Source organism: Schistocerca nitens, chromosome 2 (assembly GCF_023898315.1).
Source record: "Schistocerca nitens isolate TAMUIC-IGC-003100 chromosome 2, iqSchNite1.1, whole genome shotgun sequence".
Taxonomy (NCBI): domain Eukaryota; kingdom Metazoa; phylum Arthropoda; class Insecta; order Orthoptera; family Acrididae; genus Schistocerca; species Schistocerca nitens.
Window position 1 is genome coordinate 665,186,329 of NC_064615.1, and position 72,089 is coordinate 665,258,417.

Genomic DNA, 72,089 nt, shown 5'->3' on the forward strand with positions numbered 1-72,089 from the left:
GTGTTCTTTTTTCCATTTCCAGGAGTGTAGTTAAACAGGCGTTTGCCTTTGGTATGTATAACACCAAGAGAGAGAGAAAGAAATGAGAGGCCGCTCAGTTACAGCTTGTAATAAAGTTTTTATATTGTTTGGTATGTAATGAAGACTTATTCTTCTTCTTCAATTCCCTTATGTTTTCAAGTATCCGAGTAGCCTCTCACTATCCATTTCTCCCATTCTACTCTTGTCTCATACAGTCTCTTCGTTTCCATGATTGTTTTTCCACGCCTTCGAACCAAATTCTCGATGCCTCAGTCACCATATTCATTGGTTTCTTCTGACTGGTCTCTTCTCGTATCCTTTCATTTCTAACTCTGCCTCTTCTGATCTTTCCTACTGCCCTCCTCATGAACCTCATTTCTGTGGCAGTAACCCTACTCAGTTGTTTCTCTTATAGTGCCAAACTCTCCATACCATATGCTATCGTTTGTACCATGACTGCGTGATTGCACTGTAACTTTAGTTTTCATGCTTCCATTCTTCCATCACTAAATAGTATGTTACTGAGATATTCAGAACTGTCTACATTTCCGAGAGGAATTCCGTTACAGTGTGTATTGAGGTCTTCTTCCTGTTTGTTCTGTTTTGGAACCCACTTTACTTTACTTTTATCTGCATTCACTACCATTCCCTTTCTCTTCAGTTCTTCATACCATTCCACTACAGCCTGCTGAAGTCTTTCTGGTGTGTCACCCATCAATAGTGTATCATTTGCGTAAATCGTAGAGCAATGTTTACAGATAGGCTGGTCTCCACATTCCAAACTTTCTTCTGTGGGTTCACCCCTTGCATGTCTTTTCTTTCCCCTTTTTTTTTTACTTCATCTCGGGCGACATTAAATAGTACTTGGAGGTGAAGCGAGGTGAAGAGGAGAGGTAGTGGAATGAGAAAAATGCAGGAGGGGTACATTTTAAGGAACTCTGGTGCTGAAATGAGTAGTCGAACAGAAGAGAGAGTAGGTATAATTACGTGCGAGCAGCCTGAAATGAAACTGAGAGGATAGGGACCAGTCAATTAAAGAATAACGGTTGTTAATTTGGACTTAGAGATGGAAGTGTAATACATTCAAGTGCACAAACCAACTGAAGATTCCAACATTACTAGATAAAGAACAATTCTATGTACCATTACACTGGGGTTGCCAAGTAAACCTCCTCTGGGGCACTTTTGCTAGTCAGAGGTTGCCAAGTAAACCTCCACTGGGACACTTTTACTGGCTGGTAACAGCACTATGCAGTCAATTTATTTCGAGAGAACTTCGATAGAGATGTGCCAGCTGGCTAAGGGCAGCTCTTGTAACCTTGGGGCACTGACGGGTCCATACATTCCTGCCGCCATAGGCGCTCCACTCAAAGGACTCTCCACTGGGATGACTAAGGATGCCACGTGTCAGGCAGCATCCATACCTCCTTACTGACTGTGAGTTCCATAACGATAACCGGGCTAAGAAGAACTATTTCACAGATTATACACTAGTGGTCAAAAGTAAACGGACACCTCCAAAAACATACGTTTTTCATATTAGGTGTATTGTGCTGCCACCTACTGCCAGGTACTCCATAATAGCGACCTCAGTAATCATTAGACATCGTGAGAGAGCAGAATGGGGCGCTCCGCGGAACTCACAGACTTCGAACGTGGTCAGGTGATTGGGAGTCACTTCTGTCATACAACTGTACGTGAGATTTCCACACTCCTAAACATCCCTAGGCCCACTGTTTCCGATGTGATAGTGAAGTGAAAACGTGAAGGGACGCGCACAGCGCCAAAGCGTACAGGCCGACCTCGTCTGTTGACTGACAGAGACCGCCGACAGTTGAAGAGGACCGTAATGGGCAGTAGGCAGACATCTACCCAGATCATCACACAGGAATTTCAAACTGCATCAGGATCCACTACAAGTGTTATGACAGTTAGACGGGGGGTGAGAAAACTTGGATTTCATGGTCGAGCGGCTGATCACAAGCCACACATCACGCCGGTAAATGCCAAACGACGCCTCGCCTGGGGAGGGGGGGGGGGGGGGGGGTAAGAAGCGTAAACATTGACGATTGTGCGGAGTGACGAATCACGGTACACAATGTGGCAATCCGATGGCACTGTGTGGGCATGGTGAATGCCCGGTGAACTTCATCTGCCAACGTGTGTAGTATCAACAGTAAAATTCGGAGCCTGTGGTATTATGGTGTGGTCGTGTTTTTCATGGAGGGGGCTTGCACCCCTTGTTGTTTAGCGTGGAACTATCACAGCGCAGGCCTATATTGATGTTTTAAGCACCTTTTTGCTTCCCACTGTTGAAGAGCAATTCGGGGTTGGCGATTGCATCTTTCAACATGATCAAGCACCTGTTCATAATGCACGGCCTGTGACGGAGTGGCTACACGACAATAACATCCCTGTAATGGAGTGGATTGGGTTGTTTGTTGGAAGAGACCAAACAGCGAGGTGATCGGTCTCATAGGATTAGAGGATGGGGAAGGAAGTCGGCCGTGCCCTTTCAAAGGAACCATCCCGGCATTTGCCTAGAGCGATTTAGGGACATCACGGAAAACCTAAATCAGGATGGCCGGACGCGGGATTGAACCGTCTTCCTCCCGAATGCGAGTCCAGTGTGCTAACCTCTGCGCCACCTCGCTCGATAGTGTAATGGAGTGGTCTGCACAGAGTCCTTACCTGAATCCTGTAGAACACCTTTGGAATATTTTGGAACGTCGACTTCGTACCAGGTCCCACCAACAGACATCGATACCTCTCCTCAGTGCAGCACTCCGCGAAGAATGGGCTGCCATTCCCCAAGAAACCTTCCAGCACCTGATTGAACGTATGCCTGAGAGAGTGGAAGCTGTCATCAAGGCTAAGGGTGGACCAACACCATGTTGAATTCCAGCATTACCGATGGAGGGCGCCACAAACTTGTAAGTCATTTTCAGCCAGGTGTTCGGATACTTTTGATCACATACTGTATGTTGTGCTGGGACAGCCTTAACTAAATGCCCCATGGACTGGCGCTGGACTGATGTTCATGGTCTAAACAAGAGACTTATATTGACATATGCTGCACCTATAATTTTTTTAGATTGACCTCTGATGTGGGTAGTAAGGACAGTAATTGACTGTGCTACCAATTTCTACTGGTATGGATTTAGTTCATTAAAAACAAAAGATACCTTTCATGTAAATCAAGAATGAATTGATTGTTTTCCATTGCCTGTCTAGAGGGAGTAGTGCTTGTGAGTTGAACTTTTCCACGTGGAGCTCATGGACATGACTTTAGTGTGTGGTGGCAGTGTGGAGCCTCTGAGGACACACTTTTTAGTGAAGAGAGGGGGTGGTCCACTGCAAACAGCAAGATTACAGACGTTTATGATCAGTAATTCATGAATCAATATCGAGTAATGGTCGCGACAACTGAAAGACAGCGATGTGTAGTTGATGAAATAATGCTTTCGATCTCGTGTAGCCTGGGTGTGACTTTCTATGGGAGTAATAAGACAGACTGTGTGAAAACCACATTTTTACGTCGTTTAACAATCTCTACATGAAGTATTTCCCAGTACTCATAGTAAGATGTGACGTCATACCTGATAACCATTTCAACGCCCTTGCCCATTTCAGCTCAGTGCGACGTGTGTGAAAGTTGTTGTAATATGAAGAGACTAGGTCATAAACTGCGTTATGCTTCATGATGACTGTAGGGGTTGTGTTGATTCTGTAATGTTTTCTTTCCGTGTAAGGTAAATGAACTTTAATGATGTACTTAATGATATATTTTCACATTTTTTCCTTGTAATTTCAGTCAAATGAGCACTTTGTACACAAGCATTTAATCCTCATTTTTGGTTAACTGCTGTAATTTGATCTTTGTGACATCATTCATTGTGTTAGGAGTACGTTTCACCTTGTCGACATATTTTTTTGCATAACGATGAATGATGAGAGGAACAGACACACGCACATTGATACTGAGTGTCCTTATGTAATCCTCTGAACACAGTTGTAACTGACCATAATTAGTACAATGTTAGACCTATACAGGATAGACATTAATAAAACTGACAAACAGCAGCGAAGCACTCCTGACTGCAAATGGACGAAAATAGGTCCTATAAACACATGTCTGGAAATTGACAGTATGCATGCAACGACAAGAAATCTTTCCAGGACACAGTAAAGAGCTGCATCGAATCCTTGTCACAACAGATGTTCAAAGTGGCCTCCATGTGATGCAATGCACACGTTCACACGTCGCATCACGTACTGCCGTCCTTTGCTTTACACCATGTTGGCACGCCACTTGGCTGGAGTTTGTACTAGGGTTCGTCTCAATGTCCTGTAGAACCCGATCCTCCAAATCTGGTGAACGCACAGTCTGCTGCCTCCCTGCAAGTTCGTCTGTCTGAAAGGACTCGTAATCACACAAAAACCCGGAAAGGGCTTGCAATGTTGTGTGATGCGGTTGGTATCTGTGATGGTACTTGTTTTAGTATCGCCCATTTGCTTCGCTGTACACAAACACCATCTCAGCTTGTTCCTGGCATGAATACCAAACCATTCTGCTGATTATAGTACGTTGCGTCAATCACATAGCCTGCAACACATAAGGAACACATGGCAAGTGGTCAGAGGAATTTTCAGTCGTCAGTGCCATGTACCGTGTTCATAGGACCTTTCTTCCTCCATTTCCAGGACAGCATCCGTCCCTGCAGTTTGTCGATTTTATTAATATTCACCCTGTATATTTAGATAAAGTTTATCAAATCTTTTGCAGATATTGACTTTGCCCATTTGTCTTCTATGTTCTAATGAGACGGAAGCATGTTTCACCTTGCCTGTTAACATTCATTTCCAGTGACGTTTGCTGGTGTATGTAGACATATGACATAGATACATGATCTGCTACCCATCCTTAGTATATAATCAAGTTTTTTGAACTAATATATAAAGCACATTCCTTTTTTGGGAATAACCGTTTTGAAGAATTATGTAATTAGTAGTGTCATATTCTGTTTGTAAGTCATGTATTGGCCTGAATGAAGGCAAGAACAAATCTCCTTTTGCTGAAAATTTTGTAATTATTCCGGACCTCAAGGATTGACGTTCTCCTTGGGCTCCCATCACTGTGTAAGGACGAATAACGAAAGAAAAAAATCGCTATACCATGATGTCATATAATAACAGGTCCAGCGCCTTTTTCCTTCCCAGCATTCGAATAACGAAAGGTGTGCCTAAGCCATCTTTCATGGAAGTATTATTTGTAACGGACGTTATAGGATAAGATTGCTTCTCTGCTATTTGCTTATCATATAACAGTGATTGAGAGAAGGATTGTATGGGGAACCAGCTTAACTGATTTAATTTCCATTTGTCTCATATAAGCATTCATGTCACCTTTACCGATAACCTTATCATATTTAGCTCTGTGAAATATGGATGTGTGGTTAATTGAGAGAATCAATATAGCTTTCTTTGTTCTCACTACAGAATCGTGGGAACGTCCGTTGAATTTTTAATCTACAAATCTGGCGTGCGGTGTGAATCTGGTTAGTAGTTTTGTTTTATAATGTAGGTAATCCATGCAGGAAGTTAATTCATTTATGTAGGAAGTAGCTAAATTTTGACTGCGTGAATTTTATTGGTTTTCAACCCACTTATTGGAAGGGTGACTTATTTTTCATTGGACACCTCCGTTAGGATTTCTCCACTGTGTTCTGCAGATTTTCTTTAACAGAGCGGATAGTCACAAGCCAGATTTGATTTTTTCAGACAGTGCTAATAGACAGATAACTGTATCTGCAAAAAGTCTGAAGTTGATATCTATATTGTCTTCTCACGTCTGTACCATACAATTCGTAGGAATTACTGGTGAATTCATATTATAATATCTTCGTTCCACTGCTGTAATGAGTGCCTGGGTTTTTGATGCAGTCACAAAAGCATCCACGTGCCACGTTTCTGAATGAACTATCTTCTGCTAACACAATAATGTCCATAGAATTTGTTAAATCAGCCAGTATGAGGAATCATAATACAAGATGATTTTACTCGTCAAATGATTTCTAAACTCGTTTTAATAATTTTTTTTTCGTGGTGTGTGATTTGCTAGTCTTTCTACACATGCGCTTTGCACTGTTACTTTCAACCTCTTGTGATTAGTGAGAGGCCGGCCGGGGTGGCCGAGCGGTTCTAGGCACTACAGTCTGGAACCGCGCGACCGCTACGGTCGCAGGTTCGAATCCTGTCTCAGGCATGGATGTGTGTGATGTCCTTAGGTTAGTTAGATTTAAGTAGTTCTACGTTCTAGGGGACTGATGGCCACAGAAGTTAAGTCCCATAGTGCTCAGAGCCATTTTTTTTTATTAGTGAGAATAGACGACCTGCTTGAAAAATGTCCTTTTAAATTGTCAGTGATAACTCATGCTGAACTCATTTAGTCAGAATCCGTTGAGCGTATTAGGTAAACCATAGGGTCAAACCTCTTTGTATTCTCTTACTGATTTCAGAGGACATTGCACTCAGTGGAATTTACCACCAGAAGGGCACTGCCTGCTCTTGATAGGAAGCACAATAACTCCACCGAGCCCATTAGATATGGTGAAAGTATGAGTATTTAGAATAGTGCTGGAGTTCGGAATTGTGGTTAAATCTGATTAAAAAAACTACAATCATCTTTTAGTAGGCTTGGTTAGTCTTGGTGATGAACGCTTTGTTAGTATTAAGTTTGTCGTTAATAGAAGTGCGGTTGTATAATCTTTACTGTTAATACTTCCCTTAACGGCTGTAGCCAGTTTATATCCCACATGTCCTTATTAGTGCCACAGGCTATGGAGAGTGTAGTTAGAAACTCCTGCAGTAGAGTCCAATTTACTGAATCTTTTCGAAGTAGTTTTTACTAGAATATATGCATGTATTTTTTCTTCGAGATAACTCATCACACAATTTTTTTTCCAAGTGTTTTCCTGTTTACCTGCCAATGAACCAAAATCTGCCATCTCGTTATGTGATCGTTGTATTTCATATCCGTACAAGTTGTTACACACACTTGACTGGTTCAACTTGTAACTCGCTGATATTGTAGTCGTACTATATTACATTTTTTTTCATCTTGCGAGATGCACAATTTTACATTGCCCAACATTTAAAGCAAGTTGTCAGTCTCTGTGACACTCGAAATCTTATAAAGTTGTGACTGAATATTTGTGCAACTTTTTTGAGACAATGCTAATAGATAGATAACTGTATCTGCAAAAGTCTGAAGTTGATATCTATATTGTGCTTCACGTCTATACCATACAACATGAACAGCAAGGGTCCCAATACTCTTTCTTGGAGCGCACCTAGTAATACTTGTACATCTGTCCAACATAACATGCTACGGCCTTCCCACCAATAAATCATCAATCCATTTACTTATTTTTTGGTCGAACTTGTTGTAATCTGCTAGATAAAGAGGAGGAGCTACTCAGCTATAAACTGAACACATACAGAGAACCTTCGCTACCTAAGCATGTTTTAATACAGATTTGTTCACTGTGATCAAAATCGTGGTCATAATGACAGAAGGAAAAAGGAAGCAAAATGTGTATTATTTCTCGTTTATCCTTCATGTGAACACACAGTAATAAATGTGTTATATGTAGCACCTAGAGCGAGCGTCTACTGGGATAAATTAGGTCTCTTTCACGGTGTCTTCACAGATAGAACCAGGCACTAGTCAATAGATAACCTTTGGAATGTCTGTGTGATGAACCAAAAAACGTTTTTGATAAATAAAAGAACCATGTTATTTTAATCATGTAAGATGCCAATTTATTAAAATAGGTATACACAAAGATAAAACTATTAGTAATACAGCTGAAGTAATATGCATCTGTAGCAGAACCTCTGTCGTGTCTGAAGTGTTCATAGCAGTGTGTAGGTCTTAAGACATATTTGGGAGAAGCAGTTACGCTAAACTCTTGTAAAGAAATCTGCTAAAATTAGCTTCCACGTTTAAATAATGACATAAACTTCCTTTCATATTATCCCGGCAGTAATTTGTACAATGTGACGTCGTGTGAAAAAGAAAACGTTTGCTATCGTGGAGGTCATCAAAGGGAATTACAAATAAAAGTTAGTGTTTCATTAAAAAGTTGTTAGGACTTATTTGAAATGTTTTATTTCTGTTTCACGGCTTCTGATCGGCAAACAAATAATCTTCTGACATTTTATGTGCTCAAAATGAATGGAATAATGTCACATGTCAATGGCTCGATACAGGTCCAATCTTTTTAAAGCCTTCTAAGTGGTACGGGTTCATCACAGCCTCCTTCGTGCAGGATTCGCACATCTGAAACAGAAAACAACGTTACGGTCATAACAGGTACCAGCAGATTGAAGATAATATTAAACCAGTATAAAGATCAACGAAAATCATATAAAAAAGAAGAGAGAGATTGAAATTGGCTCATCTTGTGTGGCTCCATGGCATCTGTATGGCACGCTGTGTTTGGCAACGAGAGCACCCATACCACGCGGGGGAGGGGTGGCAAGGAAAAAATAAAGTCTAGTCATGTATTTTTCTTTCAAGAAAATGATTCAAAAGTCGGTATTAAACAGTTTTTTAACAGGGTCGGAACTGGAATTTTTTGTGTCTAATTACAAGTCACCATTCTTCCAAAATGTTAAAAATATTCCATATTCCGTACACTGCCCCCCCCCCCCCCGCCCCCTTTCCCCTTACAAACTACCATATGGGCGCCCTTGTCTGGAGGCGTATCCTAAAAACTGACATGATACCTGCCTTCCAATGCTTTTGTGTAGTCAGGATTGATACAGTTGTTAAGGTAAGTTTCATTTACATTTAAATGTTTAAATACCGATGAGCCTAAACTTTATGACCACAGCACACCGCGAGACTGTATGTTGTCCACTGGCGTTGTGGCCACGTGACAGAGTAAGGAAAATATTATGTACGTTCAAGTTATAACACCTCCGATTTTTATTCCTCAGGACTGGAAACAAAAATATACAGTTTGTTTTAAAATGCGCGTGCACTCGTTGTGTGACAGAGATGGCAGCACTGTACGACACACAGAATTCCAGTGGCAGTGACGAGAGTGAAAACTTTTTGATACACAATGTGGTGAAAAGTATTCTTCATGTGGGTGTCACGAATGCTGGGAGACGAACACAAGGTTGAGCGCATGGCATGTTTTCAGGCCGTGTCGATGGGTGATGATAGAATGAATGGAACTTTCTTTTCATCGCTTATGGTAGTGTATGAGTCATGGATGCGATTTTCCAGTGATTAAACCAGACTCCTAAAAAAATAGTTCAAATGGCTCTAAGCACTATGGGACTTAACATTTGAGGTCATCAGTCCCCTAGACTTAGAAATACTTAAACCTAACTAACCTAAGTATATCACACACATCCATGCCCGAGGCAGGATTCGAACCTGCGACCGTAGCAGCAGCGCGGTTCCGGACTGAAGCGCCAGGCTCCTAAATAAGCGTTTGAGCGGCCGTGGAAACATGGCGTCGACATTATGAGAAATGTGGGTGGCTGCAGTAAGATTACATCGAGAAGTGATACAAGCTTCACAGTGTTCGGCTGAAATATACCTGAGAAAAAATCGGGGGTGTTTTAACTTGAATTCGTATATCAGTGCAACGAGTGGGAAATCATTCTAGTGGGGATGTGTGTCGCAAAAGGGAAAATACAGCGACATAAACGACTTTGACACCAAGAGAGGATTGTCATGGCCCGGCGTCTGGGAGCGAGCATCTCGGAAACGGTGAAACAGTTCAGCTATTTGCGTGCTAATGTCGTGCGGACCTATGGTAAGTGGTTGAAGAATGGTGAAATCTTGAACAGGTGACAAGGTGTTGCAAGTTCACTCCACTTCACAGAATGTGCAGGCCAGAGGCTTGCCCACTCTGTAGAGCAGGATATGGGTCGATGTGCGGCAGATCTGACGGCAGGGTACAATGTTGGTGCTGGCACAAGGGTTTCGGAGCACATTGTTCAGCGCAAATTGTTAAATACTGGGCTCTACAACAGACTACACCCATGTGTTCCCATATTGACCCATTGACCCAACTACATCGCCAATCACTTTTGCAATGGGCTCGAAGTCATCGAGATTGGGCCGTGGATCAACGAAAACGTGTCGCCTGGCAGGATGAATCAAGTGTCTCGTTTCACCAGGTCGATGGTCATGTCCACATACGCTGTCACCCAGGCAAAAGGTTGCTCAGAGGATGAACTGTGCCACAGACGCAAGCTGATGGTGCAGTATTATGCTATAGGAGACATTCACCTGGGCTTCCATGTGACCTGTTGTAGTAATCGAAGGCACCATGAAAGCGGTGGAATATGTGAACATTATTGCTGACCATCTGCACCACTTCATGCTTGATGTCTATCGCAACGGTGAACACATCTTCCAGGAACTTAAATGTCAGTGTCAGAAGGCCAGAATCGAGCCGCAGTGGTTTGAGGAGTATGGTAGTGAACTCACGTTGATTTCTTGTCCACCAAATGCGCTGATCTGAGACCAGCGGAACACACCTAGGACGCTATCGTGCAGCACCTTCGCACTTACGAATCACTGGTCAGGAATTTAAGGGAACTGTGTCAGCTGTGTGAAGACGTCTGGTGCCACACACCTCTGTAAACGTAACAAGGACTTGACGAATCGATGCCATGCAGAATCACTGTTGCATTGCGTTCCAAAGGTGGACCAACTAATACAAGTGTCTGGTTTCACCAGGTCATAATGTTAAGGCTCATCAATGTATTTTGAGTTGTGAAGGGCGAGTGCTCCTTGCCGATTTCTTCTTTTTACTTTTAATTAATGTCGTCGCCATTTTTGGCTCATCAGGACTGTACACAACAACAACTAGCTGAAAACAGAGTCTACGAAGAGATGGGCTCCACAACAGGCAAACGCCTAATACTTGAAGTACTGAAGAAGAATTGAAAAACGATGATTAGGCTTTGACGTACCGTGTACGAAAAGGTAGTTAGAGATGGAGCACAGAGTTCGTTTGGGGAAAGTACGGGAAAGGAATCTTGGAGCCCCCATTACAAAGAATCGTCCTGGCGTCTGTCTTTAGAAATCTGGCGGATTATGGGTAACCTAAAGCGGGACTGCTCGGCTCTGTGATCTGAAATCCTTCCAAATACGAGCAATACGTCCCCTCGCTCGGTACAGATAAGAGAGGACACTGAGTAAGTGTTACTCTGAGATAAAAAGGTTGACACTTGAGAGAAAATCATAGCGATTCATATCCAGTTCTGCTTGTTTTGAGTCTGTATCCAGTTCTTCACATTTTTTCTCCATGTAAACTTGTGGGCCAGGTTATCTAACCCAATACAGCTTTTCAGTTTGTTACTGACTGCCAAATGTGTTTCATTTAGTTTTGCCTGTGTTATGATTATCTCATTGGCTACTTGGCTACGTTGTACCAAGAAGCCTTCACGTCACTGGTGAAGAATTGTAAGTGCAGGTTATTGTCTCAGTTAACAGTGGACACTTTTCTTGCATGCTGCCTGGTTTAAGTCCCTTTATTACTTGACTGCAAGTAATTTTTCTTGAAAACGTACTTTACTGAAGATGTAACTTAGATCTCTCACAAAAGCTTGTATGTACTTTAGGTTACTGTGAATGTAGTATAACATTATTGCTGCAGAGCTACTGGGAACTGCTGCATATCCTGTGGGAGCTGAGACAAGAAGAAGCAAGCTTTGGTGATGGGAGCCATGGTGGAGTGTTGGAAAACGACTGTATTGTGAGGAGCAGCGCCAAGACTGTAGCTGATGGGACCGATTGATGGGGAGAATGCACTTCTGCTTTGGATAGAAGGCGTCAGTTAAAGTTGCCTTGGGACAGCAAGTGGGATGCATGGAAATCAAGGGAGGCTGGTATCAGTGCTGCACCGGTCCAGTGTTTGGAAGTTTGGAAGGAATGTTGGACGATGCACAGTGTTGACTTGATCTTCGAGGTAAGAAAAGTAAAGTAGTATGACGTGTGGATTGGTTGGCTGGGAAGCACGGGGGGGGGGGGGGGGCAAGTTCAGCCGCCTAATTGGAAAGGTTCATCCACTTAACCTAACCTAACCTAACCTGTGTGTGTACTTGATACGTGTAGACGACTTGAATGGGGGTGTGCAGCGTAGCGTTATGTTTGCGCTGTATGACGATGAGGGAAGGGAGATGGTGAAACCTGCCTAATTGGAAACGTTCATCCACCTAACCTAACCTAAACTGTCCTCTACTCCTCTCAAATAGCGTTAAGGGAGCCACCGAGCTTAACCTCTGTGTCCGACGGACGGATCGTTATCAACAGTGTCATATGTCGTCACTGTGTTAGGCCCGAGGCCCCGGTTAGGCCAGCGCCACTGTAGCTAAGTTACGCCGGCACGGTAACTCAGCGTGTTCGGTCAGAGGATTAGCTGCCCTATGCAGTAAAAAAACTGAGTTAATGGATCAACGACGAACTGAAACGGGTGTCTTGTGACGTCCGCACCGAGCACATGCAACGAACGAAAAAAACGAACAAAAAAGGGAACAGCGCGCTGGCTTGTCAAGCTGGAAGGCCCGGGCTCTATTCCCGGCTGCGTTAGAAATTTTTTTTCTCTGCTCAGGGGCTTGGTGTTTGTGTCGTCTTCAACATCATCATTTCATCCTCACCGACGCGTAAGTCGTCGAAGTGGCCTCATCTAAGAAGACTTGAACCAGGCGATCAGGTCTGCCCGCCGGGAGGCCCTCGCCACACGACGTTTTATTTTCATTTCCATAAGGCACTGTGGAGAGATTTGCAGTTTAATCCAGGACACTGATGCAAAGTATGGTGACTAAGAACTTAACGCCACCACCTCGCCTTTCCTTTGCTAGAGAGGCAAAGCTGCCAACAGCACATTACATACTCTGGTGGTTACCCATTCAAGCACCGTCCATGACCAACGTTGCTTAACTTCCGTGATCTCTCTATCAGAGACATTACTTGTTTATTGATTCCTCTCACATAGGGGGCGGCTGGCAACAGACGTATTATCGCTCTTTAGTCAAATGACATACACTCCTGGAAATTGAAATAAGAACACCGTGAATTCATTGTCCCAGGAAGGGGAAACTTTATTGACACATTCCTGGGGTCAGATACATCACATGATCACACTGACAGAACCACAGGCACATAGACACAGGCAACAGAGCATGCACAATGTCGGCACTAGTACAGTGTATATCCACCTTTCGCAGCAATGCAGGCTGCTATTCTCCCATGGAGACGATCGTAGAGATGCTGGATGTAGTCCTGTGGAACGGCTTGCCATGCCATTTCCACCTGGCGCCTCAGTTGGACCAGCGTTCGTGCTGGACGTGCAGACCGCGTGAGACGACGCTTCATCCAGTCCCAAACATGCTCAATGGGGGACAGATCCGGAGATCTTGCTGGCCAGGGTAGTTGACTTACACCTTCTAGAGCACGTTGGGTGGCACGGGATACATGCGGACGTGCATTGTCCTGTTGGAACAGCAAGTTCCCTTGCCGGTCTAGGAATGGTAGAACGATGGGTTCGATGACGGTTAGGATGTACCGTGCACTATTCAGTGTCCCCTCGACGATCACCAGTGGTGTACGGCCAGTGTAGGAGATCGCTCCCCACACCATGATGCCGGGTGTTGGCCCTGTGTGCCTCGGTCGTATGCAGTCCTGATTGTGGCGCTCACCTGCACGGCGCCAAACACGCATACGACCATCATTGGCACCAAGGCAGAAGCGACTCTCATCGCTGAAGACGACACGTCTCCATTCGTCCCTCCATTCACGCCTGTCGCGACACCACTGGAGGCGGGCTGCACGATGTTGGGGTGTGAGCGGAAGACGGCCTAACGGTGTGCGGGACCGTAGCCCAGCTTCATGGAGACGGTTGCGAATGGTCCTCGCCGATACCCCAGGAGCAACAGTGTCCCTAATTTGCTGGGAAGTGGCGGTGCGGTCCCCTACGGCACTGCGTAGGATCCTACGGTCTTGGCGTGCATCCGTGCGTCGCTGCGGTCCGGTCCCAGGTCGACGGGCACGTGCACCTTCCGCCGACCACTGGCGACAACATCGATGTACTGTGGAGACCTCACGCCCCACGTGTTGAGCAATTCGGCGGTACGTCCACCCGGCCTCCCGCATGCCCACTATACGCCCTCGCTCAAAGTCCGTCAACTGCACATACGGTTCACGTCCACGCTGTCGCGGCATGCTACCAGTGTTAAAGACTGCGATGGAGCTCCGTATGCCACGGCAAACTGGCTGACACTGACGGCGGCGGTGCACAAATGCTGCGCAGCTAGCGCCATTCGACGGCCAACACCGCGGTTCCTGGTGTGTCCGCTGTGCCGTGCGTGTGATCATTGCTTGTACAGCTCTCTCGCAGTGTCCGGAGCAAGTATGGTGGGTCTGACACACCGGTGTCAATGTGTTCTTTTTTCCATTTCCAGGAGTGTATATATTGTTTTCTCAAATATCAGATATGTGTATGATGCGAAAAGTGGCAGTTGACCCTAAATAACGAAAAGTGTGAGGTCATCCACATGAGTGCTGAAAGGAATCCGTTAAACTTCGGTTAAACGATAAATCAGTCAAATCTAAAGGCCGTAAATTCAATTAAATACGTAGGAATTACAATTACGAACAACTTAAACTAGAAAGAACACATAGAAATGTTGTGGGGAAGGCTAACCAAAAGACTGCGTTTTACTGGCAGGACGCTTAGAAAATGCAACAGATCTACTAAGGAGACTGCCTACACTACGCTTGTCTGTCCCCTTTTAGAATACTGGTGCGCTGTGTGGGTTCCTTACCAGACAGGATTGACGGAATACATCGAAAAAGTTCAAAGAAGGGCAGCACGTTTTGTATTATGGCGAAATAGGGGAGAGAATCTCACTGAAATGATACAGGATTTGGGGTGGACATTATTAAAACAAAGGCGTTTTCCATTGCGGCAGAATCTTGTCACTCAAATTCCAATCACTACCTTTCTCCTCCGAAAACGAAAATATTTTGTTGACACCGACCTACACAGGGAGAAGCTATCACCATGATAAAATAAGGGAAATCAGAGTTCGTACGGAAATATATAGGTGTTCGTTCTTTCCGCGAGCTGTACGAGATTTGAATAATAGAGAATTGTGAAGGTGGTTCGATGAACCCTCAGCCAGGCACTTAAATGTGATTTGCAGAGTATCCATGTGGATGTAGACGTAGAAAGTAATAGGAGTCAAAAATAATTCCATGTGATAATGTATACATAAAAAACACTAATGGCAGTGGTGTGACTGGTGTTAAACTGATGAGGATCACGACGATGCATCTGTCAAGCAGCTTGATTTCAGCTCCCAGTGGATGATACATGGTAACGCAGGAGAGAAGTATGGATGCAGCACCTTGGAACTGTATCAGTGGTGATGTTGCCAATGACTGCCGTTAAAGCGGAGTTTCTAAGTACGGTTTTCTGCAATTCCTACACCAAAGAAGATGAAGTAAATATTCCAAATTTGGAATTAAGAACAGCTTCCAAAATGAATAATTTGAACGTAGATACCCGCGGTGTAACGAACGAACTTAAATAATTTGATAAATGCAACGCTTCTGGTCCAGACTGTATACCAAGTAGGTTCCCTTCAGGATATGTTACTATGATAGCTCCATACTTAGCAATCATATACAAGTTCTCACGACGAAAGATCCGTACCTAAAGACTGGCAGTAATAGGGGTAGTCTCTCGAATTACAGACCCACATCACTGACGTCGAGACAACTAGTTTTTTACTCACACTAAACAATGAGTGCTATAGACAGGGAATCTCAAACTGATTCCACATTTCTAGATTTACAGAAGCTTTCGACATTGTTCCTCATAAGTGCCTCTTATTAAAATTGCGTGTCTATGGAGTATCGTCTCAGCTGTGGGACTGGATTCGTGTTTTCCTGTCAGAAAGGTCACAGTTGGTAGTAATTGACAGAAAGTTATAGAGTAAAGCAGAAATATTATCTGGCGTTCCCCAAGGAAGTGTTATTGACCCTCTGCTAATCTATGCTAAAGATTTAGGAGGCAATGTGAGCATCCTTGTTACATTGTTTTCAGATGATGCTGTCGTGTATTGTATAGTAAAGTCGTCAGAAGATAAAAACCGATTGCAAAATGATTTGGACAAGGTATCGGTATAGTTCAAAAAGTGTCAGTTGATCGTAAAAAATATAAATTGTCAAGTCATCCACATGGGTACTAAATGAAGTCCGCTAAATTTCGGTTAGTCGATAAATCACATAAATCTAAAGGCTGTCAATTAACTAAATCTCTAGGAATTACAGTTCAAAACAAGTTAAACTGAAACGATCGCATACATACTGTTGTGGGGAAGGAGAACCAAAGACTGCGTTTAATTGGCAGAACATTTACGCAACAAATTATCTAAATCGACTGCTTACACTGCCCTTGTCCGTCCTCTTCTGGACTATTGCTGCACGTGTAGGAGCTTTATCAGACAGGACTGATGGAGGACACCGAAAAACTTCAAAGAAGGACAGCTCATCTTGTGTTATCATGAAATACGGGAGAGTGTGTCACTGATATTATACATGTGTTACTGTGACATTCATAAAAACAAAGTGGTTTTTGTTGCGTTCACGAAATTTCAATTACCAACTCTCTCCTCCGAATGAGTAGATATTTTGTTGACGCCTACCTACATAGTCAGAAATGATTACGGTAATAAAATAATAGAAATCAGAGCTCATACGGAAAAAATTAAGTATTCGTTTTTGCCGGCGCGCCTTTATCAAGTGGAATGGTAGAGAAATAGTTTGAAAGATGTTCGACGAACCCTCTGCCAAGCACTTAAGTATGAATTGCAGGGTAAACATACAGATGTAAATGGAGATGTAGATCTGGGAAGTAGTATAATACATACAAATACGACACCGAGTTAGAAAGTGGGAATACGATGTTCGGCTGGGAAACGGGGTGTATAAATGGATGCTAAACCACGAAGGAACAAGGCTAGGTCATGAGGCTGGGAGAGGTAGTGGAGCATTGGTCCAGGGAAAGGATGTTAGGGCTAGGGCTATAGCTCGTAGGACATGTAAACGTCAGGACAGGTTTCCAGGTTTGGAAAGAGCCTTTTGAAGTTGCCTTGGGACTGGATATGGACGGTGTGGTAATGAAAGGACGCGTTGGTATAGGCGCAGCAGGACCCCACGATTGAGTAAACAACTGGGTTATGATGTTTGGCTCTGTAGCATGTACAGGATTTGCGTGGATGTTCGAGAATTTTAGAAGAGGGGAGAATTTTGTCAACTGATAGAGAATATGTGTAGGAGAAGGTGGGGGATGCGGAAGACCGGGCGGAATGAGAGGCATTCTAGGACAAGTGTGGAATGGTAAATTTTGGGCGTGTGGTGGGAAACATCAGTCTACGGGGAAAGTAAAACCGCGGTGAAAGTCCAGACACGACAAGAACAGAAGTAAGTGTGATGCAGATGCTCGACTCACCTGAGGCGGCGCGGCCCAGGCTCTTGTCGCACTCAAAGACGCATTCGTTGGAGTAGGTCTTGTTGTCGGAGCCGCAGAGGGGGCGGTAGATGCGGGGGCAGGCGCACACGTCTCTGCCGCGGCCGCGGAGGTGCTTCGCGGACGCCGAGCTCAGCGCCGCCACCAGCAGCAGCACCGTCAAGCACACGATTGTCTTCCTGCGGTACACAAATGACACATGTGAATAGTGCCACCGAGGACCTTCATGACAGTCTCCTGCATCTCATCAAGTCAGGTTGACTGCCAACGACAAGAAGATTATCGAATACAATCGTCAATGTGTAATCTACAACACACAATCCCGAATGAATCACTACTCAGAGGATGTACAGGACAATAGTATACAAACATTTTTGTATTAATATTACAGTGATAGCGTACAAATTGAGCCAAAAGCGTTTCAATTACACTGAGGTGACAACATTCATGCGATACCTCTAATATCATATCGGGACTCCTTTTTCCGGTCGTAGTGCAGCAATTCGACGTGGAATGGTCTCAACAAGTCCTCAGAAGTCCCTGCAGAAATACTGACCCACTATGCCTCTTCAGCAGTCCCTAATTGGAAAGTGTTGCCAGTGCAGGATTTCGTGCACCAACCGACATCTCGATTATGTCCCATAAATGTTCGATGGGATTCGCGTCGGACGATCTGGCTGACAAGATCATTCGCTTGAACTGTCCAAAATGTTCTTCAAACGGATCGCGATCAATTATGACCCGGTGACAAGGCGCTTTGTCATCTATAAATATTTCTTTGTTATTTGGGAAGTCCAAGAACTGCTGCAAATGGTCAGTGACCAGTTCAGTTGGACCAGAGGACCCAGTCCATCCCAAGGAAACACAGCCCACACCACTATGGAGCCACTACCAGCTTGCAACAGTACCTTTTTGACAATTTGGGTCCATGGCTTCGAGGGGTCTGCGTCGCACTCGAACCCTACCATCAGGACTTATCAACTGAAACTGGGACTCATCTGACCAGACTACGGTTTTCCAGGATTCTCTGCTACATATGTAGTAGCTCACTGAAACAGGGAATTTTTTCAGATAGACTGAAATACGCTATTGTTAAACCATTGCATAAAAAAGTGGATAAATCTGATACTAACAACTACCGCCCAATCTCACATCTGACAGCTTTGTCCAAAATTCTTAAAAAAATAATGAATTCAAGAGTAGCATCACATATCTGTAAAAATGAAATACTAACAAAATATCAATTTGGCTTTCAGAAAGGTATTTCAGCAGAAAATGCTATATATGCTTTCACTGATCAAATATTGAATGCATTGAATAACCGAACATCACCCATTGGGATATTCTGTGATCTCTCAAAGGCTTTTGATCGTGTAGATCATGAAATTCTTTTAGGTAAGCTTAAGTATTGTGGTATGAGTGAGACAGTGCACAAGTGGTTTAATTCATACTTAACTCGAAGAATGCAGAAGGTTGAAATTAACAGTACAGATAGTCTGCAAAAACCAGCAGAGCCCTCTAACTGGGGAGGTATCAAGAATGGCGTCCCACAGTGTTCAGTCTTATGTTCCTTATTGCCACTCTATATTCATGAAGATGCAAAGCTGATGACACAGGTATAGTAATCACACCCAACAAGCAAGAATCAGCTGAGGAAATAGCAAATAATGTCTTTCAGAAAATTAAGTGGTTCTCTGCAAATGGACTCTTACTAAATTTTGAGAAAACCCAGTTTATACAACTCTGTACAGTAAATGGCATAACACCATTGATAAATATACTTTCATATGGCATCATATTTTGGGCCAATTCGTGATTAAGAGAGAGAGTATTCATTGCACAAATGCATGTAATCAGAATAATAGCTGGAACCCACCCAAGATCAACTTGCAAATATTTATTTAAGGATCTCGGGATATTCACAGTACCTTCGCAATACATATATTCACTTATGAAATTTGTCATTAATAACTCATCCCAATCCAAAAATAACAGCGAACACTAGAAGAAATGATGATCTTCACTACTGTGGATTAAATCTCATTGTGGCACAGAAAGGGGTGAATTACGCTGCCACAAAAATCTTTGGTCATTTTCCAAATAGTATTTAAAGTCTGACAGATAGACAACCAACATTTAAAAGCAGATTAAGAGAACTTTTGATTGACAACTCCTTCCACTCAACAGATGAGTTCTTAGATATGAAGTAGTAACTGTAAAAAAAAAAAAAAAAAAAAAAACACTTATTATTTTGAAACTTATGTTAAAGTGATAGTATGACATATTCCACATCACTACGAAATGTTGTATTCATGATCTATGGAACAAAGATTAATGTATGTATGTATGTATTGTATGTATGTATCAGCTATAGTACCAAGGCAGCAGATCAAAAGTCAGTGGTAGCAAATAAATAAAGCAGTAAAATTTATTAATGACCGATTTCGGATGTGTGTCTTATATTTTCTAATTTTCTACAAAATGCTAAAATTACTTCTTGCTGATACTGACATGTAAACCCTACAGGAAATCTAAATATGTACTCGAAGTGGTGAAATACAATTAGCTATGAAGCCACCACCACGGAGACTTTACAAAGAGTTTATAGTATGAGGGCATGCTGAAAAGTAATGCCTTCGAATTTTTGTGGGAAAGTTCTTAAAGTTTTTGAATAAAACAAACGTTATTAACTTTGTAGATCTTTATTATTCATGTCTACATATTTGCTTCTCTCTGGCGCTAGACGGCTCCAAATTGCAGCGTATACATGTCAGTATGTGTAACGTAGCTTTGTTGGTGTGTGAGAAACAGCGTGCTGTAATCGAGTTTCGAATTCGAAAATTTCGTCTACATAAGGTGCAGCCGCTCCTTCAGCTGCGCTGTGACATCTGCAACAATCCGACGCTTTGGCTTCACTGTCATTGATCATCCGCTACATAGTCCCTCCTTCGCCCTATCTGATTTTCTTCTGCTTCCAAAACTTAACGAGTCCTTTTGCATTTCCCTCCTTTGCCTTTCCTCACTCCCTCTCGTGTTCGCCTTGTCCCCCTCCCTCGTATGAGTCCCCTCCCTCCATCGGCTCCCCCCCTACTCCTTTTTTCCTCTAATCTGTCCGAGTTTTCCCCCTCCCCCCTCCCATCTTACCTAGGCTGTGGTGTATCATCTCCGTGTCAACATTTTAGTGCAGTATTTTAGGTGAGTGTTAAGTGTTGTGCGTCTTTTCCGACGTGTTGCGAACAGAAACCATACTGTCGGTGGGGTGATTTTTTATCTCTTGCGAACAGAAACTAGACTGTCGCCGTGTTTTTTAATTAAATGTTTACTGTTGTACCTGTCTACTTACTGTGTTTTGAAATTATCATCTCCAACTCTTGTTTTATATTTTAATTTCCACAAATTTCCGCCATTTTTTTAAAAAAATTTAAAAGTCACCGTTTTTATCGCCTGCTTTTATTATTATGATCTTCTTATTGTGTTTTTGTAATACTATACGCTGAAGAGCGGCGTACTAATCTGCTGCCAACCCGCTCCTTTGGGGGGGGGGGGGGGCGGAATCGAAGACAAATAAAGGAAAAAAAAAGAACTTCACTCTGATAGTGATGAAATGGCAAAGGCAGAGGTGATGTTGTCGCTCCATCAACAAAGTCAAATATTCTACAGTGACGGTATCAACAAACTGGTTTCCCAATGGGATAAATTTGCTCGTCATCAGGCTGACTATGTTGAGAAAAAGATATCTGGAAATAAACAATAAAGATGTACAATGTTAATGAAGTCTACTTTGTCTAAAAAGCTTTGAGTTTTGACATCAAAAATTGGGATGCATTACTTTAGAGCATGCCCTCGTATAAGCTGGTGCGTAAAATTAGCAGTCAGAACGGAAAAATATGGGGTTGAAATAAAATGTACGACAATAAAAAGTAATCTTATGAAACCAATCAGCAGTGTTTGTGATGTCATTCCTTCCTTAAGTCGAGAGCTACTCTTTACTGTGCATACGTGGAAGGAGAGTATTGTCTATTGATAGATGATGTGCTATACTTAGTTCATTCGACTGTGGCTTCCACAGTTGCAATCGTTGCCGGTTTATTGTGAAGTAGCTGTCGCTAAGCGGGAAAAACCGCCGATTATACCACTGTTACCGAGGTCCAAACGACGGTTTCGAGCGTTTAGTGACAGTTACTTCACAATTTTACACGACTTTACTCGCGGAAACCTTTTTTGTTAATTTAAAATGAATGCTTTCTCACCAATGTTATTCAATATGCATATTGAGCAAGCAGTGAAGGAAACAAAAGAAACATTCAGAGTAGGTATTAAAATCCATGGAGAAGAAGTAAAAACTTTGAGGTTCGCCGATGACATTGTAATTCTGTCAGAGACAGCAAAGGACTTGGAAGAGCAGTTGAACGGAATGGACAGTGTCTTGAAAGGAGGATAAAAGATGAACATCAACAAAAGCAAAAAGAGAATAATGGAATGTAGTCGAATTAAGTCGGGTGATGCTGAGGGTATTAGATTAGGAAATGAGACACTTAAAGTAGTAAAGGAGTTTTGCTATTTGGGGAGCAAAATAACTAATGAAGGTCGAAGTAGAGAGGATATAAAATGTAGACTGGCAATGGGAAGGAAAGCGTTTCTGAAGAAGAGAAATTTGTTAACATCGAGTATAGATTTAAGTGTCAGGAAGTCCTTTCTGAAAGTATTTGTATGGAGTGTAGCCATGTATGGAAGTGAAACATGGACGATAAATAGTTTGGATAAGAAGAGAATAGAAGCTTTCGAAATGTGGTGCTACAGAAGAATGCTGAAGATTAGATGGGTAGATCACATAACTAATGAGGAGGTGTTGAATAGGATTGGGGAGAAGAGAAGTTTGTGGCACAACGTGACTAGAAGAAGGGATCGGTTGATAGGACACGTTCTGAGGCTTCAAGGGATCACAAATTTAGTACTGGAGGGCAGCGTAGAGGGTAAAAATCGTAGAGGGAGACCAAGAGATGAATACACCAAGCAGATTCAGAAGGATGTAGGTTGCAGTAGGTACTGGGGGATGAAGAGGCTTGCACAGGATAGAGTAGCATGGAGAGCTGCATCAAACCAGTCTCAGGACTGAAGACCACAACAACAACAACAACAACAACAACAACAACTGATACCAGTCATGTAATAAATTTTACTGCGCAAATAAGATCGTGTGCAGCACACATTTACCGATATAACTTTTAGGATCAGATAATGCAATGCAGCAGTGAACGGTGCGTGTGTCCATCGATTTGTGGTGTAATCAGTGGTTACTATGTACAGAAGTGTTATCGTATCTCGGTGTTATCGTATCTCGACACCGCTTAGCGATACCATGTGTCACACTGCGCCGTTGCCCTTTAAAGTCACAAGATATATCTAGTGCTGAAATAATGATTTGGAAAAGATGAGATCTTGTCTGGAGGCGGTGATTGACTCTTTTGTTTGCTCATTTAATATTTTTACTGCCGCAATCACATGAAAGTTTTGTTTTGCTTATCGTAATCGGTATTCTTGCATCCTGTGCTTTACACAGTCTGACAAAGCCTTCGTTGGAGCCCATCCTGACGCTGTTTCAGTTACTATGATGACGGTCAAAGTTGGCCGCTGACGGTGAATACCATAAAACATATTTCCGTTGCTGCGTCAGTGCAAATAATACATTTAATAACGATGTAATGATTGTAAGTATGAATTTGGTCCGTGTGAAACTTTGTGAAGTAAAAAACTCGTGAAAAACTGAGAACATCTCAATGACGCTGTAGCCTATCGCATTTCAAACAGAGGAAGGAATAATACATATAAACTAGAAAATCCACAAGTGTAAGTCGGAGGCGTTGAAGCGCATACCAAACCGATACGCTTGCCACATGTCAGTTGTTTGAATGAAACATTCACTCTGCACCGGAGTGTGCGCTGATATAAAATTTCCATGACCTCTGACTTTCGCGAGCAAGTACTCTACAGAAATACCGCTCGAGAACACTTGCCCGCGAAAGGAGAAGATCCCGAGTTCGAGTCTCGGTCCGGCATGCGATGTTTATCTTTTAGGAAGTTTCATGTCAGATACTTCTTACAGCGCTCATACAACGTAGTCACAATATTGATTGTATAAGTGTGAGTCATTTTATGGCCAAGATTTCTGTAATAGCTGTCTGTAAACATGACAGTTAATTTCTGGAAAACAAAGCTCATTGTGCAATTGCATATCTGCTACCCACCGAACAGCCACATGCTGCAAAAGGACCTGTAGTCTGCGACCCGACTCAGTCCCTAGTTTTCTTTTTAATTTTTAAGGAACTGGATTTAATAGGTTTCTACGTGTTCCCAGAAATTCGACCGATAGTCGGTATTAGCATGCTAAGTACTGGTGTACGGGCAGCTGGAAGCGTGAACTTTTTCGCGCATGATTAAGTTAAAGATCTTGCTGCCTGTTGTACAGTCCAATAGCTCTACTACAGCGGAGATTATGAAATGCACGTGATATATTTTCTGCTTGTGAAAAAAGCGTAGCTGTGCGAGGTTCCTTGAGGTGGTACACAGACGAAATGTTTGGGAGTGTTGAGGGATGTGGTAGGCAGGGAGCAAGGGGGGATGGTGTCACTGGCTGACCATACCTCTGTCAGGTATCGTGTAGTGGCTTGTGGAGTGTAAATGTAGATGCGCGGCACATACTGTTCACAATTACCTGAGATGAAACTCGCGCACCTTTAAAGGAGTTGACAACTTCCCATTCCTCGCTTTTTGTTCACTTTCTGCGTCATATTCTTGTCATCGTTTGTTCTCGAAACTGATATTTCCAAATGAGGCAACCGATATGCAAAGATAAGGACATCTGGATAGCTGAGAGCACTCAAAATTTTACAATGACATATTTATCAGCACTAAAGATGTCTCATTAGCTTGAAGATCTTGATCTGTGCCTTAATGACATTTTGCTGTTGAAATATATCGAACAAATGAAGGTCATATGTGTACTTACAAAGAGACACGCAGAATGCATTGCCACTGTTCGACATATAAACTTCTTCACAACCGACTAAATAGTGATGTTTAAGCGACTTTGCATATTCATATTATCGTGATATTTTCAGTCAGTCGATGGATGTCGTGTTATAAGTACCTAATTTGCTTTAAATGTAGGGAAACAACCCGCTGAGAAAAAATATATACATGGCAAAGTGATGAATACTTTGTATATGCTTTTTATACAGCCATTTAGCTCATTATTTTTGTTCTGTTATAGTAAAACATTGAAATCATGCCATAAGCAGTTCAGACATAAAAAAATTTTATATTACTGACCATACCTCAATTCTTAGGTATTAACCAAAGGAACGTATCTCTCTAACAGGAAAACAAAAACAAGAAAACCAAAAAAACAAAAAAGTATCTATCCATCCAGCAATGCGGCTCAGGGATTGTTAACGATCATGATTTAAGCTTAGGGCGTAGTAGTTGTGCTTCATTACTAAACTCATATCTGAGAAGAGTGAGCTTGTAAATCAGTTATTTTTATTTAAATTTTCTGTAGATTTCCTAAATGATTTAGTGCCAAGGCCGGAATGGTTACTGTAATCTTGTTCATGTTGAAGCTCTATAGCGTCTATTATGACTTTTACGTCGACGGTATGCTACGTTCTAAGATTCCGTCTTTTGAATGTACCATGAAGTTATGAAAAATCCTCCAATGGCGAGGCTGTACCTTGATTTTTTTTCCACTCTGTTTCTCTCCTCTGAGATCTTTCTTTAGAGGTGCTCAGAACTCCTAAAGATAAGTAGATTGCAGTGAGGAAAACAAGTAAGTTTATATGCTTTTACCTGATTTCCTAACATAGTAACTGCTTGAATGAATGCACTTGTGAAAACTGCACAAGACAGTGTGTTTAATGAAGATTTATCCTACTTCGCAATACTGTATCTTCTACATGCGTTGGAACATTTTGATTTGTAGTCTGATTGCGGAATCACCAAGCCATAAAATGTAAACACTTAAGTGTTGTTTACACTTATATTATTTATTTATGTATTGTCCTTTCGTTCAGGACATACATACAGAGGGCAATACAAGTTTTTAACAATACGCTAGATTTTTTGTTAGAAGATAATACCTTCAACGCAAACAATTTAATATCTGACGTAGTAACGATGTAGTTGTCAAAACGACGAGGGCTGATCCACGCAGAAGTAGAGAAATAGTAATAGTCACCATAGTACCGACGAAGTGAATGGATGTAGATCTCGAAACTTTGCTGGTTAGTTCACTCCGGATGCGACTGCAACGCAGAGAGCCCATTATTCATCTCGATGTTTTCCACCTCGACGTCACTGTCGAGGTAAATACTGGCTTTAGTTGCTGTACGCGACGACGATAGCAGTGAAAGTGATCTAAAGTTCTGGGCCTACTGGATTGGTGCATAAGTTCGTAGCATTTTTCCGTAAGTTTAATAAACACAACAGATACACATAACAGAGACTTTAGTCATCAGTAACATATCGTGCTTCATTATTTACAACATTCTGCCAACGCGGTGGTAGCTTTTCGATTCCATGACTATAAATATCATGTGGTTTTGGGGTGAAGAACTTGTCGAGCCATGGTCGGAGCATATTTTCATCCGGAAAGAATGTTCCTTGAAGGTTGTTTGACAGGGAGCGGAAAAGGTGAAAACTTAAGGGCGCAACATCGGGTGAATAAGATGGATGTGGAATGGCTTCCCAACCCAACTCCTGTATGGCGTTTTTTGGAAGTCTTGCAGACTGTGGGCGGGCGCTATCGTGGGGTAGCATCACTTCAAGCACTCTGGTCGTTGTTCTTGGATGGCGTCAGCAAGACGTCTCAGTTGTTGCCAATAAATGTAGGCAGTGATGGTTACATCTCGGGAAAGCTATTAGTAGTATACCACACCGTCACTGTTCCACCAGATGCATAACATTGTCTTTTGTGGTCTTTGTACGTGGAGTTGTTGCTATTTTTGGGCTCAACAATTCCTTTCTTTTCCTTGTGTTAGCGTAAAGACACTATTTCTCATCACCAGTTAGGATACAGGATAGAAATGGTCGGTGTTGTTCACGACCCAACTGATGACGAGCAAACAAAATGGCCACTCACTGATTTTTGCGATTTTGGCTTAGAGCATGCTGTATCCATAGACCCGATTCTTGAGCCTTCCCTATTTGAATGAAAATGTCGCGCGATGGTGGAATGATCGTAGTTCATCAGATACGCCAGTGCTCGAGTACTGTGACGTGGATCGATGTGGATTAATGTGTTCAAACGATCTTCACCAAACCCCAAAGTCTCCCCGAACGTGGAGAGTCACTAATACAAAGCGATCCTCCTTAAAACGGGAAAGCCGTTATCGTGCTCAGCCCAGTCATGGCGCAAATGATTCTGGTTACCTCCACTGCTGCCACTTCTCTATTCAAATCAAACAGAAGAATATACCAGAAATTTCCAAGCTCAAATATCAACAGTGAACTATAAATAAAAAATGGCAGTCGATAAATAAACCCATAGCAAACAGAATACCAACATGGAAAACAAAAACGGTACGCACTTATGCACCAACATACATTCGAATTCATCGTTATGGGCCATATTTTTTTGCCGAGAGGGGGGCGAGGCATCTTACTTTGGTGCCGCCTTATCGCTAAACACGATATCGTATACGCCATATCTCGCCGTACAGCGCGTGACGACTGAACAACACGTAGCTTACGCTGACGCAGAAATTTACTAGATCAGAACGTCAAAGGCATAACTTTCAATTCCGTCGTAGTCGAAGAGATAAAAGCAGTTCTGTGCTGGTGTTACATGTATATTAGAGTTGACTTTGCTCTTGAATGATCAGGAAGCCACATGCAGAGTTACGTTACGTGCTGTGGAAAAAAGAAGAACGAGCAGGACTCAGTGTCCCATCGACGACGAGGTCCTTCGAAAGGGAGAACAGGCTAGGATGGGGGAAGGGAATCAGGCAAATCATTTTTGAAATTAATCGTTCTGGAATTTATCTTAAGCGCTTTAGCGAAATCACAGAGAACGTATATACTGATTTCCAGGGAGCGAACTGAACCTCCGGCCTACGCAGGCTAGTCCATTGTCTTAATCACCGTGAACGCCTCCCCCCCTCCCCCCCCCCCCCTTCCCGACTGGTTTCGATTCTGTGGCGAAACACTGTAACATCGATTGCGAGCGTGACTGACGCCCTTCGGCGGACTGCTGGGAAATCCATGAATCAGTACTCATGTGTACTATCTACAAGATATCTCCAAATCAAGGAGATAAAAGAAATGGAAAAGAGGTTTCTTGGCGCCAATACTTTGCTTACGTTTTAACGATATATAATTTCAGCTGTGGAAAACATTATTACATTACTGAATGCGATTAATATAGCTATGAAACTGAAGGTTATTTAGCAGAGACTAGCACTTCTACTGTCATGGTCCTTTTGAACTGTTTAGTTGGTCAATTACTTTAGATTGCACTGTTATTGGGATCAGAAATTGGCGAGTCACTACTTCAAGAATGTAGTCACGAGTCTAAGTAGCCGGGATCAGCGTGGGCGTTCGAAGAAATTTATCACGGTGGTAGGTGAGGAGGGGGGTGGGTGCAGGATGTGGAGGGGGAGGACGAGAACAAAACTAACTTCGTCATTTTTTGTACGAATGAGTTGGTCAGTTTCGAGATATGTGTTGTGGTAAGAACTAAATTTCATAGTCGAATTACAAAACTTAATATATCCCATAGAATGGATAGTTAACTACTCAATATCTGAATAGAAGCTCCGTATTCCAGATTCCCCCGGGAAGGGAAAGGGGGAGGTGGGGGTTGGCATGTGCAGGGGAGTTCTCCCTCTGGCCCCCCCTTCCGGGCGCCTATACCTCCAGCTACTCACCTTTTCAGTTAGGCATGACACACCTTCGCAACATTGATACAGTGAACGTAGGGGTGCTACAATGAAGTGTACTGTGCAGCTAACCTGCCACCTTACCTGTGTACCCACTGCTTCTTCCCAATGGTTTACCAAACAAATCAAATTAGAGTGAGAACCTCGTATCGTTTGCCATTTTTCCGGCGGCGAGCACAATAATCTCGATATGCAACGTATTTGTACTCCTTAATTTCTTGTCAGGCCTGCAAAAGATCTAGTCAACTAAATTTGTCTTTTATGTAGGCTGTACTAGCAAAAAAAAGCATTATTCTGTTTAAAATGAACTAATTTAACGCCTATATCTCGGTGATTAATGGCGTTGCGAATGGACGTTGCTCCTTGTTTCATGTTCCTCTGGCTACTACTCATCTAGGACAAAAGAAATTATAAATATCTTTAACGAGTTAAAGGTTGATTGAGGTAAAAGAATTAGGCGCATAATTCGGTATACACTACTCGAAAAATGGGGATTGCTCAGAGAGCAATCGAATTACTTGTGTTTCTTGAAGTTTTCCCGGCTGATTGAATATTCCATCATTTTTCGAGACTGCATCCGGGTTTTTATTAAATCTTGTTCCGATATTTCGGCTGGCGACATGCCAGCCTTTCTCAAGATGAGTCGCTTGCAAATTTCTTAAAAAGTCTTGCAAAAGACTCACCTTGAGAAAGGCTGAAATGTTGTCAGCGGAAATATCGGAACAAGATTTAATAACATCCCGGATGCACTCTCTAACAGTAATGGAGATACATGTTTTGGGAATTGCTGGCAGAAATAGGAAAACAAACAAATGAATCAGGAAACAGGCTGGAGAGGAAGGCGTAAGTAATTATGTCCGTAATGAAGATTAAATGGAGGTGGACAGAAAATGAATGCAGATGAATAATAGATGGACGTAGGAAGTTCTTCGCTGCGCTCTTAGAGATTAGAGAAGACCATGAAGAGCAACAAACGGAATGTGGGTGCTTGATGCTATAACACGCAGGAGTGAAATGGACGCGTACAGCCGAATACCTCAATGCACGGGAAAGTCTGATGGAGGGCTTTACGCAGCAGTAAATATCAAGAGTGTTTCAAAGTCTTTACAGAAACGTCTAGGGGTGGTAGATCACGTCATGGTGCGCAGACAGAATGTTCACAGACGCTTCCCGGCAGCGCCAGGAGTCGATTAAGACCGAATACGCCCTTGAGAGGCGCAGGGTGTAGGCCGTCTGCGACGCTCGTATACAGTGAGAGTAGCCTGTCGTCCATCTACTCTGCGTGAAAGGAGGTAGGAGAAGCGAATTTAAAATTCCTGATTCGCTTCTAAAATACATTTCTCGCCTTACAAACACGCATCCTTATGGTCTACAGTAGCTGGGAGGCAGCAGGCAATATACTGTCTCTAACAAAAGTTGTTCCTCAAGACGTGATCTATCACCCCAAGGCGTTTGATGCAATGACTTTGAAACACCCTTAACTACTAGATGTAAGCACTGTGAGCAAATCTTAGTCACCTCCAGCAGACATCGCTCTGATACTACTGCCTCTAGCCTTGATAATAGCTATCGTCATCCTGGAAAACGGGAATATCAACGGCCTACTCATCACAAAGATGTAGATGAAAGGGCAGCTCTTGGTCACCAAGAATGTTGAAACAAACATTCTGTAGTAGAGACGGCGTAAGAAGGTCCTTGACAGCTCTCAGCTCAGTTGCCAGCTTTCAGCTGCGAAGCGCCAACGGCAGCAGGCGAAAACAGGATCAGTCTACAGAGCTGCGGCAACACTGAGGCGTTGTCATAGAGACGATTATAAAATCGCGTTATGTTACTGGTAGAGATAGTGGGCCCGTGAAACTGCCGCACCCAGCCCACTGCAACTATCAGGGATCACATTACGCGTACTCAACTATAGTTCATGTTCACTGTAACCTCAATAAGTGGACCCAAGTCATGGTACGAAAACAGCTCCAAGACGAAGTGGAAGTACCTGAGACTTCGACATCGCCAACACCTTCACTGGACCGTCGGTGCACTCGACACCTTGCGTCATTTTGAAAGAGGAAAAAATCGCAGCTCGTCTAACTACATAATACATCTCCATTCAGCTGCTCTTCTGTTTCTGTGCTGTTTGGTCCAGTGAAGGCGAGCAGCTTTATGTGGCGTTGTGAGCAGTACCCGACTCCAAATATCCAGTGCAGGAAATTCCCCCCAGAATGTTCGCTTGGAAAATGTTTGAGATGGACCTGCCGTCTCTGGCAATGCAGCAACTCATATCAGATTTTGATTTTCATCGACAATGGTTGGCACCACTGTTCCTGTCGGATAAGATTTTTTCGATCGTATTACATGAGCGCGAGTGATACATCTTTCCTTGTAGACTGACTGGGTAATCCGCATTGATACACAAAAAAATCGGGCAATTTCATTTACGGTGTGTTCATGGGCACGTCCAAACACAATAGCTCTTTTTTGCCGTTCTGTCACGTCTGTACGTTGAACAGACTTACTGTGCTCATTCCATACAACCGAGTGGCACACGTATGAGGGATGTTCAAAACAAAAGATTCGAAACAACACTGTGGTTATAATTTAAGTCTTTATTCAACAGTAAACACCAGAGGCATGAGCGCAACTATCCCACTGTTTCATGAGCTGAAGGATTCCCTGCTCCTAGAGCTCCTGTTGCTGTGATAGGAGCCATTCTCCTACTGTGGTCTTCACTTCATTTTCCGAGTTCAAGTGCTTCCCATAGAGATGTTTTTTCGGCGGACCAAACACATAGGAGTCGCAGGGCGATATGTCCGGGCTGCAGGGTGGATGCTCAAACGGCTCCCACTTGAACTATGCCGTAACATTTTGTGTGACCTTGGAGACGTCTGGAAGCGCGTTATTGTGGAGCAAAATCACTCTCTCCATGAGGAGCCCAGATCGTTTCCTCTTGATACACTTGTGTAGCCTGCCGAACATCTCGCAGTACATGCCATTGTTAATGGTTTATTCATGCTCGAGGATTTCAGTGAGCACCGGACATCGGACGTCCAAAAAGACGACGAACACCACCTCGCTGCTGAGGTCCCTAGATGTCTCACTACGTTATCCAAGAGCGCCATTTGCAAATTTCAATGGGGCTGTTTGTTATGACGTTTCGTACCTTTCATCTGAACTCATTATACATCACTTCACTGTCACGACTTAAGTCGGCGACGGAGGGTACACGACTGCCTGGTACCAGTCAGTTATTCATCATCTACAGCGCTTTATAGTGACCGCTGTGCTCTTTTAACGGAGTGACTAAAATTTTGCGTGGGTAATTGCATTAATGGGCCCTTTATGATTCTGGAACACATATTGCAATTTCAAGCAAACTTGCTACACCTATCACTTATTAAATGAAAATATTACTGCAAGCTAAGAATCTCCTAGCACGCCTATGATTAGGGGCGGGTTGTCTGGAACACTTAGAGCAGTTTCACCCACTATTAGTACACATTTGACATACTATTTGGAGAAACAATATTGTCAGGTAACTATCTGTAGCACCTTAGGAGTCATAGTGTGGTGGGAGAGGATCACACGTAAAAATAAGCGTAAACAACGTAAATGAGTGCCTATATTATATTTTTCAAAGTTTCTAGGCTGACTGGAGTCAGTCCCATTGACGTAATATTTCCATCTTCAATGTTGAAGTGGGAAGGGAACTGATATACAAAACAGTACTACAGATTGAATTTGAGATCATCTTCTTTCTTCCACTGAAGAATTTATTTATTCCAGCTCCTGGGGGGAGGAATTAAAATGTTGCTATAATCAGATTTTATGGTAAATTACTATTACATTGAATTAGTGAATGTTTTACTATATTCTTTCTGTAATGTTCTTATATTTTTAAAAACCTTAACGTAAAACTTATTTTTTTAGCCTGTCCATTTCCTGTCTTCTAGTAGACTGAGATAAATAAATAATCTGACAGTCCCCGGAAATCAGATTGTGCTTAATAAAGTGACGGCATCTGACTTTGTTTGGAGTGATCGATCCGTCGGATGGAGTCGTAAGTTATGGCGATGCACAAAAACAAATGGAGAGTGATCTCCTAGATATTTAAAAAAAACGTCGATCTGTGTGTAAAGTTATACCTGTGGTTTCTCCGACACAACATTGCTACTGGGCAAAGGTTGGTCTCAATGTAGTTGTGCAGCAAACCTGCTAGGCGAATATCGCCGCCCCATTCTTTACACAGGCTCAGAGCAGTCCGCTCGCAACTAAAAGGATCTTGGGGTTCAGATGATGACACTACTTGTTTGAATGGCTGAATTGGAAATAACGTGTTTGAAACGTTGACGACTCTCTGAGTTGTTCGGGACCGTATTCCACAATCATATAAACAGGCAGTCTTCCATTTTGTAATTACATGTTCAAATTTTCACTTTTACTAACTGGCTTTCGGCTACTCGGTTATAGTAGCATCACATCTTTGAATATAATTGCTTACTTACTATCTAATCCATTTGAGTCCTGCTCGTCCAGTATGCGACCAAGGACAAGGGTAAAAAACAAATGACATTGATTTTGTAACTAGCTCTGTACATTTTTATGACCCTATCATATCGCGAAAAAGTGGACGTTTTCCTTAAGCTAGTCGTTAACTACCGTACAATCAAAACTGTTTAAAAGATGGATTATTTTATCGCACTGTTAATGGTGTAATGTTTTAAAACCGTTTATTTAGTCAACAATTGTAAAAAGAACTCGTAAAAATAAGAAGTCATTTTCTCTACTCATTATCAGTTGTTCTGTTAATGAGCGTAACAGACATTTTGAATTTAACCTTGCATTGCTACTGTGTTCACTTGCACCACCTTTACTATGATGGGTCTCTTGGACACAATTTGCTTTTCTCTCCTATTTTTTAATGATACAGAGTACAAAAACGCTTGAAATTGAATTGTGTTGTACATATAAAGTTAGCACACACTTTGTTTTGGATTTGAGTAGATTTTTGTTTGTTTTGCTACTTACGGAATTTAGACAAAATTGTTAGATTTAAGTTCAAGATCGAAAATGAATACAAGGGGTGAATTTACACGAACAATGAAAAAACGAATTAACACTATTTTATTGTATACCAAGAACTGTGTAATGGCGAATTAGGTAGAACAATGAAATTTAAGAAACTCACAATCAGGCATGAAGATTTAAATAAATACCGTTGAAACAAACTTACGAAGTGAACTGAGAGTCTCCACAATTTAGTTTTAATATGTTGTATCCAAATGTCTTTTTAATATATCAGGCTATTACAAGCAATCTTTACAAATTGGAATGTTTTTTGAGACGTAAACACTTAGAGAATTTGCAACAAATATATTCAGTTTTACTATCTTTACACCCATAGCACTTTCCTTTCTTAGGGACTGTACTCAGCTTCTCACTTTCATCTTCTTGTCGCTTGAGTTCAATCAGTCTGTTCATAAATTTTTGAGAGGTTGGTTGATGTGCTTACTGCTAACCCTCTGTAGTAATTGGTCTTTGATTAGAGTCTTCCCAAGAGAATTCAGAAAGTTTTTCTATTCGTCTCTCACTGATTTTCAGCTCTGAAAATGACGATGCATGCTACATTCAGTGCTCAAAAGCATAAGGCCAAAGATCATCTTCTAGTTGTTCTTGCTACATCATAAGTGGCGCAAATTTTGTCAGCTTATAAGATCCATCTGGTTGCTCTCCTAAATAAACTTCCACATTTGTGGTGTAAGCTGTTCTTGCGTCAGCTTTCATTCCATATTTGCCAGATTTGGAAGGAATGTACATCCGAAAACTACAGCGTCCTCGAAATATTACAAGCATTTCATCTTCAGTCACATACTATCCAGAAGTGCGTCTTGCAGATTTTTGTGAACAAATGAAAGATATTACTTATAGGAGTCAATTTATCCTATTTCCGTCTGTCGGATCTAGTTGACTATCATTAAATCTTAGACACTGTTCCAGAAAGATAAATCTCTTTAGAGTCATTGTAGAAGAGAATATCTTGAATCCCAGACTGCTTCTAAATTTACCGTACCAGTCTTGCATATTCTACTCAAATATATCAGACCAATAAACGCTCCGATTTCAACTTTATCTGTCTCATGAATAAAGGACTAAGAAGAAGAGTATATAGAATTAGCAGACCTGATGCATAATTTAGTACATGTCACTACTTCATCCATCATTTCACCAGTGAAAAACAACTGTCATATTTCTATATCTGTCTTTTTATCCTTTGCAGTTCCCTTCACGCCTCGAATATCTGATACAAGATTATGTGATGTAGTCCTGATATGAGGATAAGGAATGTCTTTGATCCATTTGATATGATTGTCCTTGCCAAAGAAATATTTATTATTTTCTGCTTTGTATCATGGTTATCCGTACTTTATTCACTTTCTGTATCATGTTCACTATACAGTTCAAAGTCTGAGTCTACACCTTCTTCGCCTGATTTAGCAATGTGTAGTCTTCTGTCTCATCAGTTTTAGCCCTCTCCTGAAACAAGCAGGCTGATTCAGCGTACTGAACGTGTGCTAAAATCGTATTTGTATTTAAAAAAAAGATACCTGCAGACCCTAACAGTACTTACCTGCTAGATTCCATCGGGTCTGGCAGACCAAAACACGTCAGAATCACTCTTAGACAATGGACTTCAACCCGCCCTCAACAATCAAATTTCACAACAGTGAAAAATAAGAATGTACACGAAATTATCAACACGGGTACAGTGTTGTAAACCTAACAAAAACTAATAGCCAATCTAGTCCGGGTCTCGAAGACCCAACACTAACAATGAAGGGTTGATTCTGTACCGAGGTATGCTTTCATTCCTTAGTATCATTAGCCTTCAGATAATACCATATTTATTTTCTTGGAATTATTAACCGGAACACCAAACAAATTTGATACATTGTGTCTTAGAATATATATCACCAAAGAAGTCATTTCACAGATTTATTCTTCATTACAATGAAAGCAATCGAAACAGTGCAATAGTTATTTGACGTGGGCTAATGACACAAAAATAATAACAAAGGCGTTACTATGGATTATTCTGTATATGACTTATTCACGTGATGAGAGGAAAGCTTGTGGGTGAGATACCTTTCAGACGCATTTACAATATGCATGCACATTTTTCGAAGATTACACGTTAATTTCAGTACAGTAATGTACAGTACATGATGTTTAAATTGTGGAAAACATACATACATATTGTGAAGTGTCAGAATACTTTTCTTACAGACATCACTGTTTTTTTCTAATACGATATTAATATTAATTAATTTGTTTTAAAATAGGAAACGAGGTTATGGTAGCAGCAAGAGATGTAGACATACGGTAACTACTGTTGCTATATATTGACTGAAGATGGTAAATCAAAATGTACAACGACGTTGACTGGATAAGATTCGTAATAGTTTGTTTCTACCTACCATCTTCAGTCAACATATAGAAGTAGTTGTTATAGTGTGTCTGATTCTCTTGCCGCTGCCATAACCTCGTTTCCTATTTTAAAACAAATTAACTAAAATTAACTTCGTTTTAGAAGAGACGGAATCAGCACAGTTTCTGTCATGGACGATTGCTTTTCACGACAACCGCAGTTTTAACGAGCATATAACGTCAGCAACTTCCTGTAACATTCGTAAAAAAAAAAGACGTTGGCAAACAGCGCAAACATCTACAGCTTTTACCGTTCACCTGTAGGTCTAGACCCATATAGAGATCATAATAAAATTTTGTAGCAATCATGGTATTTTGCTACGAGAGTTGGAACTTTAATAGTGGCAAGTATTCATTTACAGGTCGTACAAAACAGATACGTGTTTCAAAGTTTTACTGACCTTCAAAGTGGTCACCAGTATTGTGTATAACCCATTGCCAGCTATGTGGAAGTCGTAGGATACTCTTAGCAGTGCCTGTTGTGTTGACTGTTCAAGCAGCGCGGTATATTTCCCGACGAATTTGTAGCAGTTCTAAAGCGAATGCCTTGAAGTGTTTCCTTCAGTTCAGAAATCGAGTTGAAGTTACGAGGGCTTAAGTCAAGGGAGTGCAGTAGATGGCATAGCACTTAGTAGCCCCATCGAGACAAACAAATCAGTAACAGTTTGCACTGTACGTGCTTGAGCATTGTCCTACAAAATGATGATCAGGTCCTGCGGAAAGTGTCATCACTTCTGTCTCTATGCTGTTCATTTTTGGAACACAGCCTACGACCAGCTTAGAGACTGGAGTGATGACGCTTTCTGCAGGACCTGACCATCATTTTGCAGGACAATGCTCAAGCACGTACAGTGCAGGCTGTTACTGATTGGTTTGACTGATGGGGCTGCTAAGTGCTATACCACCTACTGCACTCCCTTGACTTAAGCCCTCGTGAGTTCAACTCGATTTCTAAACTGAAGGAAACACTTCACGGCATTCGCTTCAGAACTGCTACAAATTCGTCGGGCAATAGACCGCACCGCTCAAACTGTCAACACAACTGGCGCTACTAAGAGTATACTACGACTTCTGCTTTGAAGGCCAGTAAAACTTTGAAACACGTATCTATTTGGTACGTGCTGTAAATAAATAGTTGCCACTACTGAAGTTCCAGCCCTCGTATAATGTTAATTAGACATCCATGACTCAGAATGGGTGACGTATAACTGCACAAATGTTGAAGAGCAAATAAGTTAGCAAACATAAACATCACATCAGCTTAATGTCAGGTACGAGTGGGCCTGCATTGTTAGCTTTTTAAAGAAATAGCGGATACTGGACATCACGTGACCAAGTCCGATCGTATATGTTGCGCACTCTAAGGGCTGGCTGACAAGAGCGGCTTCCATCTTCGAGGACACGCTATTTGCGTTTAGCTGCTTAAACTAATACAGAGAGAATTTCAGCAAGGTATGTGGAAGCGCTATTGACAAGTGCGACTGGTTAAAATGGAGGAGATGAGGACAAAACAAACACACACACACACACACACAGAGTGAGAGGGAAAGAAAGAGGAAGAGAAGAGAGAGCGAGAGGCTACACTCACCTGTCCATATTGAGTCTTCCCTTTCAGCAGTCGTTCGGTGAACGAAGATATGAAGTTCTGCGACCTGTGCGCTCATTTAAGTACCAGCAGACGGCAGCGGTGTGAGTGTGTGTGTGTATGTTTGTGTTATCTGATAGGCACCCGGCGATAAGTCATGGCGTAGCGATCAAACGACGTGTCGTTCACTGATTGGCTGGCTAATCTCGACAGTGTCACACAGTGTCACCATCATTATGCAGTAGACAGGCATTTCGTGGAATTTATGAAAACTTCTGTCATGATTCATGCTTACGTAGTGCGTGTGACTTTACTATTCACAGATGAGAAGCTAAAATCAGTTACCTCCTCATACATATTGCGAGACTAACGTGAGTCACACGCGAAACGAAATCAGAGAGCCAGATTAATGTCCGTTGGTCTGGTGAGGCGGTCAGTCTTAGTTGTTAGGCTTTTTCCCAGATTCCTCTACGTAAATGATGGGTTGGTCGAGAATATTCTATGAAGTGTACCGTCTAACGAGGTCATACTTAATTCTCTAATGCGAATATTCTACAGTACCGGTCCAGTGTTTGACCTCCGTATCAAGTAAATTTGGCAGCTGATGCTAAGGAATTTACAAACTCCCTACTAAAATCGTGATAGGTCGGTGCAGCGAATACCTAAGTATAATAGAAATTCTTGTGAAACTTAAATGGCAATCGCTGGGATAAAAGCGACCTTCTTCTAACGAAATCTTGTTGGGAAGGTCTAGAGGACTAGATGTCTGTAGCTCGATTCTACAGCCACAATTTTTCTATGCATCTATCGTTGCGATTTGGAGAAAAAGATTACAGACTAGAGACTACGGAGCACATAAAGACATTAACTTTCCCCGCTCCACGAACGAAAGGAATACTACGTGAATTGCCGACATTGGTACAAAACACCATCCGCCATGTACTGTACAGCAGCTTGTAGAGTTCGTACGTAGAGGTAAATGTAAATCTCACTTCATCTCTAAAACCCTGTAAACAAATAATACAAACACCTGTAAACAAACACTGTAAACAAACACTACAAACGAACGAAAACGCACAGAACAGAAGTTAAGCAGTTCAAGCATAGAGTGTGCACGACTTTCGCCTCAATTTAGCAACAGGAATGGTATCACGCTACACACGAAATGAGTGTTCGTCAAGTGTGACCCACGAAAACAGGATTAAAGCCAACAAAATACAAAAAAATCACTCCGTCTTCAGGCCAAAAGTGGCCCACCGGGACCATCTGACCGCCGTGTCATCCTCAGCTGAGGATGCGGATAGGAGGGGCAGGTGGTCAGCACACCGCTCTCCTCGTCGTTATGATGGTTTTCTGTGACCAGAGCCGGTACTATTTGGTCGAGTAGCTCCTCAGTTGACATCACGAGGCTGAGTGCACCCCGAAAAATGGCAGCAGCACACGGCGGCCTGGACGGTCACGCAGCCCAGTGCCTGCCACGCCCAACAGTGCTTAACTTCGGTGATCTGACGGGAACCGGTGTGTCCACTGCGGCAAGGCCGTTGTCCTAAAGCCAACAAAGAGCACATAAAAATAATCTGAAGAGATCAACTGCTGAGAAAGCGAACGTGAAATAGATTTGCAAGTGTGTAAATTCAATCTGCAACAATGAGATATCTGATTTAATTTCAGCGAATCTCGGTAATTTTCTAATAGTCCGACTTAATGAATTAATCTGTGAATCTTTGAAGCTCTCGTGCCGACAAAAGAAGTCTAGGAATAGATTTGTAGGCCATAAATTTAGTCTGCAATAACAATAGTCATACATAATGAATTAATGAGAATGTTCGCTGAATATAATAATTTAGTTAAGTCGTTTTATTAATTCGGAAAGGTTATTCATACGAGGGCATGCTGAAAAGTAAACGCCTCAGAATTTTTTACGTGAAACTTTTAATATATATTTAAATGAAAACAAATTTTATTGACTTTCTACGTCTTTATTACTCATGTCTACCCGTTTATTTCTCAACATAGTCACCCTGGTGACGAACACATTTCTCCCAACGAGAGACCAGTTTCTTCATATTGTCACCGTAGGATATTTCACTTCGTTGACGGAGCCACCACCTCATCTATGACGGCACCGCTCTAACAGTATCAAAAGCGAAGTCTCGAAGGCGTTCTTTAAGTTTTGGAAACAGATGAAAATCGGATGGGGCCAAGTCGGGGCTGTATGGAGGATGATCGATGACAACAGTGAACCCAAGGCATCGGATTGTTGCAGATGTCGCAGCGCTCGTGTGTTGCCTGACATTGTTATGCTGAACGAGAGAGTGCTCCATGTGAGGACGAACTCTTGGAATTTGTGTTTTCAGTTTTCTGGGAGTCTCGCAGTACCTCGCAGAGTTATGGTGGTGCATACAGGCATGAATTCCAAATGCACCACACCTTGAACATCCCAAAACATTGTGAGATTGACTGTGCTTACTGATGGCAAAGCATTGGACTTTTTTAGCGTCGGTTATTGTTTGTGTCGGAACTCCACTGATGCTCTCTTGTTTTTGGGGTCAAAATGGTGAACCTAGCTTTCATCACGTGTCGCAATGTTGTTAAAGAATCCATCACTCTCACGCTGAAAAAGCACAAGAAATTGTTAACAGATGTCCATTCTCCTCTCTTTCGTATCAGGACGTATTTTCGGGGCACCTACTGAGCGCACAATTCTCTGTACCGCAGTTCTGCGATGATGGCCTGTAGACCCTCTCGTGATATGCTACACTTACCTGAGAGCTGTGTCTGTTATCTGACGATTTTCTCTGATGAGTTCATCAACCTGATTTCGATGAGTATAGTCCGTTGCCGTATGCGGACGTCCACTCCGAGCCTATCTTAAACGGCGAGGTTAGCACCATCGGTTTCTTCAGTATGAGCACGAACGACCCAACGTTGCACATTACTGATGTCGATACAATTATCACCGTACACAGCTTTCATTTTTATATGGATACCAAATGGAGGCACGTTTTCTTCGCTTAGAAACTCGATTACAACACGCTGTTTCTCTCGCACCGACATAGTTACGTTACACACCGCCATGTTACATACAACAATTCTGAACTCCGTTCTGGCAGAGCGTTGCATCTTGCTTCAGCGAAGCGGAAAAGCCGACCGAGCAACATGCATGACGTAATACCGCAACACACATTGAGAACACAATAAAAAAATTCTCAAGGATTAGTTTTCTGCACGCCCTCGATCATATTTACTGATATTGTGAACATTAAAATGTATTTTTACGCCAGGTACAACACATTCATCTACATCAGAAAAATTTCATTTGTAGGTGCCTAGCCATTGTCCATCCAATAAGCCAAATATCTAAATAATACAACATTGCCAGGAAAAGTACAACAAATTTTAGGTAAACAACCCCAATCAAATTTGTCTTCAACAATGTTTTTGTAAAATCTCGATTAAGTTCTCCTCGATTGACAAATAAAGTTTCACGGGAGTAAAAGAAATAGCAGTCAAATGAAAACGAGACGGATGGGAAATAGTAAACAAAGTGTTTATTATTTCAAAAGTAATCACCATAACGATTAATGAATTGATGCCACTGTGGCACAAGACCGTCAACGTCTTCATGGAAAAATGGCTCGGTTGTCTAGGGAGGCATGATTGTACCCAGGCGTTCACCTCTTTCTGCGAAGCAAATCGACGCCTACTAGTATTTTTCTTCGGGCTCCAAAAATGTGGAAATGGCGTAGATATCGCTGGCGTATGAAGTATGTGTAGAGACTTCACAGCGTAACTTCTGCAACGCAATGGAAACAACCTTGGCAACATACAGGCCCGCTGCAGAACTTTCTGTGGAAAGGCCACATCCTCCATACAGTTCTGATCTCTACCCACGCGATTTCAATGTTTTTGGAGCCATGTAGAAAGACATTCGTAGCCGCCGATTTCCTTCGAACGAAGACGTGCACGTCTGGTTACAATCATAGTTTTCTATGAAGGCACTGACCGTCTTGCCTCAAGTGGGATACCTGTATTCATAGTTATGGCATTTATTTTTGAAATAATAACCAGTTTCCGTACTTTTTCCCATCTGTCTCGTTTTCATTTCACTGCCCCTTATAAACATCTATTTGATAACATTAGTTGTGTCTTCCTATGGAACATTTAACTTTAGCCACCCAGTTTCAAATGTATACTTATACCACCTCTTGCGGTTGTGATTGATGGAGCTTTTTCTAATTAATCTGTCATTTGTTTCTAAAGCTTTAACGTTCCAAGTTTCTCATTATTTCAGAACTACCGCTACTTGTCAAGTAATTGTCTGTCAGTAATCTATCTATGTTTCTTTGTCCTATTACAGGCTGAAGAATCGGGGGTTTACTGGTATAAAGTTATTCCGTAGAGGAGAACATGCCGTCTCTGGTTCGGCAACTGGAGGAATGGTAAAAGAAGAAAGCTCAGCTACGGTGTACGCTCACTTACTTGACATGCTACCGATATACTTCGACGCTTCCGAAACGTCGGAAGGTGAGGAGGCTGTTTCGCTCTCCGCACGCTCTCTCGTACAGGTATTTACAGCCGTGTGGAACCAGCAGTTTTACGAGATCGGATCCATCGGATTCGACGATTACTGCCGACAACTAGCAGCAATCTGTTCCAGTTCATTTATGTATTAATAATGAATTCCTGTGTTGTGACTGGAGTAAGGCTGATGATCAGATGTTCAGAAATATGGAATTCGGTGGAGAGATGTCGACTAATAAACACAAGAGGAAGGTTGCTAGCTTCCAAAAGCATAGGGAAAAGGCATACAATGAAGGCTTTCACCACCAGATAACTTAGCTGCTGGTAAGTCTGCTGGGTTGTGTGGTCGTGTTCCACGAAACTTTTGCGTTAAGTTTCGTTCAGAGCTGCGCTGGACATCTACAGAGGTGACCCTTGTTCCGCTGAGACTTTCCGACTGACGGTTTATTGAACCGTGTGTTATTGTATCACGTTTATGTTATACACTAAAGCGCCAATGAAATTGGTATAGGCGTGCCTATTCAAATACAGAGATACGTAAACAGGCAGAATACGGCGCTGCGGTCAGCAATGCCTATGTAAGACAAGGGTCTGGCGCAGTTGTCAGATCGGTTACTGCTGCTACAATGGCAGGTAATCAAGATTTGAGTTTGGACTTGGTGTTATAGTCGGTGCACGAGCGATAGGACACAGCATCTCCGATGTTTTCCTCTTACGCCCATCTTACGAGTATACGGTGAATATCAGGAATCCGGTTAAACATCAAATCTCCGACATCGCTGCGGCCGGAAAAAGATCCTGCAAGAACGGGACCGACGATGACTGAAGAGTCTCGTTAAATGTAACAGAAGTGCAACCCTTCCGCAGATTGCTGCAGATTTGAATGCTGCGCCATCAACAATTGTCAGCGTCTGAACCATTCAACGAAACATCATCGACATGGGCTTTCGGAGCCGGAGGCCCACTCGTCTACCCTTGACGACTGCACGAGACAAAGCTGTGCGTCTCGCCTGGGCCCGTGAACACCGACATTGGACTGTTGATGATTGCAAGCATATTGCCTGGTCGGACGAGTCTCGTTTCTAATTATATGGAGCGGATGGACGTGTACGGGTATGGAGACAACCTCACGAATCCATTTACCCTTCATGTTAGCAGGGGACTGTTCAATATGGTGGAGGCTCTGTAATGATATGGAACATGTGCAGGTGGAGTGATATGGTACCGCTCATACGTCTAGATACGACTTTGACAGGTGACACGTACGTAAGCGTCGTGTGTGATCACCTGCATCCACTGAAGTCCATTCTGCATTCCCACTGACTTGGGCAATGCCAGCAGAACAATGAGAAACGCCACATGTCCATAATTGCTACAGAGTGACTCCAGGAACACTATTCTGAGTTTAAACACTTTCGCTGATCACCTAACTCCTCAGACATGAACATTATTGAGCATATCTGGGATGCCTTGCAACGCGCTGTTTAGAAGTGATCTCCACACTCTCGTGCTCCTACGGATTTATGGACAGGTCTCCAGGATTCATGGTGTCAATTTCCTCCACCACTACTTCAGACATTAGACGAGTCCATGCCACGTCATGTTGTGACACTTCTGCATGCTCGCGGGGTTCTACACGATATTAGGCAGGTGTACCGGTTTCTTTGGCTCCTCAGCATAGAAAGTGAGAATGAATATGAATTATACTTTAACTACGTTTATGCATTTTGAAATAGGTTTTGAATCTTCGTTAATATCCCTCGAGAAAAAGGCAGTGGTTAAACTTAATGATAGCCGCGCGTGGGAGCCGAGCGGTCTTAGGCGTCATGTCACGGCTCACGCGGCTCTCCCCGTCGGAGGTTCCAGTCCTCCCTCGGGCATGGGTGTGTGTGTTGTCGATAGCGTAAGTTAGTTTAAGTTAGATTAAGTAGTGTGTAACCTTAGGGATCGATGACCTAAGCAGTTTAGTCCCATAGGATCATACCACAATTTTTTTTTTAAACTGATGTTAGCATTCTTAAAAATAAACGCGTCTAAGCTGCTAGTTCTATTAGAGTTCATCAGAATAGTAACAAATTCAACGTTCAAAGAGGAGCCACACAAGAAGATTTCATGTAACCAAAACTATTCAGAGCAGTCGCACAGCAAATACTCAGACACCTAAATTCAGAAAACTATGAAGTAGCGCGTGTTAATGGAACGCATTTGAGCAACCTTCCTTCTGCTGATGACATTGCGGTGTTTTCCTCGATTGCAAGTGAACTTCGATGAGACGGGGAAGAACTTAACAAGTTTTGAAAGTACGCCTGATATAAATTTCAATAAGACTAAAATAATGTGTAAACAATATAGTGAAATAAATACTTCAGCAACGAACTCATACAACCATTTTATGAGTTCTGTGTACACTTGATGCGTGTCGGTTCGACTCTCGAGCGCTAGCACTGAGTGAAGCAAGCTGCAAAATTAATGTCCACCTACCTCAGTATAGCGTTTGTTCACCGTCCGTTGCTCTGCATTCGTAGGTACTATGCAATAATGTTAAAAGCAGCGCTGAAGAAAACCATCGTCCAATCTTACGACTGCAAAGTCTGCGTAACTCAGGTAACAAAATGAACCTGCAAATATCTAGTAATAAGAGGCATAAGGTGATCCTTCCTTCCTTAATTGAAAACGTCCTCTTATCGATACTAATGGTTTTTATTGTCTCTTACCTATGGTGTCAACATTCCCACATTTCCGTCGATAGCACATCCACTAATAGTTCATGCAGCTAATGTCACACGCAAGACAGCCAGCATTGTGCGAAGTCCAAACCGAAATATTACGAGATTAATACAGTCAAAACTCTGCTACGAAATGAGTTTCATACTCGGTCCTTTTCAGTGGATTCTTCAAATTAAGATACTCGCCAAAAATGTTCTGTAAACGCAACCTGAACACGCCACACAGAATTCTTTACAAAGGCCGATAGTCTCACACGTGGGTTTCTCTACAACAGACACTCCAAAATCTCCCAAACTGCACAGAACTGTCCGTAACTGCATCTGCTTGCATGGCGATACAAACTGAATGTCGTTGCTTTCAGGGCATATAACTCATTCCAATGCGCGGGAAAGACTTTACTCTCATTGGTTGATCAAAATGAACAGCCAATCAGATTAATCTTTCATGATCACATTCGCGCTCAAACTGCTTTACTCCAATCAACATTCGCAGATGCATCTACGTCATCTCACGCTGCAAGTATTAACAAAATGTTCCAACGAAACGAACGAAATGAAAACTAAGAGAAAACTATGCTTGAAACATCCTTTAGAACTGATCATCCTCTTACTACCTTTCTGGCTGCCTTACTACAAAAGCAAACGCTCATAGACATACGTCATCCGCCAGTTAGGGAGATCCACAGTTTTTGCGTGACTCCTGGTGGCGTGACACTTGCTAGCTACATAAGGTGTAATACAATATAGAATTGAAATTTGACTTACGTCCCACATACATACTCACACTCACTCTCATTTACTCTCACCCTAACCCATGAACCATGGACCTTGCCGTTGGTGGGGAGGCTTGCGTGTCTCAGCGATACAGATGGCCGTACCGTAGGTGCAACCACAACGGAGGGGTATCTGTTGAGAGGCCAGACAAACATATGGTTCCTGAAGAGGGGCAGCAGCCTTTTCAGTAGTTGCAGGGGCAACAGTCTGGATGATTGACTGAGCTGGCCTTGTAACATTAACCAAAACGGCCTTGCTGTGCTGGTACTGCGAACGGCTGAAAGCAAGGGGAAACTACAGCCGTAATTTTTCCCGAGGACATGCAGCTTTACTGTATGATTAAATGATGATGGCGTCCTCTTGGGTAAAATATTCCGGAGGTAAAATAGTCCCCCATAGACTATTCAAGAGGACGTCGTCATCAGGAGAAAAAAAACTGGCATTCTACGGATCGGAGCGTGGAATGTCAGATCCCTTAATCGGGCAGGTAGGTTAGAAAATTTAAAAAGGGAAATGGATAGGTTAAAGTTAGATATAGTGGGAATTAGTGAAGTTCGGTGGCAGGAGGAACAAGACTTTTGGTCAGGTGATTACAGGGTTATAAATACAAAATCAAATAAGGGTAATGCAGGAGTAGGTTTAATAATGAATAAAAAATAGGAGTGCGGGTTAGCTACTACAAACAGCATAGTGAACGCATTATTGTGGCCAAGGTAGACACAAAGCCCATGCCTACTACAGTAGTACAAGTTTATATGCCAACTAGCTCTGCAGATGATGAAGAAATTGATGAAATGTATGATGAGATAAAAGAAATTATTCAGGTAGTGAAGGGAGACGAAAATTTAATAGTCATGGGTGACTGGAATTCATCAGTAGGAAAAGGGAGAGAAGGAAACATAGTAGGTGAATATGGATTGGGGGGAAGAAATGAAAGAGGAAGCCGCCTTGTAGAATTTTGCACAGAGCATAACTTAATCATAGCTAACACTTGGTTCACGAATCATAAAAGAAGGTTGTATACCTGGAAGAATCCTGGAGATACTAATAGGTATCAGATAGATTATATAATGGTAAGACAGAGATTTAGGAACCAGGTTTTAAATTGTAAGACATTTCCAGGGGCAGATGTGGATTCTGACCACAATCTATTGGTTATGAACTGCAGATTGAAACTGAAGAAACTGCAAAAAGGTGGGAATTTAAGGAGATGGGACCTGGATAAACTGAAAGAACCAGAGGTTGTAGAGAGTTTCAGGGAGAGCACAAGGGAACAATTGACAGGAATGGGGGAAAGAAATACAGTAGAAGAAGAATGGGTAGCTCTGGGGGATGAAGTAGTGAAGGCAGCAGAGGATCAAGTAGGTAAAAAGACGAGGGCTAATAGAAATCCTTGGGTAACAGAAGAAATATTGAATTGATGAAAGGAGAAAATATAAAAATGCAGTAAATGAAGCAGGCAAAAGGGAATAGAAACGTCTCAAAAATGAGATCGACAGAAAGTGCAAAATGGCTAAGCAGGGATGGCTAGAGGACAAATGTAAGGATGTAGAGGCTTATCTCACTAGGGGTAAGATAGATACTGCCTACAGGAAAATTAAGGAGACCTTTGGAGAGAAGAGAACCACTTGTATGAATATCAAGAGCTCAGATGGCAACCCAGTTCTAAGCAAAGAAGGGAAGGCAGAAAGGTGGAAGGAGTATATAGAGGGTTTGTACAAGGGCGATGTACTTGAGGAAAGTATTATGGAAATGGAAGAGGATGTAGATGAAGATGAAATGGGAGATAAGATACTGCGTGAAGAGTTTGACAGAGCACTGAAAGACCTGAGTCGAAACAAGGCCCCGGGAGTAGACAACATTCCATTAGAACTACTGACGGCCTTGGGAGAGCCAGTCATGACAAAACTCTACCATCTGGTGAGCAAGATGTATGAGACAGGCGAAATACCCACAGACTTCAAGAGGAATATAATAATTCCAATCCCAAAGAAAGCAGGTGTTGACAGATGTGAAAATTACCGAACTATCAGTTTAATAAGTCACAGCTGCGAAATACTAACGCGAATTCTTTACGGACGATTGGAAAAACTGGTAGAAGCGGACCTCGGGGAAGATCAGTTTGGATTCCGTAGAAATGTTGGAACACGTGAGGCAATACTAACCTTACGACTTATCTTAGAAGAAAGATTAAGAAAAGGCAAACCTACGTTTCTAGCATTTGTAGACTTAGAGAAAGCTTTTGACAACGTTAACTGGAATACTCTCTTTCAAATTCTGAAGGTGGCAGGGGTAAAATACAGGGAGCGAAAGGCTATTTACAATTTGTACAGAAACCAGATGGCAGTTATAAGAGTCGAGGGGCATGAAAGGGAAGCAGTGGTTGGGAAAGGAGTGAGACAGGGTTGTAGCCTCTCCCCGATGTTATTCAATCTGTATATTGAGCAAACAGTAAAGGAAACAAAAGAAAAATTCGGAGTAGGTATTAAAATTCATGGAGAAGAAGTAAAAACTTTGAGGTTCGCAGATGACATTGTAATTCTGTCAGAGACAGCAAAGGACTTGGAAGAGCAGTTGAACGGAATGGACAGTGTCTTGAAAGGAGGATATAAGATGAACATCAACAAAAGCAAAACGAGGATAATGGAATGTAGTCATATTAAATCGGGTGATGCTGAGGGGATTAGATTAGGAAATGAGACAAAGTAATAAAGGAGTTTTGCTATTTAGGGAGCAAAATAACTGATGATGGTCGAAGTAGAGAGGATATAAAATGTAGACTGGCAATGGGAAGGAAATCGTTTCTGAAGAAGAGAAATTTGTTAACATCGAGTATAGATTTAAGTGTCAGGAAGTCGTTTCTGAAAGTATTTGTATGGAGTGTAGCCATGTATGGAAGTGAAACATGGACGATAACCAGTTTGGACAAGAAGAGAATAGAAGCTTTCGAAATGTGGTGCTACAGAAGAATGCTGAAGATAAGGTGGATAGATCACGTAACTAATGAGGAGGTATTGAATAGGATTGGGGAGAAGAGAAGTTTGTGGCACAACTTGACTAGAAGAAGGGATCGGCTGGTAGGACATGTTTTGAGGCATAAAGGGATCACAAATTTAGCATTGGAGGGCAGCGTAGAGGGTAAAAATCGTAGAGGGAGACCAAGAGATGAATACACTAAGCAGATTCAGAAGGATGTAGGTTGCAGTAGGTACTGGGAGATGAAGAAGCTTGCACAGGATAAAGTAGCATGGAGAGCTGCATCAAACCAGTCTCAGGACTGAAGACCACAACAACAACAATCTGTTATTTCCGTTACAAACGAAAAATTATCGAAAGTTTAGAACTGAAAACCTTTATAACTTAAATCAGCACACTAAGAGTGCTATTACTGTATTCAAATAACAAAAGAAATATAAACTGTTATTATTACTATCTGAATTTATTTTCTTAAGTGTCGGTTAAGTACTTTTAAATAGGTTTTTATATCTCTGAAACTGTTATAGTTAGCGGTATCAAATTTCGACACAAAGTTCGTATGAATAACAAAAGGGCATGCACTAAATTTGGAATAAAATAGCTAATATTTAACGTAGTTATTTAGTTTCTTAGGTGAGGTGAATAAGTGATTTTAGTAGGTGACACAGTGAGCATTCTCACGGTCCGCTTTAGAGACAGGTGGGGCTATGACACTTACGGCAGGCCACATGCTGGCCGCCACCAAACGCTACTATACTGCAGGCTCCCAATACAGCTTACCATAATGTAATAAACCTACTGCAAGAATCTACAGTCGCGTAATAGCTGCGACGCTACACACTGCTTACCAAAAACAATTGAAGCACCCAGAACAGGAGGAGGAAAACAAACGAAAGTTCACGGGTTGACAGAGTGTGTGCTGTTTTTGCGGTGATCACAAAATCGATCCAAATTTACAAAGAAATTGTCTTTGTGATCCCACTCATGAGCAACTGACCTGCTGAATACTGCCACCACGACACTTTCGCGTAAGAGCTAAAACACAAGTATTCAGGATGTCGATGACATACCGTTGTGACGGCAGAATTCCCTCAATTATTACCAGCCGCGACTTGAAGTCATACCCGATGGCTTCTGACACCATGACGCCAGTAGTGACACCACTGTGCCTCTCCAAAACATTAGAAAAAAGTGACCTCTCCCCAGAGCTCCGTGGCACTCGCCAACAGTGGTCATTCAGCGTAGTGCAGAACCGCAGTTGATTGCCGAACACAGTGCGATGCCACTCGTCAGTGGTTCATACTTCCCAGTCACGCCACCTCTTCAAACGCAGCCGTTTGTGTTGTGGTGTTAACGGCAGCGTGCACATGGGACCGCATTTCTCGGATGTTGAGCGAAGATGTGAAGGGTTTACGGTGTGCTTGGTGCACAATACGGGGATCCTCCATTATGATGGTCAGACGTGATCGCGTAGATGCTTAACAACGGCTGTGCTAGTCCTTAAGTTCCGAAGCTGTGCAGCATTAGTCCACTGTCACGTCCTAATGTCCCACAAATCTGGATACTACGCTGTTCAATCAGCCGGCCAAATGGAGACTCACAATGAGGCCCCTTCCAAACTCTGACAACGCTGTCTGAGTAGGTAGCGTCTGTGCCCTTCACACTGATCAGTCAACATCTGACACTATTCGCGCCCTCTATATACCCAACTATGCCTGGTAACAACAGTAATGCACTTGGTGACCGTTCTACATGTCACAGGGAACTGTAGTTCTAATCATCAACACACCCGCCGTTGGTGTGCACAGGGTGTGTCCGGAAAATAAGTTGAATAAATCCTTAAAATTCATAGAAAATTAAAGTACAAACGAGTATTATTTTTTAAATTATCACCCTTGGTCGTCTGTATACTTTTTCCATCCATTCTGCCAGATCTGATAGGCATCCTCGAACACATTGATAGGAACCTCCTTCAGACACCCGGACGCAGCAGCTTTCACAGCATCTACCGTCCCAAGATGATGGTCCTTTAAGCTTTTCTTTAGAAGACCGCTGGTGCCAGATGGGGACAATATGGTGACTCGGACAGGAATGCCACACCGCGCCTGGTCAGGAACTCGCTAACAATGAAGGCGGTAGGAGACGACGCGTTGCTGTGAAGAAGTTGCCAGTTTCTACTGATCTTCATCCTCATGCGAAGCACACAGTTTCGCAGCTTTTGAAGGACTTTGTAGTAAAATTGATTGTTGACAGTCTGTCCGAGCAGACAACGCCTTTGGAACCAAAAAATACCATGAGCGTCGCCCTTATCTGGGGCTCTGTCATCCTTGCCTTTTTTTGGCTTCAGGGAAGTCTTCGTGTACCACTTGGCACGTTGTCTATTTGATTCAGCGCTGTATTCAAAAAACTTTGTTTCGTCCTCCATTATTACGTTATCCAAAAAATTCGTGTCACTTTCGCAACTATCGAAAAGATTACGCACGACTGTTAAACGAACAGCCTTTTGTTCATCCGACAGCACTTCCAGAACTATCTTTGCACAAACCTACCGCACAGGCAAATGTTCAGTAAGAATTTCTTGCATAACAGTTTTCGGTATGTTACACTCTTCTGTTATCATTCACACAATGAAACGTCGGCATGAGTCCAAAACGACCTTCACTTGCAGCAAATTCTCGTCAACACGAAATGTTCATCGTCTATGTCATCTCTCCCCTCCCGGAACCCCTTCTCCCATTGGTAAATCCTGTTCTGGGACATCGCATTATCTCCATAAGGTTTTTCAACGCATTGTGACGGTCTCGGAGCCTGATTCACCTAACTTAACACTGAATCGTGGAATTTTGATCTCCCAATGTGTCACTCTAATGCAGATACACTCTACGAGCAATCCGCACTGAGTAACGGCCAGCAGGCAACTGGTGAGTAACACGTTGCATCCCCGAGATCCCCTCCCCACTCCACACACCAACATTTCTACCACCAGTCGCAACACTGCACCCTTCTAAGTTGGCAAGAAACAATCACGCAACTTACTTTCCGGACACACTCTGTAATTGTATGAAGTTAAATTAGCATCCGACTATGTTTCTGGATCCCTAACTTTTTTTGTCAGACACTGTGTTTAGTATTGTTGAAGACAGTTGGACAGAAAAATAAATAAACAGCAGGGTAAAAATGGACAAGCAAGGATCTTCAAAACTAATCTTCTGATGTGTGTAAAAGGAAAGTTGTCATTGGCGTGTATTAATACTTTTGGCTTGTGTCAGCGAGAACTGAACTTTTAAAACGAACATCACTGAAAAACTGAGGGTCGCACAGCAAGCCGTGGAGAAATATGTGTTGAGAACAGTAAACAACAGAAAAACAAACAAATATATTATGGAACAGGACGAAGTAGAAGACGTAATTATGAACGTAGTGAAACTGAAATTGAGGTGGTCGGGACATCTAGCCAGGCAAATGGATGCTGGATGGACTTAGGAAGCTCTTTTATGAATTCCCTTATGAATGTGGTTACAGAATCAAGTAGGCCAGCGTTTAAAGGACTAAAGACACTACCACTTTCAAGGATATACGCATAAAGACTCTTATGCTGGACACAATTAAAATATTTTCCTAATACTTAAAGTATTGAGACACGGCACTATCTTGACACAATGAAAAAGAACTTCCTCCGTGAGCGCAACCATAACAACATGAAACTCAAAACAAAGCCGTCCAGACCATGAAAAAACTCCCTTCAAATCTGAGAGAAAGAGAGAGACAGTAAAAAGAGTTTAAAAAAACTTCCAAACCATTTTTTAGAGAAAACTGTATCTATGTACACTCCTGGAAATTGAAATACGAACACCGTGAATTCATTGTCCCAGGAAGGGGAAACTTTATTGACACATTCCTGGGGTCAGATACATCACATGATCACACTGACAGAACCACAGGCACATAGACACAGGCAACAGAGCATGCACAATGTCGGCACTAGTACAGTGTATATCCACCTTCCGCAGCAATGCAGGCTGCTATTCTCCCATGGAGACGATCGTAGAGATGCTGGATGTAGTCCTGTGGAACGGCTTGCCATGCCATTTCCACCTGGCGCCTCAGTTGGACCAGCGTTCGTGCTGGACGTGCAGACCGCGGGAGACGACGCTTCATCCAGTCCCAAACATGCTCAATGGGGGACAGATCCGGAGATCTTGCTGGCTAGGGTAGTTGACTTACACCTTCTAGAGCACGTTGGGTGGCACGGGATACATGCGGACGTGCATTGTCCTGTTGGAACAGCAAGTTCCCTTGCCGGTCTAGGAATGGTAGAACGATGGGTTCGATGACGGTTTGGATGTACCGTGCACTATTCAGTGTCCCCTCGACGATCACCAGTGGTGTACGGCCAGTGTAGGAGATCGCTCCCCACACCATGATGCCGGGTGTTGGCCCTGTGTGCCTCGGTCGTATGCAGTCCTGATTGTGGCGCTCACATGCACGGCGCCAAACACGCATACGACCATCACTGGCACCAAGGCAGAAGCGACTCTCATCGCTGAAGACGACACGTCTCCATTCGTCCCTCCATTCACGCCTGTCGCGACACCACTGGAGGCGGGCTGCACGATGTTGGGGCGTGAGCGGAAGACGGCCTAACGGTGTGCGGGACCGTAGCCCAGCTTCATGGAGACGGTTGCGAATGGTCCTCGCCGATACCCCAGGAGCAACAGTGTCCCTAATTTGCTGGGAAGTGGCGGTGCGGTCCCCTACGGCACTGCGTAGGATCCTACGGTCTTGGCGTGCATCCGTGCGTCGCTGCGGTCCGGTCCCAGGTCGACGGGCACGTGCACCTTCCGCCGACCACTGGCGACAACATCGATGTACTGTGGAGACCTCACGCCCCACGTGTTGAGCAATTCGGCGGTACGTCCACCCGGCCTCCCGCATGCCCACTATACGCCCTCGCTCAAAGTCCGTCAACTGCACATACGGTTCACGTCCACGCTGTCGCGGCATGCTACCAGTGTTAAAGACTGCGATGGAGCAAACTGGCTGACACTGACGGCGGAGGTGCACAAATGCTGCGCAGCTAGCGCCATTCGACGGCCAACACCGCGGTTCCTGGTGTGTCCGCTGTGCCGTGCGTGTGATCATTGCTTGTACAGCCCTCTCGCAGTGTCCGGAGCAAGTATGGTGGGTCTGACACACCGGTGTCAATGTGTTCTTTTTTCCATTTCCAGGAGTGTATATTATAAACCCAGCATTGCCCGTTTATCGATTTATTTCAGTCTTCTATTAGCCCACCTTAACCTCCCCCTTTCTCTTCCCCATCTTTCTGTCCTTCCCTCTGCCAATCTCTTCCTGTCCCTCTCTCTGTCCATCTTCTCCTCACCCTCTCTCTATCTCCTCCACCATATCTCACAGTCCATCTCCTCCTTCACCTACCCATCTCCTCCTCACATTCTCTCCCTCTCCTCGTCTCCCTTCTCTGACCATCTATTCCTCCAGCTCTCTCTCTGTCCATCTCTCTCTCCCCCTCACTCTGTCAATTTCCTCCTCCCCTATCTCTATCCATATCCTCCTCACCCTCAACCTATCCATCTCCTCCTTCACCTGTCCATCTTATCATCTCATTCTCTCTGTCTATCTGATTCTGCCCCAACATTTCCTCTTCCCCATCTTTCTGTCCTACTCCTCCTCTCCCCTCTCTCAGCCAATCTCTTCCTGCCCCTATCTCTGTCCATCTCCACCACCATCACCTCCTCTAGTTCTCTCTGACCATCTCCTGCTACCTCTCTCTCTGTCCATCTCCTCCTCTCCCCTCTCTTTGTCCGTCTCCTCCTCCAATCTGTCTGCGTGCATGTCCTCTTTCCCTTTCTCAGACCACCATCTTCTCCTGAATTCCCTTATGAATGTGGTTGTAGAAACATGTAGGCCATCATTTAAAGCACTTAAAATATTAACGTTATTAAGGGTATATGGATATGAACCCTTGTGCTGAACAAAATGAGATATTTTGCTGACACTCAAAATATCGAGATATGGCACAACAATGACACAACGAAAAGGAATTTCTCCATGAGCACAGTCACAACAACGTAAAATTCAAATCAAGGCCGTCGTGTACAGGAGCAAATGCCATGAAAAAACTCCCTTCATACTTGAGAGAAAGATAGGCAATAAAAAGATTTTCAAAAATCTTCCAAAGAATTTTTAATAGAAAACTGTTTGTATATAATGTAGTTGTTGAGTAGTGGGTATTGCCTTGAATGGATTTATTCTAATCTTCTATTAGACTATTCCTTCTCCCCCCCCTCTCTTTCCATCTCCTCCTCCCCCTCTCTCTGCCCATCTCACCCTTTGTCGTTAATCACAGTAGAGCAGCGATTAGCAGTCTAACACTTTATTACATAGTCACAGAACATACAATACAACAAGTCAAAGATACATTGTCCTAAGAGTAAACAAACAGTCTCTCACTTGCCCGAAGTACATCACAGACATCCTCCCCACCCTGGTCGACCTCCAAAGGTATGGCCAGCTGCACAGGACGACTAATGATGTGACCTTCTGGTGTCCGGAGTATTCTCGTCCTTACCCTGCCGTCTCTTCCTGGTAGTACCTTTTCTATCCTGGCCTTCTTCCACATATGTCGCGGACGAAGGTCCTCTTGGATCAGCACTATGTCGCCAGGGCGAAAGGGGATGTCTCGTCCTGATGGGCGTTTAACTTCATGGTAGTTCCGGAGCTCCAATAGGTATTCTTTAACCCAGTGGTTCCAAAAACTGTCACAGAGTTGCTGTCTCAGTCGGAATTCCTTTGTTAAATTCGTGTTCGCTGAAGGCTCTGGTCCCGTCGGAATAGTCGTAAGTTTTCTCCCATCAAAAAATGGGAAGGTGTGAGTGCATCACAATCATCTCCTGGTGTGATGAGCCTGGAGTTCACCGCGGCTTCAATACTGATCAAAGTGGTGTTCAGTTGTTCCTCAGTGAGCTTTGCGGGTCCCAATACCTTCCGTAGGCAACGCTTTATAATGCCCACCATTCTTTCCCACCATCCTCCCCACCAAGCCGCCCGGGAGACAATAAATTTCCAAGTAATACCGTGGTGGGCGAGGGACTGATAAGTTTTTATGGTGGTTAACGCCTTCCAAAGTTGGGCTAGTTCCATATTCGTGGCGTGGAATGTTTTCGCGTTATCTGTATATATCGTGTGGGGTAGTCCGCGTCTTCCGGCGAATCGCTGAAGTGCCATAAGAAACTTGTCCATTGACAAGTCTGTACAGAGTTCGACGTGTACAGCTCGTGTGGTAGCACATGTGAAAAGAGTGATATATGACTTCTGCGTTTCCTTCCCCACTTTGATGAATAGTGGGCCAGCAAATGGTTTGGCAGGCGAAACTCGTTCAGGTGGCAGCGGTGCTTCGATCTGCTGCCCTCGTGGATTCTTCAAGATCTTGCATGCGAGGCATGAGTGTAGGATTCTTTTGATGGCCTGACGAGCTCTAAGGATCCAAAATTCGGTACGCAGTTCGGATAGTACAGAACCAACACCAAAGTGATGAAGGCGGATGTGTGTCTCTCGAATAGTCAATTGTGTGAAGTGGTGGGAACCGTCAAGGAGTACAGGATGTTTTTGTCCCCTATTTAGGCTAGTGCACTGCAGTCGACCTCCTAGACGTATTAGTCCATCTTCTAGGAAAGGATTGTATCGAGCGATTTTTGATTCTTTTGGCAGTGGTAAGTTATTCTGAAGTGCATGTAATTAGCTGGGGAAGGAATCTCTCTGGCCCACTCGAATCCAATACATTTTGGCAGCTGATAATTCGGTGGCTGTAAGTTCTCCTGAAGATTTATTCTTCTGACGAATGTTGTGTAGGAAGCGGAGAGTCCATGCTGTGATACGAATGAGCTTCCAGTATGAGCTGAATGTAAGTAAGTTCAATAGGCTGGTTGGCGTAGATATCGACAAAACTTGGCTCTGGGTTTTCTTCCTCTTTTCTTCGGGAGGAAGTCGTACCATCGTTGGAGTATCGTTTGGCCAGCATTCAGGAGAACGTGTAAGCCAAGGCGGCCCATGCCACCAAATATCCAGAGAATTCATTTGGTAGCCGAGGAGTCTACGTGAGAGGTGGTCAGCAGGATTGTCTGGTCCTGGGCAGTGTTTCCATTGCGTGGGAGTCGTGTGTGTTTGTATCTCAGTTACCCGATTACAAACGAAGGTCTTCCATCTGTTAGGATCACAGCGAATCCAACTTAGTGTTATTTTAGAATCCGTCCACAATATCACATGGGCAATTTTAAAGTCTGTTGCGCGGCAAAAGTAACACAATAGCCTGGTCCCAACTACTGCCGCTAAAAGTTCGAGTCGAGGCAATGTCACCTTCTTAATAAGAGCAAGTTTGTTCTTGCTACAGACTAAATGGGCTACGACGTCATCATCTAAGACAGTACGAATGTACAAAGCTGCTCCATATGCCTTTTCCGAGGCGTTACAGAATACGTGCAGCTGAGAGTCTCTTCCATGAGCTGTAGCTATCCATCTAGGGACACTTATATGTGACAATGAAGGTAAGCTAGATATCCAAGTGTGCCCTCGTGTCCCTAAGTCCCAGGGCATAAGTTCATCCCAGCCAATTCCTCGGCACCATGTGTCCTGGAATAGCAATTTCCCAACAAGAGAAACAGGGGAAAACAGTCGGAGTGGGTCATAGAATTTAGCCGTACATTGTAAAAGGAGTCGTTTGGAGGCTGGCTCTTCTGACGACCTTCTGATGATTTCGCTAGGATTGATACAGAAGTAGTCACCTGCGGTGTTCCAGTCTACACCTAAAACTTGAGTCTGGGTGTGGAGTTCTCGCCCTTCTGCCCTCCAGATAGTGTGGAGTTGTTCACAGTTGGTAGCCCATTTTGATAAGGGGAGACTGATCAATTTCATTAGGGTTACAAGTTCATAGTATATAGTTATCACCAAATTATCACCTTCTACTGAGATCACAAAGTCGTCCATGTATGCAGTCTTGTTTATAAGTGGCGCTACGGTGGGAAATGCTGTCATACACTTGTCGGCAAGTGTTACAGAAAGTAAAAATGGGCTCACTTGCCCAAAGTACATTACTCTGTGACACCCTTCCCTCTCTCCTGTCCATCTCCTCCTGCACCCTCTCTCTGTCCATCTCACCCTCTCCCCTCTCTCAGTCTGTTTCCTTTTCCCATCTATCTGTATCCATCTCCTCTTGCCCTCTCTCTGTCTCTCCCTCTCCTCCTCCCACACCCATCTTTGTCCTTCACTCCCACCCCAACAGGAGAATGGTGAGCCTTACCCCCACAGTATTTCTTTCTAGATGGTAAGTAACACGTGAACAGAGTCTAGTTGAAATTGATCCAAGGCAGGAGTTATTTCCCTCGGCTTCACTGGATACACCCACGTCACGTGTTTAACATATTTCGCACATATCTGAGCACATGGTTCACCTGTACCTCCAGCAAATTTCGCCCTGTAGTTTCGTTTTCACGCGGCTCAATATCTGCGACGTCTTATCTCCTGAACTATGTGTCGTACAAAGTTTGCACGTACATTCAGAGGCGCATCTGAATACTGCCTGCGAAATGTGTCGCGAATAGACTTTGTAATAAAGGGTATTAAATTACATCGTCATGGCTGATGTGGCAGTAACAGCGAAAAAGGAGGAAATGGTAAACTCCTTTCGTTATTTTGTGCAATTTGACATCAAGAAAGCGTTTCGTGTACGAAACACCAATACACTTCACAAAAGCAAGTTGCCTATTTGGCCGAAACTGCAGAAATTATTCGTGAAATACCTGGTTGCTTTGACCGTATTAGACAATCATTCGTATGCTCGTGCCAGTTGCGCTTTAGTTCAAACAGACATTTTCAGAAAACCCCTAAAACTTCACTCACAACACGGTGGTCTGAACACCATCTCTGAATATCACTAGCTTTAAAACTCCATGAAACACTAGCGGGGAAACGGTGCACCTGTGACGGTTTTGTCACATAAAAGAGTGTTTTAAACCTTTTATTTATTTAGTTTTTTTATACACTCTGGATATATATCTAGTATAGATTAAGTAAGAAAAATTTTAATATGTTATTGGTAAAGACAAGATAATTTCTCGACAAGATTAACACGAAAAATTACGCGAAAAATTAGCGAAATAACCCGAAATCAGCGATTTTTCCGAGAGATTGAAAAATTTGTAATTTTTGCGTATAAAAATGTTATAAATCACAGTGCGGCGCTTTATTAACATTCGCAACTGATAGTTATGGAACGTTAAAACTGAATTTTGACTTGTTATCTCCTCAAGGCTGAGGTTCGTATATAATCTTAAACTGACGGTTCATTTCCCGCGTGACGATCTTTGATGTGGTGACGAAAACAGCACAAAAACTAGCAAAAAACGAATAAAAAACACAGATTTTTATTTAAAAAAGACTATCGAATTTGACAAGAAGCAGCGCCGAATTTTCTAAAATGAAACACCGAATTTGGCAAAAATAACACCTTATATGGCAAAAAATAAAACCGAATCTCGCAAAAACCACCGAATTTAGCAAAAAAACAATGTGGAAACAATGTGGAATCCAAAAACACCACCGAATGTCTCAAAAATAAACAGAAGTTGGCAGAACTTAACAACAAATTTGATAAACAATGAAACCAAATTTGCCAGAAAAGACAGTAAATTTGACAAAAATGACACTAGATTTGACAAATTTGGCGAAAAACGAAATATTTCGCAATAAATAACACTGAATTTGGAAAAAATAGCATCGCATCTGACAGTAAAATAGCACCGAATGTGGAAAAAATAACATCAAATTTGGCGCATATTACACTTAATTTCTAAACAACGCCCGCATCGAAAGGTGTGTGTGCCTCAGCACATATCCCTCCCTCATGACAGCGCCTCCTCCCAGTCTCGTCATCCATAGAGTCTATACAGTAATCTCCTAGTTGTAGTGTTAATGATTATGAACCTGTGCCTAGCTGCAGATTCTATCCCATCCTGAGAGTGAAGGACATCAGATTAACGGTGTCAAGACCCCTCTAGAATACTTGGCGGTTGCTAGGGCATTTAAGGGATGTATCTCTTTCACTAGAATTAGCCAGGGGGGTATAGCGACCCAGTCAGGTTTCTAGAAGCACGCCTCCCAGTGCTGATTCAGAGCTCCTCACAGCCCAAGACGATCTGAGATATAATGCCATCAAATGTAATGCAGTGCTCTGCTGCGAGTTGACTCATCCTCCCAAACGCACAGTTGCTGAGGATAAAAGCTTGCACTACATCTGGCGTGATAATGGCGTTATATCTAGGAGTACATCAATCACCAATGGTATCATGAATACATCTTGGGTGCTATACTGGCCCAGCTTTCCGAGATCAAAGTAAGAGGGTCAGTAAAGCACTCAGCCAAATACCACACTTTGACATCTGATTCATGTCTATGATCCTTTAAGTGGAGGGTCCAGTTATATCACAACCCCTGATGATATTAAGAACAAGCAGGCTTGTATGAAAAGGATAATACTTATCTTGCATGGTCAATCCTGGCTTGACAGAGAAACTTCAATGAACATCCACAGGGTACATGTAATACCACTTGTGTAAAAATACGATTCTTGGGGATATAACTTTGACAGTATCGAGTTCCACTTAAGGATTCAGGACATACCAAAATTTTAGGCACAAGATCTTGGAATTTCGGTTCACGTTTATGGCCTGAAGAAGCAGAGAAGCAAGCCAGATGAGCAGAGCAAGCATACTGTAATTGGAATACTCGATTTTTCGAAATGTGCAGGGGAGTGTGACCTTCATGTACACATGTTGCTCTCTTTTGAAGGGGATAATCATGTATTCTGTTTGGATCAACGACATGTCCCGCCTCCTTAACTCCCAACTCAATAAACACAAGTGTAAACAGCACATTTGCTTCAGGGGTCTAAATAACTTTTCGGAAGAAAAGTATTTAAAAGGACATCTGAAGCACTGTGAATCCAAGGAACCGGTATGTGTTGTTATGCCTACAGAAGGAAACAAGTTCATTAAATTCAAGTATGCTCATCACAAGGATCGATGGCTGTTTGTAGTACACTCAGACTTCGAATGCCTTCTTGTCCCTATCGCCCACTGTGAAGGGAACCCCTTAACCTCACATACCACCTTCATGCAAAAACAAATACCATATGCGGGAGTACACCAAATTACATGTTCATATGATTCAAGTCTTAATCGCAATGAATCTTATTTTGGAGATAATCCTGCAGTTTGGTTGCTCACTGAGCCTGAAACACTCTGATGGCATGTTATTAGGTTTTACAGCACCAACATCCCCAGGACCGAGTCAGAGGAGGAGGAGAAATTACACAATGATGCGGTAACTGTAATATTTGTGGGCTGCCATTAGATAGGAAAGCTGAAACTCCCTGTAGAGGTCACTGTCATCTTGTGGGGCAGTTCCGCAGTGCAGTTCACAACGCATGCAATTTGAAGCATTAGCTACCATGACACATACCCGTATTCTTTCATAACTTAAGTGGGTATAACGCTCACTTTCTAGTTGAGCAATTGGTTAATTTCGGCTAGGAGAAAAATCAGATGTGTCTTGCTTGAGAGTTTTGAGAAATATGTTTTATTCTCAAAGAGAATGACGCCAAATATTACGCTCTGCTTCATTGACACAGTACATTTTATGCAGGCGCCACTCCAGAAACTGATTGAAACTCTACCTCTGGAGGATACACATATCATCCGATCTACATACCCAAATGACGAAAAGTTTCAGCTTGTTACTAGATAAGGAGTTTTCCCTTATGAGTATCTGTAAAGTAAGACGAAACTTAACGAAACCAGGCTACCCTACATATCTGCTTTTACCAGTACTCTCACTGGCGATACCATAACTAGTGCAGATCATGAGCATACCATAAATGTCTGATGGGAATTCAGCATCCCAAATTGGGGTGAATACGCAAGGCTATACATTGATACCAATGAGCGCTAGCTTGCGAATGTTTTTGAAAAGTTCCAGAGTGTATGCATGGCCACACATTCTCTGGACCCCACCTTTTATTACATGGCACCTGTATTGTCTTGGGACGCATTGCTCAAGAAAACGAGGGCAGCATGGGACTTTTGACTGATGCTAATGTGCTTCTGTTCTTTGAGCACAGGGTACATGGAGGACTTAGCCAGTATGTCCATAGACACACCTAGGCGAATAATCCACGTATGGGTGAAGGGTTCAATGCATCCCTCAATTCAAGTTATATTCTATATTTGGATGTAAATAACTTATATGGCTCGTCATGATGCAGCCACTGCTAGTTGATGGGTTTCAGTGGGTGTATGAAAATGGATTATAGGAATTAGGTGCAAAAGTATTGGGTCTGGCAGCTGATTGTGATGTAGGGTATTTGGTGGAGGCAGACGTCATATATTTTGTTAGTATGCATAAAATGACATGTGACTTGCTGTTATGTTCAGAGCAATTAGTTCCATGAGGAAGCACTATCCCTAAACTGATGACCTCTGTTGGACACAAGCAGAGGAACAGAATTCACTATCTTAATATCCAGCAGTGCCTCACCTTAAGTTGGAGCTACATAAAATTATCTGGGCTGTCTCCTTCAACCAGTACCCCCCAACTGAAGGAGTATATTGAATTAAATACCGAAAAGAGGGCAAGAACGACCAGTGATTTCGAAAAATGTCGGTAAAACCATGTAAAATGTAAGATATTTTGATTGGGATCGAATGGGATGGACCGTGGGGCGTACGAAAATGCACCGCAAGATCAAATTTTAAGCAGGTCACTGCTGTGGAGCTGTCCAAGGTTTCAGTAGAGTTTACGAAACCGACTTGTTTGGGTATGTGTATACTGAAAATCTCCAAACTCCAATATGTACCGCTCATTTTGTGGAACCAAAGTTACTTTATATGGATACAGATAGCTTCAGCTATTGTGTGAATAACTGTTATCCATGTAAGGTAACTAGGTGTCATCGTAATGAATTTGACACATCAAAGTATGATTTTCGTTTCAGTATTGCTCATCAAAACAGGAAGGTTATTAATTTAGTAAAAGATGAGGTGGATGGATTGCCGACAGCAGAGTTTGTGGGTCTAAGATCCAAAATGTATGCATATCGTACAATAGATGGAGCCATCCAGAGATGGGGTAAGGGTGTATAACGTGTGGCATCACATGTCCTCACGGTTGAAGACTACTTGCAGTGCCTGTACAGTGATGTTTACGATGCTCTGCCATAACCTCCGCATTTGGACCTCCGCATTTGGTACAGCAAACTAGTATTCTACTGCGAGGTCACGAGATGTACACTGTGCTGCAATCTAAAGTTGGATTGTCACTTCTTTATAAAAGAGCCATTTGTGATGATGGGATCGAAACCCTCCTGTACTCACACTATTTACATGAAGCGCGAGGGGGGGGGACACCGATGGTGTGAGAGAGGGAGAGAGAGAGTGAGTGACTAGCTAAGTGAGAGCATGTGCCGTATAGTATGGCTCTTTTATCATGGTGTAAATACTGTATGTGTGTGATGTATGGTGTGCCTACTTGTGTGAGTGCTTATATGTATGCTTGTGAGTGCTTTTGAGTGTGGACACCTGTATAAATACGTATGCCTGTGTGTGAATACATTCTGTTAATTTTTTTCTGAGTAAGTGGCTTACAATGTATGCATGAATAAACAAGCACCATGAGTTAGAAAAAAATTATAAATAATTACAACTGTGTAATATATTAAAAATTGGTCTAAATTAATGAAAAAACGTAAATGAAGGAAAACGTAGTTTACCGTATTTCTCTCTTTTGCACTTCATGTGCCTGTATGACTGTGCGAGTAAGTGCATAAATAGAATAGTTTTTAAGTTTCACCTACCTTTAGCTGTCCAATTCATACTCATTTTAAGTATGAGTTCCACCTAGTTCATTTTAGTGTAGCTGTTTGGGGTGAACATTTTAGGGACAGCCACTTCACTGTATTATCAAATTATTTCAGTGCTTGAGGTGGAAAATATTTAGAGCCAAACGTATCAACACATAAATTAAATGTTGTGTTTGGGTGGAATTTTACTAGTAATAGTATCAGTGTAAGAGAAACGGTACCTCTGTGATAGCTGTAATCTGCATTGCAATGTAAGGTAAAAGCTTTTTCAACCAGTACTATTATTTGTAAAACAAAGAACTGTGAGTAAAAGAATTTCAAACAATAAAAAGAACTGTAAAGCTGACAGCAAACAACAAGATTTGTAGATGTAAAGCTGTATTATTAGTGTTAATATTTATGTCTGAATAAAAAAAGGTTACCACACATCTTTGTTGTTATTTCACAAATCCCTATCCTTACAAATGTATGTAAAGGTAGTGCAAGATGCACAAGCTATTAGTTTGAAGCATGAGGGAGGTAACGTTAAATATGGAGGAAAACAAAATATATGTAATGATTGCATGGGATTTCGCTTATTGTGCTGTACAAATAGGCTTTTGGGGAAAGGCGGCTCATGATCATGTCCCCTGAAGACATATAGCAAACACGTCTGAAATTGTATCTCCTGTGCTTGACCAAAGCCACAGACGTAGGATCTAGGCAAAGCTACATAGTATCTAAGTAGGAGTTAGGAAGAAAGAAAGAAAAACAAAGAATATGAGGTAAAAAAATTCATTTATTTTCATTAATACAACTTAAAATTAATTTTACATTTTCATAAGCAGACACAACACTATTTTCACACATCTTCTTATTGAAATGATAGATAGCAGAGCAGCTGTAGAGAATTCCAGGTCTTGAACAGATGCATACTTGAAGATTGGCTGCGTCCATGTGATCTCCTCGCCTTTTAACGAGATGGTCTCAGGACGATCAAATATTCGAAGTGACGTCATCATATCTTTAAAAGGTATACCAGTATCGTCCCAGTGCAGTCCTCAGAAGAAACGTGTTAACCACCTTGTGCTCGTCCATGTTTTAGCACAGTTCGCATCCTTGAAAGGCCTGTGTGGTGCAATTCTTGCTGAGGATGCCTCTAGTATACCAGCATCTTCTGTGTTTGCAATGAAAGTAACATCTTTAAATATGAATTGTCTACACTCATCATCATAGAAATCTTGAATGTCAGCAATGATGTTCACACTCCAAGTTGTCATTGTGAAATGCACTGGGTATAATACAGCACTTGGTCATTTATACAGCACGCTGCACAAACCGATAAGTGGACAATAGTTAATCACATGGTCATGTACAACTATTACACTGCAGTGTGTTCTGGGAAATTTGATGAGAAAAAATGGTTCAAATGGCTCTGAGCACTATGGGACTTAACATTTGAGGTCATCAGTCCCCTAGAACTTAGAACTACTTAAACCTAACTAGCATAAGGACCTCACACACATCCATGCCCGAAGCAGGATTCGAACCTGCGACCGTAGCGGTCGCGCGGTTCCAGACTGAAGCGCCTTGAACAGCTCGGCCACACCGGCTGGCTTTGATGAGGATTCAGATTCGATTCATGCATTTGTTGGTCCTGATTTAATTATCTCATTCTGCTTTGAACAGTCTATTAGAATGATTGGAGCCAGATCCTTGAATTTCCGTGGACTGAGTATGCATCCTTTCTCATCAACACTTCCATAGTAAGAAGCACGGAACCTTGCATGCATGTCAAATGCTAGACTGTATACATTCTGGTCCCACTGTAACAGTAAATTGTCATACGGACAGAATTCTGAATTCAAATAGACTCTGTCATTAGTTAAATTACAGTTGTCAAATACAATGAAATCACTTGCTTAATTTTCCTTTCTGCTGGTCTAAATTGCAAGTATAATGAATCTCCTGTGTTTCCAGCTGCATGGAGGTCTTAATAGCCCATGTTTCTCTGCTCACTATCGGTATCAATGGATACTCAAAAACTTCTCATGAGCGGAAAGTTAATGGCAGATATGTACCAGTATCCAGAACTTTTAAAAGCTTCAAACGGTCCTCGTCTGCGACAGTGATGTGTGTCATTTTCCTTATGATTTTATTGTTGATGAACTGATTCTCCTTTTGAGCTCCTTGAATATCTGAGTTGTTATCCGTTGCACTCTGTAACAGAATAAATTCCTGTTTAACATTCATAATAATTGGGCGCATGTCCTCAATGTACCCCATAAGCATTTTTAGGGGTATGCATGCAGAAAATCGACGGTACTCTTCTGCTGTTCTGCCCACGAGCTCGTCTATGAACCACCCTGCATTTTATGAAACATTCAAATCCGAGGGTGATGATGAGACATATGTTTTAAAGATTGATACTACACCAACATTACATGCACGGTTAATCTCTGTCCCATTAAGTTCATATCATATTTCCTGGAACAGGAACGTCAAAGTATTACATGTAAGCTTTGATCCCGCTGTATGATTACCAACTTTTTTCTTAAATGGTCCATTCAAATATATGAAACCCTTACATGGAAGAGTTCTTGGTGCTGGATGAACTCCTAAGTTCAACATTCTTGTTAAATGTCGTTGAAGCATAAGGTTTATGCGAGAAGTATTCCTGGCTTATGATTCGCTCATCACATTCCACTGGGTGAGACATATAGAGCGACGACTTCATTGCGAGGTTTCGAGCCTACTGATTTAAGAAACTCGTAGTTCGCATGTGTTATTACCTTGCGGTTCTGCTGCGAAAGGCTGTGCTGTGTGTGCTGGTTTTATGCTTTACGCCTATCCTGTCTTAGATGTAGTCCTATAGTGATATCCTGACCACGAAAGTCAGCAAGTTGATTGTTCTGATCCACAATACGCAGTTCCAGGTAGTCCTGTGTCTGAACTGTCAATGGAAGGTATATTGCGTTGGTAGGAGTCTCAACGATCTTATACACTGTTCCATCTGATGGGAAGGATCCGTAAATTGAATGAATCACTCTATCGTTGAGACATGAGTTCGTTGCAATGTTACGCTCAATACGGATTGTACTGACAGGGAGAATATGCATTGTCTGATCAGATTTGTAAAATTTACTGGGATCTGTCTTCAAAACCTGTCGCTTTGTGAAATCCAGTAGTGGGCTTATTGAACCTTTCTGCTTAAAGTCAATGGATGCATTCACCCTCATTATGTCAGCATTGAGTGTACTGATGTTCGCACGGAGTTTAATCCGTTTTCCAGACTGTTTTAAAACTTCGTATGCACCAGGTTCGATTTCTACAATTTCGTTTTCACCATTAATTTACAGATGCAGTTTATTGTTAGCCTCTGCGATATTGGGACGGTGTTGTATGCCTCCAGTCCAGTCAGTGCGATACTCCAAATGGTTCAAATGGCTCTGAGCACTATGGGACTTAACATCTATGGTCATCAGTCCCCTAGAACTTAGAACTACTTAAACCTAACTAACCTAAGGACAGCACACAACACCCAGTCATCACGAGGCAGAGAACGCTACGGCACGACCACGAGCTGCGGACGCGATACTCCAATCTCCAATGCTTAAATCAGTTTGTACTTAAGTAATTTGCACGTAGGACAGACGACCGTTCTTTTAAAATCGGAGTGTACGACATTGCATGTACACGTCAACTGGTGAGTGGATGCTTAATACCCATCCTTATATATCACTCGTAAGCGTCAGGAGGAACATGATGCATAGATGACTACTGAGGAATGTACACTTCTGGCTATTAACATTGCTACACCAAGAAGAAATGCAGGTAATAAATGGGTATTCATTGGACAAATATATTATACTAGAACTGACATGTGATTACATTTTCACGCAATTTGGGTGCATAGATCCTGAGAAACCAGTACCCAGAACAACCACCTCTGGACGTAATAACGGCCGTGATACGCCTGGGCATTGAGTCAAACAGAGCTTGGATGGCGTGCACAGGTACAGCTGCCCATGCGGCTTCACGATACCACAGTTCATCAAGAGTAGTGTCTGGCGTATTGTGACGAGCCAGTTGCTCGGCCACCATTGACCAGACGTTTTCAATTGGTGGGAGATCTGGAGAATGTGCTGGCCAGGGCATCAGTCGAACATTTTCTGTATCCAGAAAGGCCCGTACAGGACCTGCAACATGCGGTCGTGCATTATTCTGCTGAAATGTAGGGTTTGGCAGGGATCGAATGAAGGGTAGTGCCACGGGTCGTAAAACATCTGAGGTGTAACGTCCACTGTTCAAAGTGCCGTCAATGCGAACAGGAGGTGACCGAGTCGTGTAACCAATGGCACCCCATACCATCACGACGGGTGATATGCCAGTATCGTGGTAACGAATACACGCTTCCAGTGTGCGTTCACCGCGATGTCGCCAAACACGGATGCGACCATCATGATGCTGTAAACAGAACCTGGATTCATTCGAAAAAATGACGTTTTGCCATTCGTGCACCCAGGTGCGTCGTTGAGTACACCATCGCAGGGTCTCCTGTCTGTGATGCAGCGTTAAGGGTAACCGCAGCCATGGTATCCGAGCTGATAGTCTATGCTGCTGCAAACTTCGTCCAACTGTTCGTGCAGATGGTTGCTGTCTTGCAAACGTCCCCATCTGTTGACTCAGGGATCGAGACGTGGCTGCACGATCCGTTACAGTCATATGGATAGATTGCCTGTCATCTGGACTGCTAGTGATACGAGGCCGTTGGGATCCCGCACGGCGTTCCGTATTACCCTCCTGAACCCACCGATTCCATATTCTGCTAACAGTCATGGGATTTCGACCAACGCGAGTAGCAATGTCGCGATATGATAAACCGCAATCGCGATAGGCTACAATCCGACCTTTATCTAAGTCGGAAACGTGATAGTACGCATTTCTCCTCCTTACACGAGGCATCACAACAACGTTTTACCAGGTAACGCCGGTCAACTGCTGTTTGTGTATGAGAAATCGGTTGGAAACTTTCCTTATGTCAGAACGTTGTTGGTGTCGCCACCGGCGCCAACCTTGTGTGAATGCTCTGAAAAGTTAATCATTTGCATATCACAGCCTCTCCTTCCTGTCGGTTAAATTTCATGTCTGTAGCACGTTATCTTCGTGGTGTATCAATTTTAATGGCCAGTAGTGTATTAAAGTCGTGGTAGCGTCGAAAATTGTAGAACACATGTCTTCTGCCTGTGAAGTATCATTGTTATTCTTCTAGAAATTGCCGTCGCCGAATGCGTCGAAATAGTAGACTGTATTTGATTTCTTTTTTTAACAAATGTTACCCTCTGAGTTCCAGGTCTTTCTGCTACATCCAGATTCACAATTACGCATTCTCGTGATTTCCACATAGTCTTCGGTAATGTATTTCGCACAAACACACCTCGGAATATTGAATTTCTTCTTAACAAACATAAGCAGATTTGAATTTGTAAGCGCCCTGTCCGGTAGGACTGCTAAGGGATTCAAAAATAGTTCAAATGGCTCTGAGCACTATGGGACTTAACTTCTGAGGTCATCAGTCCCCTAGAACTTAGAACTACTTAAATCTCACTAACCTAAGGACACCACAAACATCCATTCCCGAGGCAGGATTCGAACCTGCGACCGTAGCGGTCGCGCGCTTCCAGACTGAAGCGCCTAGAACCGCTCGGCCACAACGGCTGGCCTGCTAGAAGGCTTTTTTTTTGTTTTGTTTATGAAGATACCTAGTTCTTTCTGGAATTGTTTCAGGGGTAGCCCTTTTCCGATGGCTGCTGCCTCCGTCATGCAGTTATGTCCTCGTCCCTCCTGCAGTTGCTCCTGAGAATTTTGTACATTCTTGACTGCCCTAGCAACAGCCGCAGCATCCCCAGCCATTGAACCCATCGCTGGGAGACCGGCTAGGGCAGGAAAGAGGAAGGGAATAATTCCACGTGACGTCTTGGGTATTGGTAGAACGATGAGTGGTTTAACGAGTCTCCTTCTGCTCACTCCTTTCTGCTTCAGGCCACTTTTTGTTGCATACGTCGCTTTAAGGAAACAGTTTCTCATGCATCCTTTAGCTGTCGGCCGTTGTGGCCGAGCGGTTCTAGGCTCTTCAGTCATGAACTGCGCTGCTGCTACGGTCGCAGGTTCGAATCCAGCCTCGCGCATGGACATGTGTGATGTCCTTAGGTTAGTTAGGTTTAAGTAGTTCTAGTCTAGGGGACTGATGACCTCAGATGTTAAGTCCCATAGTGCTCAGAGCCATTTGAACCATTTGGCTGTCATCGTCTTACTAAGCGCCCTACATGCAGTGCTCGTAACATGGCTGAACTTCTTCACATCCAAGCCCATTTTAACTGTACTATGCATAGTTTTTTCAACTGAAAATGCTGCAGTGCGTTGATTTATACCAATATCCTTCCTCGCACTTATTGCCTTAGCTTTATCAGCTAAAGTTCGATCGGCGGTGTAATGATTTTTATTTGCTGCGTATGCGATGTTGTATACCACAGGCGCTTCGTCGTGTAGATTTATTCCCCTATCACCATGTGACAATCGGTTTTGAAGTTTTGTTCTGGACCACATTACGTGTACACAGGAATGTGTAATTCGACTGGTAGTTTGTCGATAATGCCGCCTCTTCCCGCTAATGCGTCTCCTATCACACATGTTATTCTACTGAGGTGGTTGTGGTCTGCGCACTCTGTTATGTAGCAAATCGTCAGCATCGATCCAGCTGTTTTGTGATGCGGGAAAACCCAGCTATTTAACTAATGCTCTATTCCCTCTCTACAAGGTACATGTCTGGTTCCGAGATCTTCTGTGTAAAAGCATCCTGCAATTTCAGTACTGCTGCTGTCCTTTAAGAGGTAGGTTCTAGGATTCGTTCTCTACACTCTGGAAACTGTGAATATCTCGGTTGACCATTTTGGCATGTATGACTTCTCTTGTGTTTTGAAATACGTACTAAATCACCTACATGAAACATTTTAATACGATTGTATACTGTATCTAGAAGTCTATTATCACGACAATCACCGAGCGAGGTGGCGCAGTGGTTAGCACACTGGACTCGCATTCGGGAGGACGACGGTTCAATCCCGTCTCCGGCCATCCTGATTTAGGTTTTCCGTGATTTCCATAAATCATTTGAGGCAAATGCCGGGATGGTTCGTTTGAAAGGGCACGGCCGATTTCATTCCCAATCCTTCCCTAACCCGAGCTTGCGCTCCGTCTCTAATGACCTCGTTGTCGACGGGACGTTAAACACTAACCACCACCACCACCATCACGACAATCAATTGCTCTCATTTTTATTGTGCGATGTTTGGTTTGATTGTACTGTGCAATTATTTGCGGGAGGATGTCGGTCCATTTGTGTGAGCCGCGAAGATTGAATCACATCCACGTTTGGTCTTTCACTGTTCTGTTCAGGCGTTCCACGATTCTCGCCTTCAGGTGGGTGAATGTCGAGTAGTGATGTATTCTGTACCGCTCCATCACAGTCTATCTACTGTAAAGCTCGCCCCCGTGATCTGTTTGAAAGTTGTCTGGGCTGCAGTTCGTCCCCGTCTGTAGCAGTCGCTCGAACTCATGCGCGGCATCCTTCACTGTTTTCGCTTTCATGGGTAATGCCCAGGCAAATTTAGAATCAATATCAGTGACCATTAAAATATATTTGAATCCGTTATTCACACGTGAATATTCTCTCATGTCGACAAGATGTACTTGCCACGGGTTGTCCGAACCTTTAATCATAACATATCTTCGAGGGTATATTTTGCGTGCTGGTTTGTGCATTTCTCGAACTACAGTCTCCATACTTATTCTATGATACCTCTCTCTCTCTCTAACCTCAGGTATTACTGAAATAACTTCGTTCAAATGAGCTGTATTACCCGCGGCAGCTGATGCCATGAGCAGTCGTAATCGATCTATTAGCTCATTGGGGTCATCGTAATATATATACAGCAGGATTCAGTTGCTCACTCTTTTATGCTGAACGTCAATACCATCACCACGCTATTTTTTTCACCATCCAATATAGGCTTTATAATGGATTTGCTTCGGCTTTTTGCCTTTTTAGGCAAACCAGTTAAAAACAATATTTCACGGTACATTTCCAGATCTTTAGGCGAATAATTTATAGTTTTTGTGGGTCCTAGGAAAATAAGATTCAGTTGACTGGATGTTGCTTGAAATGTCTATCACCGATTTGTATTGTTTTTTCATTGAAAGTTATAGGCTGCATGCCCAACACGTATGGTTTTTCACGAGTGACACCGAATGTTTTGTCCTAGCGTCGCTGTGACGGTTAATGAAATCGGCAATAGCGTCATCATCATCGTTGCGGGATTTCGCTGAGAATTCATCGAGAGATTCAGTAAATGGTTTATAGGTTTCTTGCAATGTCTGCCCCCGCTTCAATTGTCCTAACCTCAGCAACCGTAACTTCTCTCGAATGGCCTTCTCTGCCTCAATGACTTTATGCTTAGTCGACATCTCGCTGTAGACTAGTCGGACTTATGTGTACCATGAGGCTTTACACAGGGTAACTTATTCCACCTTGTACAAACTCTA

General features: G+C 42.8%; 1 protein-coding gene across 1 annotated transcript; it reads right to left on the reverse strand.

Moving 5' to 3' along the window:
• Nucleotides 1-7,819: 7,819 nt before the first annotated feature.
• LOC126234547 (turripeptide Lol9.1-like) lies at nt 7,820-37,701 on the reverse strand. The gene is made up of 3 exons (XM_049943243.1): nt 37,590-37,701; nt 17,574-17,770; nt 7,820-8,365 (listed from the first exon to the last, which is right to left on the reverse strand). The coding sequence occupies exons 1-3, from the start codon at nt 37,595-37,597 to the stop codon at nt 8,307-8,309; spliced, it is 264 nt and encodes an 87-aa protein (XP_049799200.1). The 5' UTR covers nt 37,598-37,701; the 3' UTR covers nt 7,820-8,306.
• Nucleotides 37,702-72,089: the final 34,388 nt, after the last annotated feature.

Bases quoted from the DNA above. Each gene is read 5' to 3' on its own strand.
- LOC126234547 (XM_049943243.1), bottom strand. The intron at 8,366-17,573 runs GTGAGTCGAGCA...TTTCTGTTTCAG, and splicing joins CCTGGGCCGCGCCGCCTCAG to ATGTGCGAATCCTGCACGAA.